The following is a 72089-nucleotide window of genomic DNA, read 5'->3' on the forward strand; positions in this document are numbered from 1 at the left end:
CTGCTGTTTGATGAGTTTAGTGTTCTTTGTAAGATGACACAGAGACTGTTATAGAAAGAAATGACGGTAAATGAAGCTCTTGCGACATGGAATTTTTTTCCTTTTCTAAATGAAACTAATTCCATAGCTTTAGTGATCAGGTTTACCGTGTGTAATGTGTATAACTGGAATTATACACTATGATGAATGAAATCTACATAGACCACAGAATGTGGAAGCAAATGCAGCACAGTTGAAAATAACTTTAATAAAACTTCTATGAAACAAAAAAAACCAAAACATAATAATAAAAGCTTGTACATTTCCAGTGTCTAAGACTTTAGCTGACTTGTTTGGCAAACTACATCCGCAACACCGTACAACAACAACAACAACAACAACAACAACAACAACACAGACAACCATGATAGGCTAAGGCCTGAGTGTGGAACTTTATACATGTACATATAGTTCATACAGTAGACTCAGTGATGGATATTGCACAAAATACAAGCACGGAGGCACCGTATGTCAAAAAATAATTGGCTTTGCAGTGAAATGTTTATCCTGGCAATACAACCGACAACCGCTCATATTCAACTAATATTTGCACATTCATGGACTAATCAATAATGTTTGCTCTTTGTTTTTTGGTCCTGGTATATTAAGACATTTCACTTTCACTTTCCTTTTTTTAACGGTGGCCGACAGGGTGCGGCAACGTCGCAATACTCCAAACACACAAATGATACAAAACCAAAATGACACCAACACACACAAACCCCAAAAACTACTAATTGAGACAAATGCTGCAAGTTCAACGAAAAAAAAATGGAAGCCAGCCAGGATGGGATGGCGCCCCTGGTGGTCCGGCCCAGGAACTTACACCATTTTTCTCATGCATTTGCTTTTGGTGTGTGTGTGTGTGTGTGTGTGTGTGTTAGGATTTACAGCAAATGTGTTTTGTATTTTTTTTTGCTGTTGCATTTGTTGCATCATTCCTGTGTTAGGACGTCGCTGCATGCTAGCCCCCTATTGGCCATCGTTTTGTGATGATGTTATATTTCTTTACATTTACTTTACTCTCATGTCTTTGTAAAATCCTCCAGTTTTTAATAGACCAGGCTGATTTCAGTCAAGCGTTCAAATCCGAGAACAAAAGGCTCCATCTTTCCTCATTTTAGTTCTTACCTTTCATTATTGTTCACTCGCACACCTTTTAAGTAGTCTGGCATGTCTCATTATTCTGGAATAAAGAGATCATACACAACATACATGCAATCCCCCCCCCAGGCGCACCCTGAGCCCCACTGTGGAGCTGCACTTACTGTGGATCCTGAATGATGGTGCTTTCTTGGAGACTATTGGTTTTCTCTGCAGTTCTTTCAAATCTGGGGATGCGTGTTCCCATTCGGTTCTGCTCAAGTTTCTAGTCCACGTGCTACAGGTGCTACACGGACTGCAGAAAAAGGTGCGGCGTCTTTGAATGTCATGATATGAACTCTCAGGAGGCATCCGACAGCGAAGGAGTCCAGGAGGAGGTCGGGTTTAATCTCCATGGGCACCACAGACAATTATCGAAACGGGTGGCGCCTTCCTTCGCCGCCGTATAATCCCGTCACTGCGGTGCTCTAGGAGCGGTTGTCTTTTGCCACATTGTGAGCCATCCAGTTGACTTTGGTTGTCCAGCTCTCTCTTAGAGCTTCGTCAAATTTCTGGCGGAATTGCTTGAGGGCCTCATCGTCCGTTTTACCGAGTGCCAGGGAATCCTATGGAGGGGATGTGGACCACAAAAGGTGAAGGTGTACACATTATTAAAAAAAAAAATATATATATATATATCCAACCTGTCACAAACCTTGTGAGACTCGTGAGCATTTAATTTGTTTTTATGGCGCCACCATAGAAAGTTAGCAGGGGTTGCAAAGAGGGAAAGTGTGATGATGGCGATAGAAACTGAGAAATTGAGCTTCACTATGATGCTTTGAAAAGACGTGATGTTGTGTAACTGCATGTAAGTACTACATCAAGTATGCATGTCATTGTTTCTTACGTGTAAAACTACATTTAAAATGTGTTCAATAAATAATAATAAAGAGACATTTTATTGAGCATACACATCCATGATTAGCGGTTTTTGATCCACCATTCGTGATGGGTTTTGGAACTTAACTCTACTGATAGCGAAAATGTACTCCACTTCCAAAACCTGCTAGAAAAAATATTATTATTTTTATTATAATTAATTATTAAATTAGTATTATTTTTTATTTTATTATTATTTTTATTTTATAATACATTTTATATAATTATTATAATTTTTTTTCAGATTTCTTAATCAACTTGAGTTTTAATAAAAATGATCAAGCATGTGAATATTTGTTTGAGTATTTTTAAATTATTTTTTAACCCTTTAAATGCTATTCAATGAAGTTATTGTTTTTGCTTGGAGTTATTTTCCAGATAATACATGTTAGTGAGCTGGGGGTCTATGTGAAAGGGTGCCATTTGCCGGTTGAGATTCCAAATTTCCCACCCTTTTGGGTCCTAGAGGACAAAAAAATCCACTCCTAAGAGACCCTGAACGATTTCTAGTTTTCCTCCTTGTTTTTGCTTCAATCTCTCCAACTTGATTTCTATTTTTTTTTTTTAAGTGAATTTTTTTTTTGCATTTTAATATCACAGGACATGTTTTTTTTGGGGCAAAATGGCTCAGGTTTTAAAAGATGAAGAGTAGCATGTTCATCTTTGCAACTCACAACAAGTGTGCGCTCAAGGAAAATGCCAAACAAGGTACGAAATCTCAGTGCGTGACAAAAAACCAAACCAAAAGAAATCCATAATTAATGAATCAGGAACACATAACAAGGCACATAATGCACATGCTGTACAATTTACCTGTATTGTCACATATTTTGTATTATTAAAGACTTAGAGTGGATGAGATGTGATTTCCGTAAAAAAAAAAAAAAAAGACCCACTTCTGAAGAAAACAGATTTTTTAAAAGCAAAATTCTGCACAGTCTACAGTAAATGAAAGTGTATAAATGCGATGTTGATAAAGTATTGGTGACATGCATGTGGGTGCGTTTACCTTCAGGTACTGGATATCTTTGACCGATGTGAGCTCAGGCAGGCCAGCAGTCAGCATGAGGGCAAACAGCGTGATGAAGAGGTTCCCGTTCTTCCTCAGGATAAGGTAGGCCTCCTCGCAGTACTTACGGAAACTGCCAACATATTGGATGTCTTCAACGTGACACAATTGGCAGATACTTTGCTGTAAATATGATGGTATGCGGTCCTCAACAGGTGGCCGATGTTCCAACTATGGCCGAAACCACTGTTATACACCACTGTAGTCAAAGCCGAGGATATCTGACTTTTAAGTGAAATATGAGGAATAACTATAATCTTTACAGGAAAAAATATGATCTTTAAACTTTTGAATGCACAAGCCCAAAGAGGCCACGTTTCAGTACTTTTTGTACAACTCGCAGTTTTTTATCAAGTTGATTCATGGGTAATCATGCAGGTGATGTGTCAAGCAGCAAAACAAAAATATGTTTTATGGTTAAGAAAAAGCGGCAAAGAAAGTATCATAGCTCAGTATTCAAATATTTTTCCACATATAAGTTTTGATACAGAGATTAATAAAATATGCAATGAAAATTTCATAATTTAATTGAAATTATGCACATTAACATTAACACACAGCCGGCCAAACCAATTTTAACATTCTACAGTCTCTGCTGCCATCTAGTGGTGGATTTACGTATTACAAGGACACATAACCAACAGATCAATTTGGTGTCACATTGGACGAGTGGTTAGCACACAGCTGAGAGACCAGAGTTCGAGTCCACCCTCGGCCATCTCTGTGTGGAGTTTGCATGTTCTCCCCGTGCATGCGTGGGTTTTCTCCGGGTACTCCGGTTTCCTCCCACATTCCAAAAACATGCTAGGTTAATTAGCCACTCCAAATTGTCCATAGGTATGAATGTGAGTGTGAATGGTTGTTTGTCTATATGTGCCCTGGGATTGGCTGGCCACCAGTCCAGTCATCCGAAGATAGCTGGGATTGATATGATTGATATGGGGCAGACTATATATTTTATATTTACATGTAACAGTCCACCTGGTATTATTGTATCTGTAAAATTGTCATGCAATCTGCTATTATTATTTATTATTTTATATTTATATTTAAATATTTTAAAAATAATAAAATATTATAATAATTACAATAAAATTAAAATAATAATTATTATATTATTATTATGTAAAATATGCAAATATAACAATAATATTATATATAATTAATATAATAATTAGCATTAATATAGTAATTATAATAATCATAGTAGTTCTAATAATTATAATAATCTAATAATAATAATAATTATTATTATTATTATTATTATGTGCTTGTGTCCCTTTTTTCAGGAGCACTTTGTAAACAACAGACCATGTCAAAAAACAAAATTGATAAAACCATCAAAATGTTGTCTCAGGCCATGATGCCAGGTTGTATGTTGAGTTTAAATGAAATATTTTGGAAAGATTGGGCGGGCCGTATTCAAACACTAGTTTGCCCACACCTGAACTACAATGTTTGAACTGACACGTTTCAATTTCTTTCAGTTTTTCCTCCACATAAGAAATCAAATCAATAATGAAAAGACTTGTTGAAATAAACCACAAAGAGCCCAGCAAGAAGACATTAAAGCCTAAATGAAAGCGCCCCCCCCTTGCAGCTGTAAATAGCAGTAGATCCGATGATCCCAAATCACAGAGAAAGTGGTACAGACCTGCCAAACTTTTCCGTGTAACCGGTCTTGCCCTGTTGGATGACGTGGATGAAGTCGTGCGTGAGGATAAACGGAACACGCTCCCTCTTGATGCCGAACTTTGACTTGAAGTTTCCCAGGATGTGGCCAAAGTCGATGTGGAAAAGCTGACGAGCGGAAACAAAGACAGTAAGCCCCAGGAATGATAATAATAATAATAATTTTGGCTAATTGATCTAAACGATGCACCTGTCCAGTGCTGCGGACCATGATGTTGTCGCTGTGGCGGTCTCCAATGCCCAGGACGTACGTGGCTACACAGTAGCCCGCACATGACAAAGTGAATTCCTCGATGGCCCGATCAAGAGCGTCGCTGTCGATAAAGAAAATACACGTGATTATTCTACACAAGTTCCACAAGTTGTAGTCGTCACTCCCAAATGAGGCGGTCGTACCCGGAGTTACGCTCCTTGAGCCAGTTGAGCAAGGCATCCTTGTTGAAAGCAGCGGTGGCTGCCACGTTGCTGCTGGTCAGCTGGATGTTTGCAATTGTATCAGACGATGACACAACCTCAATCAACCCTGCTCGATCCCCCGTCGCTAAGCAACCGTAGGGTACAATCCTGAATGGCATGGGCAGAGAAAAGCAAAGGTTTCACGGTCTCATGCAGGGTATTATTACTATTATTATTATTATATTATATTACTATCGAGGGATGGGAGCAGTACCGGCACTGATCACAATGAATGCGTGTACGTGCTGACCAGTGATTTTCAACATTTCTTTCAGTCAAGTACCCTATGTGGAACAGTTTTTCATCAAAAACCAGAGAAAAGCTTTTTTTCATAAAAAAGCACAGCATGGTAGCATCACTGATGTATTACAGTCCGAAACATTGCTCTTTTTTTACTGTAAACACTAGTGCTGTCAAATTATATGGTTTGAATTTAGTTTAGCTACTGTCACACCTCTCTGTTACTAAGGAAGATGGCGGCACAATAGCGCCCCCCAACGTCTCCACTGCTTTACTACTTTCTTATTTCCAACATACAAACACTCTTGTCCGCTCTGAACGACACTTCCTAATTGTCGCTAGGCGACTGCAAGGCGCGTCGTGGACACTCGGAACACCACATAATAATTTTATGTGTGTACTGTATGTATAAATATCTAAATAAATACACAGCGAAAAACTGTAAGTGGATATTCTTATCACTCACTAGCTAACCCTCAGTACAACGTGCTGCATTTAAGTAAGCTCGGAAATCCTAGAAAACACGTCTGCACGCAAAAATTCAACTTAAATTATTATAGTCCCCCCCCCCATGTTGTGAAAACTGATTACTTTACAAAATGATGAACTGATTAGTGAGCAAAGAAATAATAGTTATTAAATTAAAATGGCCACTTTTATAACGAAGCATAATGAAGACCTGTTATTTAGTGTAAACACAAATTAATAAACATTAATAGTTAATTAATAACGTTAGTGTACATTGTGTTTCTGTCAACAAACCATAAAAGCTCTGTACTGTTCATATGTCCCCAAGGGGGGGTAAATCTTATAAAATCAGCAAGGGATAAGAATTAGATTGTCTTTGAATGGGTCATTTATTTCAGTAGTTAGTAGTACAAGTACAAATCTTACAGGCGAAATATCTAAAAAAAATGTATTTCTTTCTCTTAATAATTTTGATGATTATTACTTATAACTAATAAACCCAAATTCACTATTTTAATAAAATTACAAAATTCAACAGACAAATATTGTAAACGAACTGCAAAAACTTCCTGAAAGTGGGATTCACATGTGTGTGGATGGCACTCTCTCTCCCTCTCGCTCTCACCCTTAAGTACCTCCCAGTTAGGAACACATACTACCCATAATGCACTGCCCGGCCACAATGAAGCCGCACTTGAATTCAAGCAGGTCATTACTGCATGGCTTTCAGCTGGAATTAGATAGAATAGAGATAGCATGTGTGTCGTTTGAGGTCAAACTAGTTTGGGGTAATTAAGCGCCTCTCCTTCTCTGCGGGGAACGGTCTTGACAGACGTGATCACACGCACTCACCTGAGATCTAGATTAGCCTCCTTCCACAGCATATCCATTAGCCTCAGAATCTGCAGGGTCAACATGTCTTGTCTTAAGTCTGGAAAAGTCGTCATGAAAGAGAACATTCACATGAAAGAAAATTGTTCTTCAGAAGCCCCCCGTGACATGTCTCTTGACTTTTCCTACCGTCCCCATTCTTGAAGATGATTCCCAGGGTGTCCCCAGTCAGCAGTTTGTTGTTGTAAACAATCCAGAGCGGCTTCATCTTTGAGTCCATGTAGCGACACTTCTCCACACTGACGGATAAAGATTGAGGAAGTGGAAAATGTGATTTGACACCTCGGCGTGTGTTCCTAGATAGCAGAATGGTTCCCTCACTTCATGCCTGACAGCAGGACGCTGGGGTTCAGAGGGGAGTGCAGGTCAGAGAGAGTCTCGGAGTAGCCACTCTGCCTCAGGCAAGTCATCATGGCCTCCTTGGTCAACATGGCCTCCTTGGTCTTCCCTCTAGCGTTCTTCATTGTTCCGAGCTTTATGAGCTCATTGACTGACTTTAGCTTGCTTAGGGCTTCCACCTGGTTGAAAAACATTTCTATGTAATTTACTGTGATCTGCAGATTTCTAATGTAGCGTCTGTACTAGTAAAGAAAAACACGTTCTCATTAAAAACACATTGTCAGCAATATTACTAGTGTGTTGTGTGTGTGTGTGTGTGTGTGTGTGTGCCCAGAACAGGAATTAGCCAATGCATGACAGGGTTGACAAGGACACATGAGGAAGTCAAAAGGGACCAACCGTCAGAACGAACAAAGTGCAGAGGTTAAAGGGCAGGGGGTGATGCCATTGTCAGTGTGACAGGCTAAAAATAGCATATACTGTATTGAATTTTAAGATTTTAAGATTTTATTGTGTGTTTTTAAGGCGTTGAATGGGCTGGCCCCCAAATACATCTCGGACCTCATCCAAATTTACTCTCCAGCGCAGTCACTGAGGTCCGAGGGTCAGCTCCAACTTGTGGTACCCAAGACGAGATTTAAGACCAGGGGGGACCGAGCCTTTTCTGTGGTTGGCCCCAAGCTATGGAACTCTCTCCCGTCCCAAGTAAAAAAGGCCCCCAACATCGAAAGCTTTAAGTCTCGTCTTAAAACCCACTTTTGATCTCTGGCTTTTAACTCGGAGTGAGTCGTATGGTTCTGTGTCTTTTAGTTCTTTCTTTTTATTTTAATTGGTTTTATTTTTTATACTTTTATTGCTTTGCTTCTTGTTTTTAATATTATAATATCTATTTTATTTCTTAAATGATCTTCTAGTTTTGGATCTGGGCAGCACTTTGGAAACTCTGTTTATAAAATGTGCTATATAAATAAAGTGGATTTGATTGGATTGAATCTTGCCAGGTCCAAAATGGAGTCATGACGAGCAAGTTCAAATCCATCCATACATTTTGTCGACAGCTCTTCCTTATTAGGGTCACAGGTGAGCAGGAACCTACCCTAGCTGACTTCAGATGAGAGGTGGACTGGTCGATGGTCAATTACATGGTACATATAAACAAATAAGCATTCACCAGAGTCTCCAATTAACTTAACACGAATATGAGAGGAAGCGCGACTCCGACTTCGGATAAGCGCAAGAAGGATGGATGGATGTTTTTAGAATGTGGTCACACAAAGATTCCCAAACTGAGATTCAAACCCTCAATCTCCAATGTGTGAGCCCACCCCACTAACCACTATACAGGGTTTAAAATGAGCAACATAAACATTAATCCCATTCAAAAATGGTTTTGAGTGAGTACAACAAAAAACTCCTGAACCATACCTGTTTCTTTAGAACCTCAATATGAGGGATGCTGCCCCGACAGTAGGCTTCTAGGATGAGGGAAAACTGAACTGAAACAGCCGGCATGTGGATTTCTGACCTGTGGGGGGCAGCAGAGACACAGAATAAGCAGCAGGTCATCCGTTCAGCCATCTTCTATGCCGCTTATCCTCACTGGGGTTGCAGGTATGCTGGAGCCTATCCCAAGTGACTTCGGGTGAGATAACCGTTCACACTCACATTGATCGCAATTGAACCCAACATGCATATTTTTAGAAGGGGGAAGCCTGCGCCCAAGGAGAACATGCAAACTCCAACAGAGGCCTAACAGGGATTCAAACCCAGATGTTTCTGATCTGCCGACTGTGGACAACATGCTAACCACTCAGCCACAGTTTGGCTTTTTTGTGGTCATCCACCTTTCAATTGATGTCATTTGCATGAAACGTGTTAATGGTAATAAAAACAAAATCCACACATACTTTGGTATGTAAACAAAGACCCACCGTAAGTGCCAGAAGAGGAAGTGCCCTATCTTGCGGTTCCCCTGGGCTCGCTCCAGCAGGAAGTGGGTAAGGGCGCAGTCGTAGTAGGGCTCATAACGCAACACCTGCACCAACTGTAGCAAGTACTGCGACAGCTCCTCGTTGCTTAGGAAGAACAACAGGGAATGAAAGAAAAGTCAACATTAGATCTGATATTTAAACTCCTCAGATGTTTGCTGATAGCAAAATCAGACGGATGCTATCACCCACCCCAACACATAAGCGTGTATTGTCAAGTTTACCTCATGTCATACAGGCAGCGTACAGCATACTCTCTGACATATTGGTCAGGATAGTTAAAATCCAGAAGCTCCAGTGCATCCCTCGGACTCAATTTGGGCCAAATTTGAAGCAGTGCCTGCAGCTGAGGACACACACACACACACACACACACACACACACACACACACAATTAGCAAATGATGTATTTAAAATAGGGCTGTCAAAATGTTGCCATTCATCCAGATGAACTTGATGATTAGCAGGATTAAAACAATTGATGCATGTACAGTATATACTTGACTCTAACTACCACAAGTCTATGGTGGATGACAGTAAGAAGTGGGGGAAACATAAAAATGAGGGAACAATTAAAAAAAAAAGTAGATTGGGAACTTTGCGGGAAAGTTTTAATAGTCCCATATTGTCCCGTATTGCTGCGACAATCAAAAGTAGTTGGATTCAGCTTGACACAGGCTACTCTAACGGATGTCGGCATATTTGATCACTCGCTTATCCAACATATTGTATTCGACTTATCTTGCATCTTTGTTTACATGTTTTTGCTAGCTGTCACTGGCAGCAGCTAGCTTGCTATCTTAGAGTTATTTGCCTAGATTTTCGCCTTTGGACTCCAAATGTGACTTTTTGTTATAAAAAAAAAAAAAAGAAAAAAAAATGTGGTTACTTTTTATCTGCTTTTTGTCAGACGGGAAAGCCACAAAGTTCATGGCGAACGTACAGACAATTGCGTTCTCTTGTTGTCGTTATACTTATTATGTCTTAAAGCACTAAAACACTATTTGTGTGTGGTTGTTGAATGAAAATGAACACATTGTGTGTCCAGCCTTATGATGGCGATACTACAGTAGATCAGCTGATTCTGAGCAGCTCACCAAAGGATATTTGCTTCAACTCTCTTGTTTTTATCTTTATAACTACTGAATTCATTCAGACTTTGTCCTTATATGAAGTCAAATGTGCACAAAATAGCATCAAGTCCATGGCCACACTGTAGTGGAGTTGACAGCTCTAATAGTGCTCTAACAAATTGGGAGACCCCTGCAACCTGGACACTCAATTTATTCAGATTTCTGTTTAATAAAGATATTCATTTGTATTATGTTATTTTTGTTATCTTAGACTAAAATATAAATAATTGATTAGCCGCATAAGACCCTGATTGGAGCATTCTTTTAACAAGCATTTATTGTATAACTTTCAAAAGGTTCCGTCCCGCCCCCCCGCTAACCTGGGCCATGTCTTCGTGTTTGCTCCACTTGACGGAGAGCAGCAGCTTGGGCAGTGACTGAGGGAAATTTTCTCGACAGTCGTAGCGTAGTGTCCAGATCAAGTCCTTCTCATTCTCACACAACTGAGAGAGAGGATCCCGCTCCATGATCTCTTTCAGTTCAATATAGAACTTCTTACCTCCACGACCCTGGAAATAAAGCATGGCGTGGAAGAGATTCATCACAAAAAAAAAACAGACAGGGACCTCAGAGAAATGAAATGGGAGAAGAGTAATTGAAGTCCCTACAAAGATGGCAGATGGCACCAACATGACCAATATTCTCACAATGAATGAATTGCTGTTACATTTTTGGCAGCTCAAAATATGAACGCAGGCTGACTTTAGTGAGGCTGCACAATACTACACGAATAAATGCATAATGAGCGGGACACACGCATTGACAAGGTGTGTTCAGGCATGTCTTCTACATGCCTGCAAGCAGGATTATGCAATGGGCCGTCCACGCCCAGGGGTGGGTTTCACGTTGAGGGGTTATATAGCAAAAAGAGCAAGCGATCTGATTGGAGTCTACTTTTAAAGGAGATGGAAATGTTTTGCTGATGCACGCTGTAGGGTTTCAAAGGAAGGGTGGTGTGCGTGTGTGCGCACACAAAGGGAGGGGTCATATATCACACTGCATCACTGCTTGTGTGACCTGATTTTCAATATTGTGCTTTATGTACAGTATGTAGCCACGCCCTATTGTATATGAACTCACCATAGGCGCACAGTCACTTGCTCGGGCAATCTCTGCAGCTTTTTCCAGGATCTGTATGAATGAAAACAAGCAGAAACACGTCACAAATGGCCGTGGTCCTCAGCCTCATCTAATTGGAATGATAATACAGCATATGTCAATGGCTATTATTGATCATGATTGACCAACAATCACAACAAGTCCAAGGAACTCATTGACATTAGAAGATAGACAGATGGACTAAAGTTTTATGGTCAGACAAGACACACAAATGAAGCTATTTGGCTGTAAGAAGACGAACTGTGTGAGGATTTCAAAAACCAACAACACTGTAGTAGCTGTCAGGCATGGCGATGGTAGCATCATGTGCTGAGGCTGTTTTGCTGGCAGAGGTAATGAGTGGGTAGAACGTGAAGAAGGACTACTAGAAGCAAATGTCTCCTCCAACAGGACAATGATCACATTTTGGAATGGATAAAGCCGGCTAAAATGAACTTCCAGGCTTCCTAAAAGCCCCAACATTAACCGTGTAGAACAGGGGTCTCAAACACGCGGCCCGCGGACCACACAAGTTTGAGGCCCCCGCCTTGATATGAAAGTTTAATGTTAGTGCGGCCCGCGCAAGTTTGATATGGATGCTGTATGGTATCATGTACCCAGAAAAAATTATTACGTTTGATTCATGTTCATGTTAAAGGTTAAATAACTGTTAATAGTTATCCTCCCTATCCGTGTGGAAGTGGTAAGTTTTTGGCTATTTAAGTTGAAAGGAAATAACTTGGAGGCTACCGTTTAGGTCGCTAGCTCTCTAGCTTGCGAGTTAGCATGTGTCTCAAAACCCTGCAGTTGCGCAATATGTTGTAAATAAAAAAGTATAAATGTGACTATAGTCGTGTTTTGTCATGTCTACAGGGCTCTAATAATGCTTTGTTCATTTTAATCTGAAAAAAATCATTTGTCTACCCACCAACTATATGTGCTTTCTTAAGTTTTTATTATTTGCCCTTTTATTATTATTATTATATTTATTTATTGTTGATTGATTGATTTTCTTTATTCTTGATTTATTTTGTGCAGAAAAATAAAAATTAAGATATTTGAGAACAGTGGAATGTTTTATCAGAGCTTTTATTGTAGAAAATCGGAACCAAAGCACTGAAAAAGTTTGTATATTTTTCTGTTTTTAATAAATGCGTTTTTTTTTTTTGGGAAAACCTGATGCGGCCCAGCCTTGCCCAGACCCTAGCTCCAGTGGCCCCCAGGTAAATTGAGTTTGAGACCCCTGGTGTAGAACGTTTGTGTTCCCAAAGTGCTTCCTAACTATGAACCATAAAGTTCTTTCAGGGCTCACTTCCAAATGCACAAACCTCATTATCTGAAACTTTGGCATTGTTTAACATGAGAATAAAACATTCTAACTACATTTATAGGTTAGAAAAGGGGAAAAGGCATAATTAAGCTAAATCGACAATTTTTCTCCACGAGGCCAAAACTATTAAGATTCCACAGCATCCACCCCAACCTTGCCTGCTTCTGATTGGTCAACTCCAGCCTCCTCACCAATGTTGCATAGAGATATATGCAAGCCTCAACCGCTTATGTGCTATTGGTTATCAGCAAACTGAAGAGTAATTGTGGAAATCTCGTAATGGTTATAATATCTCACAGCTCACATAATTGGCATAAGAATTTAACCAGGGATGACTTAAAAACACACCAACCTCATCATATCAACAACATTTTAAACAAATATCGTAAGCCTGAAAAGTTGGCAACGTCGGACCCGCAATTGCTGGCATTCCTTCATGTCATCCATGATGAGTGTATGTGCCCCAAATCATGGAAGAAGGTATGTTTCTGTGGTTCAATTCCATACTGACCTTGTCAAAGGGAGGGAAAATGATGGGGTGTGATGAGTACTCCAGGAAATTGATGTGCAAGGCTGTGGCGTTCTCAGTGTACGGGTTGGTTTGAATAGTTCCGATGGGGTTCAGCATCTCTTCAAGTTCATCTGTCCAAGACACACGCCATGTTTACTCGTGTCAATCACCCAAGATGCTTGTGCGTACCTCGGTTTTAATTAAAAAAAAGATTACATAAAAAAAAAGGAAAATGTTATGATTGTGTACCAGGAAATGAGGACCAGCAGTCAAGAATGATATCCCCGGTCTTTAGTTGTCCTTTGTAATCAAACACCATGGTGTTTACCCAAGCAATTGGGTAATGCTAGGACACAGAAATAATAAATGAGTCTTGGAATCGAACGGAACGGGCTGCAAACCAGGTGGCGTCGTCTTACCACTTTCCCTGCTTTGCGAATGGTCTGGTACTTGTTGGGATGAGCGTTTTTGGTGGACTTCTGCTTCTTAACTTTATCCATGACAGCGTAGATGGCGAAACAGAGGCGTGTCATCCTCGGCAGGTCACACACGGAGATGTCGAATTCTAACATGTTGTCTTTCCAGGTTTGCTCCGAACGGCCGTTGCTCTCACTGCTGACTGCCGGTTTGCACAGCAGCTCCGTTCCGTGAAAAAGCCCGGCCCTGACCTGCACCTGGTCAGCACAGCCAGGCGATATAGTATAGATTTACTTTATGCGATACGCATGTGAGGGTTCAAAAGCAACTTATACCACACCACAAAATATGCATAACACTTTCTGCAGCAAGCTTTTACGTGAAGTGACAGAAAGCTTACCTTAGCAGTCTCCTCTGCATTCACTTTGCTGCCTTTCAGTAAAACTATCTTAAATGGGCTTGATACGTTCCACACACATGTCTGTGCTTGCTGCAGGTGAGAGACATACAATGAGCACAGCGACCTGTCATGCTGCAGTGCATACGCATACACAGTTTCGCCACATGCAAGTATCTAATACATTTTTTTTTTTAAAGGAAACAAATTGGTTTTGGGTAAACGTTTTCATTACAGATGGAGATACTTAGTAGCAATAAGGCAAATACAGTAAAGTAATTCATAACAGATAGGAGTCAGAGTCCAAGTATGTGTCCTTTGTTGGAACAGCAAAATGTAGTACAAGTTATTTTGTGTGCATACAAATATTTTCTCAATCTGGACATCAATGTGAGTTTAAAAAACCTTATATGAATATGAATACTGGGGCATTGACCTGTAGTTGAGCCAGCTACTGGTACCATATGTGAATTATTACATCGCCAATTACCCCACAATATATATATTTTTTTTTTGTGGGAGGAAAAAAAAGTAACAGAATGAACCAAAATCCAGACGTGAATTACTCAAAACATATTTCCTGTACAGTCATCTGCAGTTAACTGGCTCTAGGCTCGACCGTGACCGTCTCTGCATCACAGACAGGTGTTTTCACTTTTTGGTTACCCTATTTAGTTTCATCAGAGAGGTGCACTTGATTGAACTTACTGTAGGAACCCGTCTTTTGGGAGGTAGTGGTAAAGGGGGGTTTGAGGACTTGCGGCTGACCACAGCGCCGATGGTGGAAATTTCCTTTTCAAACATGGCCTTGACTGTGCTGGAGTGGACCAGGGTGAGATGCGGGGACTCCTTGGACTGCATGCACGTACGTATGTACTGCCCACAAATGACAAATGATGTAAGAAATAGCACATTATTACAGTCCATATTACAGTCCAACTTTTTGCATAAAATGGAATGTTATTTACACGACACGATACACTGTTGATGAATCAAATTATGGTACATTATACACATTGTGCATACGACACAGATGACACAGACAGAAGTACATTTGCCCTTATGATGCATCATCAGTCACTTCCCACTCAACCACTATATGCACTCACTGACCTTATATTGCCAAAGAGGATGATCTCCAGAGAGGAACTCCATGCAATGGCTGACTCTCAGTACATACTGTCCTTTCCATGCCTCCTCCTCGGGGCCGTGGGTGGTCAGCCACTTCCTCACAGCTAACTCCATCAGCTCTGCAGGAGTGCAGGATGCAGGCACCTTCAGACTGGCCGAATCCTACAGGAGAAACAAAATCAAGATAGCAAAGCAACACCGCATAGTCGTGATCTGGAGATGGGGGGGGGTCGGATTTAATAAGCTCTGCTCCTTTTTAGCCATGTTGAGCAATAAATTGTGATTATGTGATGTATTTCAATGGAACATTGTATGCACGTTTTACAAAAATCCTATAAACTAAAGCATCAAAACTCTAGTAGACATGTTCAAAAAAGCCACAATGCTTACAGTTAATGACTCAAATTATAACACACTTTTGACCTGATTTCTGAGATTAAATGATCATTTCCAGATGACATAACGCATCAGTGAGCAATGGGCGATAATGTGATGGGGAAAATGCAAGAGCATATCACACCAATACGTAAGTTGAATATAAATAGATATGGCTTACTGCCAAATAAGGCCAATAATATCACTAAAAGAAAGGCTCAGCTGAGAACAATGGCCATGTCCACTTCAAAACAATAAAACACCACACGTCCTGTCCTGTCCATATATTCAGCTTATTGTGTCTGGCCTCCAAATAAGACTTCCTGTCAGAGTGGCACATACGTCCTGCCTTTTTTGTGAATACACGCGTTAATGGAGCATAGTTATGAAAAGCAAAATAAGACATGACGGAAATACTGATGAAAAGTCCCCAGTTTAAAAAGCTCCAACCTCAATGGGCCATGGAGGTTCACCTGAGATTGGTCAAAGTGGATGATGACTTTCAAGTCGTTTGAGCGCTCACTGAGCCCGTCGTTGGCGGTCCTTGGCTCAAGTTGCGGGGAGAAACAGACATGCAACCACTCGCTCCACGTCATCATCTGGTGCCGATGCAGCCTCTCTTCACTGAGGCGGGACATTTTGCTGCGAAAGTCCTTTACTTCCTGGTCATTTATGCCATCCAGTTCATGAAGACCTACAAGAAAATACAAGCAAAAAACAGTCAAGACGTGAGAGTTCTTGACTAGCAATAATTTATCTTTATGGTATATTATTTTCTGCATTTTCACACAGTTTGTAATTATATGTGGCAGTAAGGAATCTTTATCTTCCAGGTTAAATAAATGAATCGTTTCCTACAGTCAGGCTGAATAGAATGTTTGTATACAATTGATTTACATGACTACATATGTTTATGTAAAGACACGAGCCTCCCTGGTGAAGTGATAAGGGCATGCCCAGACGGGAAAAGACCCCGGGGCAGACCTAGGACACGCTGGTGGGATTATGTCCCACAGCTAGCCTTGGTGTCCTCCTGGTGGAGCTGAAGGAGGTGGTCGGGGACCGGGAAGTCTGGGCTTCCCTTCTGAGACTGCTGCCCCCGCCACCCGGATAAGCGGAGGAAAATGGATGGATGAGCAAATCAAACAGGATATGCCCAACAACAACAAAAAAACATAGTGAGGTAAATAAGAATTTGTCAGAAAGACATAAACAGTCCAGAATTTTGATAGTAGTTTTGTAATAATTCATGTCTCGCTCATCATAAAAATGAGCAGTGAATCAAGTAATTACTTTGATCGCCGTGAATTTTGTGAATTTCAAATTCCCATGCCATTCTTTTCTTTGGGGAAAATCTCGAGGAAGAAATGCATGAACTTGCAAATGACGCAAACATAAAGCTAAGCGCATTTAACCACACGTGGAGACCAGCAGGTCAGATGCACAGATGAACCCACTGATCATTTGTTACAATTAAAGGCACACACGCTCATGGGATTAAACTGAAGCTTACAAATATTCTTGCTGGGATTAAATGCCAGAGGTGTCGTTTGGCTGATTAATCCTTAAACTGTATCTCTCTGTTGAGTATTTATCACTCCCTTTTACTGAATAAGGTTCAGCAAAAATTGATGAAAACAACTGAGATTTTTTTTTTTTTTTTTCCCATGTATGTTTATTGGGTTTTTCTTTTTTTTTTAACACAAATATACAAAATACAAACTCAGAACATAAAACATAATATACAAACATAACATCAATACAACAAAGCAGGTTGCCAGCCCACCCACCCCCTATCCCTGTTGAGGACCTATATAAAACCTCACTTGAATCTTGAAGTGCATGTTACATTCATCATTGAGCTTGATTTGTATTTACCAGATATTTAACAAAAGGTTGCCACGATGTTTCAAAATGTTGAAGTCTGTCTTTCAAGATATACCTTATTCTTTCCAGATGGAGTGTGTTCGTCAGCTCATCTAGCCACATCTTAGTTGATGGTACATTTACACTTTTCCACAGCATTAAAATCAGTTTTTTCGCTATAATGAGACCATATGAAATGAAACATTGTTGTGCCTCATTTAGCATTTGGAAGGATTCAGAAACTCCAAGGATGATGAGCAGAGGTTCTGGCTTTAACACAATCCCCAAAACCTTGGACATTATATCAAAAACACCAGACCAAAAAGAGTATATTTTGGGGCAAAGTGCATAACTATGAAGATGAGTTGCCTCCGAAGATTTGCACTTGTCACAGACAGGCGAGACATCTGGGTATATATTATGTAGTTTTACCTTTGAAAAATGGAGCATGTATATAATTTTAAATTGAATAAGGCAATGTCTGGCATTATGCGAGCATGTATTAATTTTTTCAAGTGCACTATCCCAGAGATCATCTGTAATCGATTCGCCAAGTTCTTTTTCCCATTTATGCTTATGTATATGAGCTGGAGAGGGAGTCATTGACAGGAGGGCTTTGTAGATGCGTGTTATCAATTTTGGTTCATCTATTGTCAATTTCAGGCAATCATTTATTAATGTTTTTGACTCATTCCGAAAGTCCTCCATATGTTTACGTATGTAATCCCTAATTTGCAGATACTGAAAGAAAGAATTATTTTCCAATCCAAATTTATGCTGTAGTTGAGAGAATGAGGCAAAGATACCCTGTATATATAGATCTCCAACACATTTTACACCTTTCTGACTCCATTTAGCAAAGCTTCCTCCCAGACCAGATGGGGCAAAAGTGGGATTTCTATCTATGGGTAGGGCAGGGGATATAGAATTGAGGTTATAACTGGCTTTAATTTGTTTCCAAATGCGAATCATGCTGTGGATAAGGGGGTTATTGTTGTACAATGATCTACTGATCGGGGTTGGTGCTAAAAGAATTGCGGCTAGTGAATGTGGATGGCAGTCTCCCTGTTCCATCATTAGCCAATTGGGTGGGGATTCCGTGGTGTTTAGACAAACAATAAAATTCTTGAGTGTTGAGGCCCAGTAATAAAACAGAAAATTTGGGAGAGCTAATCCTCCTTCAGATTTCAGTCTGTAGAGATATTTCCTACCGATTCTAGGGGATTTATGTCCCCACAAAAAGGGTGTAATTATGGAGTCTAATTGTTTAAAAAAAGATTTTTTAAGGAATATTGGAATGTTTTGGAACAGGTATAATATCTGTGGGAGAAAGACCATCTTGATTGCATTTATTCTTCCGATCATTGAGATTGGAAGTGCATCCCAAAAGAGCAATCTAGAGCGCAGACTCTCAATTAAGGGCGGAAAGTTCTCTTGGAAGAGAGAGGTGTGTTCTCTTGTCACCTCGATCCCCAAGTAGGTGAGTTTATCTAGGGAGATTTTGAATGGGAGATTAGACAGGGACGTCAGAACATCTGTACGAGCCGGCATTAAAACACTTTTTGTCCAGTTGATCCGATATCCTGCAAAAGTACCAAACAGATTAATTTTATCTAGGAGTATTGGAATAGATTCCTGAGGATGAGTTAAGTAAAGAAGGATATCGTCCGCATATAGTGATATTTTACTAGTTGTTTCTTTAACTGTGTATCCATGTATCCGAGCATCAAGCCTAATGCTTTGCGCTAGTGGTTCAATAGCAAGGGCGAAGATTAGGGGGGAGAGGGGGCAACCCTGTCTCGTCCCCCTATGCAACTTAAATGAGGAGGATAATGTTTTATTAGTTAGGATTTGTGCTGTAGGACTTTTATAAATCAGATTAATCAGTGACAAGAATCTATCTCCGAGATTAAATCTCTTGAGAACTTCGAATAGATATTGCCATTCAATCTGGTCAAAAGCCTTTTCGGCATCTAGCGAAATAACGACTAGGTCAGTGTGTGGTAGTCTCTCTGTATAAAGGATATTAAACAGGCGTCTCAAATTGAAAGTGGAGTGTCTGTTTGGTATGAAACCCGTTTGGTCTGGGTGGATTAACCTCCCCAGCAGGGGGCCTAGTCTGTTTGCTAGTATTTTGGCAAATAACTTCCCGTCCACATTTAAGAGTGAAATAGGGCGATAAGCACCAACCTCATGAGGGTCTTTTCCCTTTTTATGAATTACGGTGATTACAGCTTCAGTTTGTGTTGGAGGCAAATCACCGCTTTCTTGAGCATGTTGGAATACTTTTAATAAGTAAGGGGATAGCTTTTCCTTATATGTTTTATATAATTCTCCAGGGAGGCCATCAGGACCTGGTGTTTTATTACTTTTTAATGAGGCAATAGCAGTTTGGACCTCTTTGATTGTAAGTTCTGCGTTCAAAGATTCACAATCTTTAGCTGTCAACCTCGGCAGCTCACATTCGTCTAAAAATTTATTCATGATTTCAGATTCTGACGCGGATTTAGAAGTGTACAAATCAGTATAAAAGTCAAGAAACCTGTTATTAATATCTTTGGGTTTTGTAAGGATAGTGTTATCACGGGCCTTTACTTTATGAATTGTCCTATCACTTTCCATTTTCCGGAGTTGCCGAGCTAATAATTTATGTGGTTTATCACCAAATTCAAAAAACCTTTGTCTAGTGTACAGGAATGCTTTGCTTACTTTCACAGACATAATTTGATTATATTCATACTTTAATGTTGTTATTTTTCTGTGTAATGATGCAGATGGAGAACGCGCATTTTCCTGGTCCAACGTTTTGATCTGTTCTTCTAGATCTTTTAATTTGGATATGTTTTCTTTTCTCCTTGAAGCTTCAAATGAAATTATGCTACCTCTAATATAGGCTTTAAATGCCTCCCACAGAATAGAGGGAGATGTCTCTGGGAGATCATTCATCTCAAAGTACAATGAAACTTGGTCCTTTAAGTACTCTCGGAATTTTTTATCTGTAAGCAAATAAGGATTCAGCCTCCAAGAAGTGTGTGGCTTATCCATATGGTCTAAGCAGACTGAGAAGGAGAGTGGACTGTGATCTGAGATCACAATGCTGTGATACCGAGCATCCACTGTATAAGGTGCCAGTTTGGCATCGACCAGAAAGTAGTCTATTCTACTATAAGAATTATGCACTGATGAGTAGAAAGAAAAATCCCGGCCTGAGGGGTTCATCATCCTCCAAATATCTAGAATATTAGTATTAATTATATATGTGTTTAGGAATTCACTTGAAGCATTTTTGGGAGACTTTTTTGTTGAGGATCTGTCTAGATATGTATCTAAAACGGTGTTAAAATCTCCTCCAATTATAAGATTAGTCTGTGAAATATCTGGTATCAACGCAAAGACTTTCTGAAAGAATATCGGGTTATCTATGTTAGGCGCGTATATATTTACCAGAGTGAATGGGGTATTCCGAATCTCTCCAATCACTATAACATAGCGTCCCTCTCTATCAGCTATTGTTTTTTTCTGCACAAAGGGTGTGCCTTTCCTAATTACGATTGCTGTCCCCCTTGCTTTGGAAGAAAAAGTCGAATGGTAAATCTCGCCTATCCACTTTGCTCTGAGTCTGCCGTGTGATTTATTATTCAAATGGGTCTCCTGTAAAAACACAATATCCGAGGTCAGTGTTTTCAGATGAGACAGAACCTTCCCTCTTTTAACTGGGTTATTAACTCCCCGTACATTCCAGCTGCAAAAGGTAAGGGTCTTTTTACCCTTAGTATTGTCATTCATGTCACTCCTATCAGTAAACTTTTTTCAGAAAGTAGGTCCTCTTGCCCTTCCCAAGCTACTATCCCTCCCCAGGTCAACCTGAACACCATATTAACAACAAAAACAAAAGAAACTACTCTAGCCAATTCAAAATGAATGGCGCGAGTCTTCTTAGGGAAGTTAAAACAGAAAAAACTAATAACTAAAGTTACTTCCACATCTATTGGTGGCCTGTTAATAACTTAAAATGCTCTGCCAGCTCTGAAACTTAGTAGAAATAATAATAAATGCAGTTAAACATATGAAAGGGAGCCAGCAATAACACCAGGATACATTCTTGCTATACATGCCTGAGGATATCTAGTGCAGCACAGTAGACCAAGTCTTTCATCTTTGCACACAGTGCTTCTTCTTACCATCATGTAGTGAAACATCAGCAATGCTTGTGTGCATGTTTATCTTGAGTCATTTTCTCCCGGCATCAGGTACCGTGCTAATGTCAGCTATCAAAGCTAACTAAGGTATTCCTGAGGCCCACGATTTATCTGTCCTCCGCAGCAGCCGATGGCCCTGGTCCGGACAGACACTCCGCGTATTCTTCAGCTTTTTTAGGGTCAATGTAGGAAGTCTGTGTGCCGTTGTATGTGACCAGGAGTCGTGCAGGATATAGCAGGCCATACCTGACGCCGGGCTTGTCGCGTAGTAGCTCCCTGGCTCGATTGAACAGCGCCCTCCGCTTAGCCACGGTGGGCGGATAGTCGGGGAATATTTGGATCTTCTTGCCTTGGAAATGAAGTTGTTTCGCCGTTCTAGCTCTCCGTAGGATGTCCTCAAGCTCATGAAAATAGTGTAGCCTCAGGATGAAGGGTCTAGGCGGCTCTCGTGGGTCGGCGTTTCTCCGGAGGGCCCGGTGTGCTCGATCGATGAGTGGTTTCTCATCCAGCCCTAGCATGTCTTTTAGCATCCCGGCTACGAAGTCTCGAGGCCTGGATCCTTCGCCCCCTTCGGGAACCCCGACAATTCTGATGTTGTGCCTTCGAGACCTGCTTTCCAAGTCCTCGCATTTTCCAGCTAGTTTCCCCACCTCAGAATTGAGTCGTGTTACCTGGCGCTGGAGATTAGTGATATCGTCGGAGTGGAGCGTAGCCGTCTTCTCCAGCTCCTTAACAGTCCTCTCGCGGGAGGCCGCAGCTCTTTCCAGTGTTGTGATGGACGCGTGGTTTTCCTTTTTAATCGTAGCCAGTTCCTCCCTGACTTCGGCGTAGACAACTTGTATACGTGCCTCTATAGAGGCACATATATCGCTTTTAATCTGTGCGACTTCATTCCGCAGGCTAGCGATAGCGGCTAGTATTGCACGGTTGGATGGGTCCGCCTCGTCACCCCCACTCTCAGGCGGAGGCGTATCACTCGGGTCCCAGGGCTGGTCGGGGCCTGGTTCTTGGTGGTCGTTCTTCTTATTTTTTCCCTTTTTAGACATATTTTCCTCTCTTGGTCGATGTGCTGCACTCGTATATGTTTTACTGCGTGGCTCTGAGGATTTTACGAGTGGATTTACCACATTTTAGTGTGTCATTAAGAACAAAGTTAACAGAGCTCTCGCAAACACGTCTTATTCCGCCATTGCTCCACAGCGCCCCCAACAACTGAGATTTAAAGTCATTTTATACTTTGTCATTCATTTGATCCACATGACCTTTAGCTTTGATGAAATGGCTATGCTCCACTTCAACTACTCCAACAGTACATGTGACCAAAATGTTAAAAACTTGGCACGCGCTTGCTTGTCTTCTGGTTGTGCCCGTGGGGTTACTTAAGCAGCATCACTTGACCGTCTAAAGTATTTCAAAGATTGTGTCCAAATACAGTGGAGCTGGGAGGGGAGAATATGAATATCAGAGTCATCTTCGGTTAGACCAGTGCTTTTCAGATAGCCCCCCTATGTATGAATTTGCCGTACTCGGCATGCAATTTGATTACGCTTGTATGCTCAACCTCGCTCCCATTTTGTTGCATTTCAGATTTGATCAGTACAGTACAGATAAAAGATATTATCAGTTCCTCAATGGTATTTCAAAGTAGAGGGTTGTGAAAATTTCTGTCCCCTAATGGGGGCATGACAGAAAATCATTTGGACATATTTGTTGAGTTCAACATTGGCCACGATGGTACAAGCAAATACAGTATAATGCATCTTATTATCTACATTATTATCACAGAAACTAGAGGTTATTTTAAACACCGCTCATTTAATATAAGGATACAAATCTATTCAGCAAATGTGCAGAACTTCATTGAATTGGAGCTATTACCTCTGCTTCTGTATGCGGCCTTATGGTCAGCAGATAATAGAAAGTGGCACAAGATGGAATATACGTCTGGTCAATCATTGTGCTTCTCTATCAAACAAATAGGCCACTGATAGGAAGAAGCCACAGATGGGACTGGCTGGAAGACAAACGTTCTAAATATTGCAATGGTGTTGCAGGGGAGGAGGTGCTGCTGAAGGATATTCGGTGATCTGTGAATGATTTACTCGTTATGAACTCCAAAGTGCCTTTATTATAGTGAGAGCTTGCATCGTTTTCTCCTTGAAGGTGACACTGTCTTACCCTTGCCAATAAGTACTCCAATTTTTGAATCCAGAAGGCGTTCCGCTCGGCCGCAGTTACGTGTTACCAACTTCAGAACCGGTAAGAAAGGGCGAACGTCACAGAGTCGTCGCGTTTCATCTTCTAATTCTTCGTGCACGGCTGTCTGGTTGACGCATTCGAACATATGACTCTCCATTTCGCCCAAGGCAGGAAACAATGGGAACATCTGAGCCTGCTTCCATAAGAGCTGCAAAAATTGAAAACATTACACAACGAGGATTAGCGGCACAGGAAATGGATGGATGGGGAGATGACGATGTTAGTATCTTTGAGGTCATAGGGTTTCCTAAAGGTAAACCTATCGTTGAAACTGATATTTGATCCCAGTGGAGCACTATATTACAATACGTTTCTTTTAATGAATCTCAAAGTTGTGTACATGGATAATTTGGCCATGACTGTCTCCATTAACCCCTCCCCCCCTTACTTAGGCTGACTGAGTTAAAAGCGAAAATGAGCGGAAAGCTAATTTATTACATTTTAATGAAACTAAATCCAACAAATCAGAAACATTTTCTCTCTACATGGAATGACCTAAATATTAGTCGTGCCACTCTAGCAAAATAAACATCAACGTTGAACAAAATTACAAAAACTTTTTAAATCCGATGTTCTCTTCATGTGTGTCCAGGACAAAAACTTGGCTGGTTGCGTTGTTGTGCAACGCAATTATTTCTCACCCACCCGTTAGTATTAGATAATTAAGAGCTACGTACCAATTTGATGTGCTGAATGGTGGCTTCGCGAGGAACGTCCATTTGAATGTAGATACCGGTGGGAAGCAGAAAATCCACCGTAACATGGGCCGGAGCCTGGCCAGCCAAGGGCGAGTGGTCTGCCCACATGTCCAGGAGGTCTGTCATGGCTGGAGGCATGGCAAAGGGCACCACACACCACCTCAACCATAAGGACCTACAGGGACAGAAATCAGCAAAATCGTATGTTTTACGGCAAATGGGAATGCAACTGAAAAACAAAGCTCAGAATAAACAGTGACCAGTAAGCATCACAAAGCAGCATGTAAAAATGCATCCATTTTAAAAAGGGACCTGTTATGCTTTTATGCTATTATACAGAAATAAGTTTGGGATGGCTCAAAACGCTTGGTTTTTAAAAGGCGTGGTAAAACTGACCCTTTGTGACATCACAGAAGGGCAGACTTCCTTATATGGGCATGGTATGAAGCCAGATAAAGTCTGTGCCCTCACCAAGCGCTACTCTGCTGTTTACCTGCTAGCAATGTCTCAAAAGGGAAATCCACATGTTTATAATTCCTAAAGACGCCACCATCAGGCACAAGTGGTTGGGCTTCCTGGTTCCTTACCAACAAAAATGCTTTTTAATCTGTTAACAGCATTTCACATTGGACTGTTTTGTGAACATCAGTATACAGCTGGACCAGCCAGAGTGAGAAGCAGTAAGTAACAGTTTATCAGTGACCTAACTGTGTTTATTTTGTGCAAGTCATAGAACAAAAGCACTTAGCATTATAGCATAGTGGAAGCAGGGTTGCTAATAGTGCTAATAGTTTTTTTTACACATTGGTAGTCCTGTGGTTCGAACTTGGGATAGAGCCAGTGCTAAGCAGAATGCCACCTAAGCAAACAAAACAAAAGGGCAGCCTGCCTTTCCCTCCTTCGACACGGGGATTCGTGCAAACAACACATACAAACACCAGACAATTGCAACACCGTGAAAGCAATTAGAGTGGTAACTCATTTTTCTTTATTCATTTGTTCCAAAGGGTCAGACAAAAAACTCAAAACCAAAGCAATTTTTCCCTATACAGACACCCAAAATATTATTATATATATTTAATAGAGAATAGTTACAGTTTTACCTTTATTCAAGATGGCAAGACTTGAAGTAGCGGGTGTGGGGGTGGGAGGCAAGAGAGAAAAAGGGATCCTCATCAACAACTTCACCATCTTCAATGGTTTGTGATGTCTGTTTTGTTAATACTAAAATATTCTGTAAATTAAGTAGTAGTATGTAGTCAGTCTGCACTTTTATTAATACAACAGTCAGCTTGCCTAGTTTTTTCCCTACAAATGTTAGGCATTCAAAAGATACATTCAAAAGATATGTAGTATTCTACAGTGGTCACTAGGTGTCAGTAATGTTCAGTGAGACACTCAATCACTAGACTTGATTGCTCGAACAAAGGGTTTGAAACATCTCACAAAAGTCAATCATCTCTAATATTATATGAGTTATTCCATGTTGTGAACAGGTTTTCTATGCTCCAAACATGAAAATATTCCACTTATAAATATGACAGTTAAGGGATTCCTACATTCAAAAGGAGATCTGAACCCTGTTGAGCAGTGATAGTTTGTCTGTCACTCAAACACATTTTCAGAAGAACACCTCCAAATGTGTCCTGACTAAAACCTACAAGGACTACGACAAATTCACACGTGTGGATGTGCAAACACGCGTCAACTCAAGATAGTTCTACTCAGGTGCAGAAGTGAAACTGTAGCTGGTCTCCATTTGGGCTTCTTTAACCACAGCTATACCGTCACGCCACTTCCAACTGCTCTTTCCTTCATTAGCTTGTCCTCAAATGGTCTTGTGCATTAACTTCTCCATAAGGCCATAGGTCCATTTCCATTTTGGCTCAATCAGCCCACTGAAAATGACAGGACTGATTGCCACTAATGTTCTTTCCCCTCCTCCGAGCTAAGTGCTTGAGCTAGCAGTGGATGAGCATGTCATGTCGTGGCACGTGTCTGAGGCTGGTGCGATATCTGTAGGGTGTTCGGAGCCACTAGCCATTATCAACCACGCAATTCGAAAGAAGCTAGACGGTGGGTTTGTGTCGTTCTGAGTAACCTCTCGAGAGGTCTTTCCCGAGGGCAATCAGTTAAAAACAAAAATAACCCATTATGATTATGTTCTATTGTAACTATTGTATTAATCATAATATTTTATAGGGGTATAGTCTGGGGCAGTTCAAATCCACCGGGTACATGCACGCACACACACACACATACCGACACAAACAAAAGGTGAGTGGGGTCATTGAGAACGCGATGGCAACCAGAGGTCTGCTGACCGGTCAAATTTCAGTGAGTGGATAAGAGGATAGCGAGTGCGTTTGCAAGATCAGAGTTTCATGCAAGCAAACAGTCGAGCCAGAGGGGCTGCATCCAACATTAGCGGACTAAATGATCGCTTGCAACCGCCATCAACCACCATTCCACAGATCCCCTGGCACACATTGTTAATGGCCTGTATGCCACGGTGGAGAAACAGGAGCCGGTTAAGGTTGTTTTCATGTTTTGTCTTGACAGACAGGGACCTTTTATGTGACATTTCTCTGTTAATAACAGCCGCTTGGGGACAAAAGGTGCGCAACTTAAATGTCATATTTACTATACTACTAAAATTATGCCCTTGGTCTAGTTTTACTTCTACGGTTGTAGTTGTTTACATATAACCAGAAATGTAATTCGTAAATTAAATCCACCAGATAAAAATGATTGTTCATGCTGTTTTTTTGTGAGGGCTTTAGTGTCAAAATAGTTATTTCCCATGACGTCCTTTGTTAGTTAGCTCATATTAACTCATTTACCCACGGTAGAATGCACAGAAAAGGGAAAAAAATGCGTGTTCATGTTTCACATAAGGATTGTGAATGATGAAGTGGGCAAGTTTGCTATATTATTTTGGATTGCCAATAATAATATTTGTTATGATGATTAAAAAGATTGATTTCACGGTGTGTTTATGTGTATGCATAAATCATAATTCACAAAAAAAAATCAAAGATGATCATTCATCAAGGAAGTTCCTTAAGTCAGTGCCAAAAGCAGATTGTGCGATGGCTTACATGTCAACATGTATTTTGGCCATTGAGTACTAACTGTGAGATGCCTGTAAGACTTCCAACAATTAAGTGTGTGTCACTTTACCCTGTATTTGTTTGTCTAACTGATGAAGAAAAAAACGCTGACACTGTTTGTGTCTACGTAATCAAGTCATGCCTGGTGGTCCTGAAGTTTTCTTGTGAAACGCTCTTCTGCAATGTATTAACAATAAAGACTGATTCACCTTTGCATGAAAAAGTCAGAGGCCTCCTGACCATCAACATACTGGTAATATTGGGACTGCGTGTGTCAGCAAAGTGTGACAATATGTGCATGTGTGAGTGAGTGTCAGTGGAATGTGAAAAACAGAACAGTCAGCTGAAAATATGTTAAGACACACTTAAATAGCATGCTTGACTTAAAAATACATTTGGGAACTATTGAAATTGAAAATGCAATGGTAGCTTTTAGTGTTAATGTTGTTAATTTACTGTAGAGAAAGAACTGATAGCTGGAAATTACAGTTTGACTTGTAGTGTGCCTAAATAATATCCCAGAAAAGAGATGTGTTATGTGGACCTGCACCTGCCTTATTTCAGTGGAATAATTTCCACCGCCCCCACTATATCACTATTAAAAAATGTTTACATAACATGGAGAATGCTTTGCAGACTTGTCGCTATCGTGGAATAGTGTTTTTAGTCACTCGGATACTATGAACATCCAGCAGCAACACGACGTTTTGCCATGACTATTTTGATGAAAAATACACTGAATCAAATCGACGACGTACTTGGAGAAGTGTTTGGTTACTCTGTTGTTATCTGAGAGGCGTTACCCCGATGACATCACTTCCGGTTTGTACAATCAATGTGTGCGTCCCAACCAAATCTGGCTCATACATCACATCTGACCAACCATCTCTTGTTACACAGAGGAACACGCCCACACTCAGGAAGGAAGTACTGACACTAGACTGGAAGTGAATGACAAATAACAGCCAGTAGAAAAGTCCCAACAAGTCATTCATAAAGAAGCTGAGCATGCGCTATAATCCCTGAGGAGTTATTTTTAGTGGCGTGTCACATCAAATCAACATGGCCCCCACTGGATGGTCAGGCACAATCAAAGTATATTTAAGGGTTATGGATAGTGGAAGGCATTGTGACATATAAAACGCTATTTCAAATTATCTGTTTTTTTTTTTTTTACTGTGGATAATGTGTCAATCCTTAGGAAAAACGTGTATACCACTGTTTCCACACAGGCATTGAAGTAAACTACAAAATAAAACGCTCTTTGAATACAGATACATCAAAGCGATAGTACTATCTGTGCCTTCATTGTGGATCACAGCCCAACAAACTGCGGTAGTTCACCGAGTACAGGTCTATACTGTAACAATGCTGTATATGAATGACAGTTAGTATCTAATGGCACTGCCTGGCCTCATATCAGCTGAGTGGAAGATGTCTGAAGGGAGGTAAGTAGAAGGGAATAAAACAGGAAACACTGATACAAAAGTAGATTAAATGTATGCACACTAAATGTTACAATTAAGCAAAAATACCACAGCTGAAACGATCGGCGCACAAGTGCAGAGTTGTCTCTGCGACAAGGTTGAAAATAAGTCCCACGGTGAAGCTGGGTATCCATTGGGGCTACTTCTGCATGGGGCTTGGGGCTCAGCGTTAACGTAAATATGATGTCATGAAACTACAAACAATGTTAAAAATAGAGTAGGAAGTGAAAGAGAGGAAGAAAGGCAATGAATGTGATGCACGACAGATGAGAAAGAGAGCAGTAACACAACAACCAGAGTTTAAAAGTGTAAAACAATGTAGTAACTGTAATGGGTGGACCCAACCGGGAGGGGTGTCCACAATAAGGCTCTGTTTTTGGAAAGTGTGTGTTTGTGAACATGCGTGCCAGCGAGGACAGTCCCGTGCCCTGCACAAACACTGCCCCAGTGTTGCCCTTGGCTGCCCCCACCCCAACGTTTCTCTGTCGGACACAAACATACACACAAAGCTTAGCTTTGCCTTACACACCAAACAGACACACACATGCAAACACAGCCCTCCAGTACTAACATGAGGCTACAGGGGGGCAACGGGGTCACATGGCAATCGTCACACAGTACCCCTTGCAAAAACCAAATACACTCACATGACTTCCTGTATTTTGCAGTCTGGACGCCAAGACCTCAGGTGATTTAGTCATGCATTCAGTAACTTGTAGCACACAAACACACCATCACATGAACGTTATCAGCTCTTGATGTCCTCAATGTGTTAATCCACTGTTAACCCAACCATCTACAGTGTTGTGTTTACAATGCTGTCATTGAAAAGCTGATGACTCTGCAAATAATGAAGATCCACATGTAAATCAGGCTATGACACATGTCCCCAATCCACTGGAACAAGGAAGCCCACGGGGCCACAAAGAAAAGAAACGAGGAGGCAATAAACGTTGACAAATTGTTCACAACGTATCTCAAACGTCCACAGAGCAGCCTTGAAAGTCGTAAGGACGCTTCCCATACACTGAGCGGATTTTTCAGCGTGGGCCTTTCAGCACGTTGCCAAACCACCATTCATCTCAGCCGTGGACAAAGGGCCCCACATTGGCACTGAATGACACATGCACAGATGTACACAAGAACAGAAAGAGCACACTTTTCTAGGTTTTGGCCATCATCTTGCCAGGGAGGTGATTGGGTTTATGTGGAATTATGCACATGTCCAATGGGGAAAAATATATAAAGTTACCCAAACATGCTCCGAAGAACACACTGAAGGGCAGGGCTTCCTAGGATTGTGTTGGTGACACGGTTGCATCACATGACTTTATTGTAATAATCAAAACAAGAATGGCACACAGAGGTTCTTTCTCGGGGAAAAGGTTATGCCTTACAGGATTGTGCCGTGCTGCACCACTTTGGCCGTGTTGATATACATTATTAGGTATTAGCGTAGTTATTGTTATCAGTTACTGGCATTGATTTCCAGTAAAGAAATGAGGTTGTGCAGCTATGTTGTAAGATGCAGCGTCCGTAGTTGCCCTTGTCACTCAAAGATTTGAAGTACAGTTGGAGGAAAGGAGGCGTTCTGTGCGCATTCTACGAACAAATAAAGCACCCACACACACATGAGATGATTAAAGTATTCCCCAGATGGAATCTGTCAAAAGTGTTCCACTCAAAAAAAAAAAAAGCATCCTTTCATTTGTGCTTGGTGAATAGTCAGAGTGTGCTGATGTTCTCTCCTCGCCTCGTCAGGACAAAACCTTCTCGTCCAGACTTTACTTTTCACTTTCATATGAAGGCCCAAAGGTAGCATCACAAGTGAAGTAGGCTAATGCAAGTTTAACACATTGACATACACACAGGTTTAATTTTGTCTTACCTACGATGACCCAAAGTTCCTTATTTCTTGTGTCTCGATGGGTCGTTGGGGTTCTCTAGCGAGTGGCTGTGATGTTGCATCTGATGGGCAAGAGGACAAAAAGTAGTTATGGTGGGAGCGGGTTAAGCACTGAATTTTGTGAATTTAGGTAGATACTGCACTGGCAGTACGGTAGAGGATGAGAAAATAAAAGTTGGGACAAAACCAAGACAGCTTTTGCTTGATAAATGGGAGACTTTGCTAAACAAAGTAAACCACTTTGAAAGCTATGCTAAGTGCCCCTTTTGACCTTGTACTGGCCCACTCATAACTGGGTCTTTACCTAACTACTTTCTCCTCGGGTTAATAATAAACCAAAGCAACCGGATATTGAGTTTGACAATTAAGAGACACGACTGCAAGCGGCCTCCTGGATTGATAAGAATCAGCCATAAATCCTTAGATGAATCCATTGGAGAGACATGCACTAGCAACTGGATGACAGCCCGTCTCTTAAACAGCATGGGCTGATGATTGTCGCTCATGGCATGACTGTAGACAACCATGGATGTAAATAGCATTAGCACTAGTGTTTACATGTATTGTGTTAAACTAAGACAGGAACATCATCAAAGTAAAACCACTAAATCAGGGGTCTCAAACACGCGGCCCGCGGGCCAAATGTGGCCCGCAGGACACTAGTTTGAGGCCCCCGCCTTGATATGAAAGTATGGTATCATGTACCCAGAAAAAATTATTACGTTTGATTCATGTTCATGTTAAAGGTTAAATAACTGTTAATAGTTATCCTCCCTATCCGTGTGGAAGTGGTAAGTTTTTGGCTATTTAAGTTGAAAGGAAATAACTTGAAGGCTACCGTTTAGGTCGCTAGCGCTCTAGTTTGCGAGTTAGCATGTGTCTCAAGACCCTGCAGTTGCGCAATATGTTGTAAATAAAAAGAGTATAAATGTGACTATAGTCGCGTTTTGTCATGTCTACAGGGCTCTAATAATGCTTTGTTCATTTTAATCTGAAAAAAATTGTCTACCCACCAACTATATGTGGTTTCTTGAGTTTTTATTATTTGCCGTTTTATTATTATTATTATTATTATTATATTTATTTATTACTGATTGATTGATTTTCTTTATTCTTGATTTGTTTATTTATTTTGTGTAGAAAAATAAAAATTTAAGATATTTGAGAACAGTGGAATGTTTTATCAGAGCTTTTATTGTAGAAAATCGGAACCAAAGCTACGTAAGTTCATTCATTTTTCTGTTTTTAATAAATGCGTTTTTTTTTGTTTTTTTTTGGGAAAACCTGATGCGGCCCAGTCTCACCCAGACCCTAGCTCCAGTGGCCCCCAGGTAAATTGAGTGTGAGGACAAATCTAAAACCTTTTTAAAACTCTCACAAAAATAATAGCTATAAAAATGTTATCCATTATCGGTATTGGACTTGAGAAGCAGAAAGACATCAGTATTGGCTTGAAAAAAAAATGTATGCATTCCTAGTATGAGTCACTGTACGCTGGCACTGATGTATCGAATTATCCGTTTGTGGAATGCCGTGTGGCTTTATGAAAGTGCAAAGACTGCAAATAAAATCGTGGTCAAGTGAAACATCTGAAAAATAATCATGCAAGCCAAATTCACAGTGTATGAGTGTTCAACCACAGCATAAAGCATCAGCACATTTACATGGAATTACTACAGTGCTGGTCATTTCAAACATTTTCCCAGCTCTCAACTCCTGAGCTTTTCTGATTTGACTATTTTGTTAAACTACAAAAAAAAAAAAAGAGTGACATTGCGAAAGTATTAGTAGAAAGTAGCTAAGTATTAACTACAGCTGAACCAACTGTTTGAACAAGAGAAAATTAAATAATGATCAACCAACCCGGAATCGGTCTTGAAAATGTGTAATGTAATGTGAAATTTCACTCTTTACAGTTTCCAACATGTTAGCAAAAACACTGAACTGACAAATATGTGCTTCATGTGGCCATTTTGTGCATAATATAACAATATTCTAAATAATTCTAATAAACCATAATAACAAGAACAATAAAGGTGTTTTTCTTAGACTTAAGCACTTCCATTTTGAAAGTACAACATTGATGGCTCTAATTAATTAATGTTCATAGAGCAAAGCTTTTTAAGTAAAGTCATCGTGGTACATTGTGTGGCCCAATAAAACGAATCACTACAAAGTATTGATGGGCTATTACTGGAATTCGATTTAAAAGAGGCTTGTCGAGGGGGGTCTTAATGCAGTCCCATCCAATCAATTTGGGAAAACACTGGCAAAAATGCAACCAAAAAGTATTTACAAATATATTTTAAAAAATAAGCATCAGGTGAAATGATTCCATTTAAGATGCACAGGTGACGTCTGCTTTGTTTGACCAAGAAGTCTACGAAAATAACATTAAATGTGTTTATGGGCACCAGAGATGAGGATTATGGAGGGCACTCTCAATGTTCGTGACGTGTGTCACCCGTAGCCCACGACGACCCACTCCATCACAAGATGGTTTTGGGTCATAAATATTTGGATTTGACAAATAAAATCCAGTTTTTCTCCGACTTGGTGAATCCATAGATTCTTAAAATAGCTACACAGTAATGTGCTATCTGGGATGCCAAGTTCAGTAGAGGACGTGAGATCATGCGAGTCGTGTGAGAGGTCGCTGGATTCAAATATTATTCTTCAAATATGCTCTGACGTTTTCCGTGATGCATTGCTTAAAATACAACCCCAGAAGAACACACAGTAAATAATTAGCAGGTTTGCACGCACACACCGATGACACACAACACGCTCACTCGTGTTGACAACATCCGACTTCCTGTTTTTCTAGCGTGGTTAAGATGCTCTTTCTTGCTTAGGTGGGCGTGGCACACAGTGCTTCAAAAAAACAACTTCAGTAAGTGGGTTTGAGTGGCAGACCTATTTAAAATAGGGGCATCAAAATGTTTATGTGCTCAGAGAGTTTGAGGGTGAATTCATAGAAATTCATTTCACAGCTGCAATGAAACCATCCATGGGGTGAGCAGTACCAGGAAATTAGCTGGTCTATATGATGATAACATCTCTGGCATAAGATGGCCAATGTTTAACTCTTTGAAGGGCTGTGTTGGAAGCCTCACATGATCCTGTGGGTGTGATCCTGGGACATACTTCTTCATGTAAAGTGGGGCAAGTATGTGACGTTTGCTGGAGGGACAACAGCCAGCACTTTGCTCTGCTGTGGGCATCCGCAATCTTCACAGCATGATGAGAACATCACTATCGTATCATCTACAAATAACAATGAGATCATCAGAACACCAAAGTGGACCCCTATATGCCTCGGATACCCCTGAAATTCTGGCCACCAATGCCAGCTCTATTGGACTGGGACTGAAAAGCCCATGGCACAGGGGTGGGCAAACTTTTTCACATAGGTCACATTGAGTTAAAAAAAATTGTCGGAGGGCCGCTCTATATATATGTAGGTTGGCATCAAGCAGAACAGCATATTTGTTCACAGTGCAACAAAACAAAAACAACACATCCACAGCCGGTTGACGCATCACATAAATCAACAACTAAGCATTAACCCCAGCATGTAACTTAAAAATGTTAGTTCCAAATGCCCGCAAAGCATGCTGGGTAATTCAGCGACATCAATATGAATTGTAAACTATAAAATAATGGCAATCAAGTATATATGTCTTCTTGTTTACTTTTCTGATGACCGATCATTATACTTTAACACGACAAAATGTTGGCAGACAGAGTTACCACAAGCTATCCAGCATGCCTTGCAACAGGAATATATGGGTGTTTTTTGGCAGTCGGTAGTCCATCATGTGTTGATGATGTGTTGTGTTGTTTGGATGGCTACAAGCTACAGGTTGCATCTTGACTATTTTGGTGAAGCAAACCAGCCACAATAGCGCTGCAAGTCATGTTGTCGGCTACGGTTTCCATGTTAAAGGTTTAAAAAAGGAATTTGGAAATGCAGAGTGAGTGTGCAGTTTGTACACCCCTGCCATAGCAAACCTCAGACCATGTACTTCTGCAGCACCTCTCACAAAACACTGCGAGAGACAAGGCTCCTCCGAGTCCACAAAACAGATGTAGACCAGTTGAATCAATTCCAATGCACCCTTCAGTACTAAGGTATGACAAGGGTCCACGTGGTATTTGAGTGGTTATCAAAATTATAAACACTAGTCAAAGTAGGCCATGATACAACTGATCGCATTTACTGATTGCACTAGTGCTGACGTAAACATTAGTAACCGGAATGAAAAACTATGGTCGTGGCACTTAGCATCTTTTTATTGCATTCATATAGTTTTAAAAGTGGCTTATTTCAGCTTCTTTACATTCAGTTCCTTGTTGCCCTCATTGCCCTACCTCTGGCATCGTCTTCTTTTGTGTATTTTATGTAAATGACGTTATCAACCCAAACCCCCAACACACACACCATTCCTCTCTTACACAAATCTTCTAGAGAAGGAATGTTAGGAATGCAGAATCCTAAAATGACTCAAAGCCTCATCAGCAGTAAAGTCTCTCATGCACAGAGACTCTCATTCTTCACAAATACATTTTTCTGTTGTTTGGCAAAATGGCCTGTTTGGAATTACGCTAGTGATGCACGTTTGTCACAGAGTTATTTTAACCGTTTATTCTCACAAGTATCTTCATCATTTCTGTAGCATAGAATAGTGAAGAGAGTTGGGTTTTTTTCCTTGCCCTGAAGGCTTACATAACAAACAAAGCTCTTGGAGGGCGCTTCTTGTTATATTTTTGTCCTGTAGCAGTAAAGTAAAAAAAAAAGTAAGATATATCACCTTGTAAACAGTAAATTAACTGCTGTCATTACAGTTTGCCAAATTATGGTTTGAACTGGTATGGCCTGACTTGCATTACCCAAACAAGGAGTGTAGGCTACGTAAATATAAATATGTGTTATCATGCTAGCAAGGCACCATTTAATTTACCACCAAAGTAAATAAACGCTGTGTGGTACGGTGTAGTGCGCTAACAGTATTTGAAAACAACACTTTTGACTCTTTGTGCCATTGCAACCACAAACAGTATCTCATAAACCCCACTACTATGTTTACATTTTTACACACACAAAGTTTGTGATATCAAGAAAATGTCATATTTGACACTAGTGATAACTAATTGTGTGAGAAAACAATGGGGGAATCTAACTATGGCCTTTTTCTGTCTAAATTTAGCTTCATTTTTCAATATCCATTTATAGCTGCTATTGTGAAGCAGCCAGGAGGTGGGTGGAGTGGCAATGAGATGTGTGTCTGTGTGTGTGTGTGTGTGTGTGTGTAATCCGACTTTCCCTCAGCTGCTGTAAATGAACTACCCTTCCTACTGCATGAGGAACAAAGGTCTGCCTGAGCACTTGCTCTTACACACACACACCTTTAGAGATGACACAAATAAAAATTTAAAAAAAAAGTCCCCCACCATAATTACCATCATTAACACAGTCAGACACACAACGATGTACTGTCGTCTGAAGTCATGGGTGTTCATATCATCTTACGAAAGAAGGGTAAGTGTCAGAGAGAAAAAAGTGTTAGTATGTCTGGGCCAGCAGACTTGAGGACACAAATGAGATGACATATGAGAGCCAATGACGCTCCTCTGCAATTAAGGGATGTTTGACACTCTTGTGTTTAGCAGTAATCAAGGAACGGGAATCCCTATGTACAATCTAAGGGTATGGTACTAATTCAAATACTTGTAGTTTTCATTTATCTGTCCATCAGTTGAGCCCATAAACCCTGCTGGGGGTAGTCTCCTATACTCAACTGCTGCCTGCTCTTTTTTTTTGACTCACTTTTTCCAGACATTTTCATCAGACAGTCCTGGAAATATGAGTATGTTTTGATACATGAGTTTCTATTTTCCAAACTTTTCCAGACCTATAAAATCAAATTTCATACTTTTTCTTCATCCACCTTGACTGTATAATGTCATCTCAAGTATTGTTTGGACAGTTGCACACCTCACCTCAGAGGTAGGGAACCTATGGCTCGGGAGCCAGGTAGGGCTCTTTTGATGACTGTATCTGGCTCTCAAGCATTTCTTACCACAATAAAAATGTATTTTTGCTAACATTTTAAAGTAAACATCACAGAAATGACTGTTAAAAATAATATTCAAAATCAACAACTTTTTTTATGCATTTTAATTCGTCCATCTATTTTCTACTGCAATACGGCCAACCATATCCATCTTTCCTGATATTTTCCAGGTCAAACACCAAAACTCGATTATTACTGGGTAATGTGGTAGTCTGCCTTGGTCATTGAGATGTCAACATGTAAATATAAACTTTCCTCCTTTAGTCAAATAGTCACCTAGCTAAAGCTGCAGAACCAAGCCTTCTGGCAAAGATGGCCAAAAGAATGAAATATACTGAGTATGGTGCAACACTATGCAGCAGCAGAAGTTGTATTAATGGCAACAAGTATTTGATTTATTATTAGACACTGCGCTGCTCACGAAGGTGTGCTGGCCACACCCCATTGGCGTGGGGCAGTGTGCCTGGTCTACACAATTAGAGCCCATTATATCGAAAACTGTTGGTCTTACATAAAAATGCACACATTTTATTGCATTCAATGTTTAAAAAAATTTATATGGCTCTCACAGATACACATTTTAAAATATCTGGCCTTCATGGCTCTCTTAGCCAAAAAGGTTCCCGACCCCTGCCTCACCTGTTATCACATGAACACACATTCCCCGCATGATGCTTCATTTCCGTGACGGTTGGTAGTACTTGTACACTCATGGACACGTGGACAGTTACAGTATATACACATGTATTGAGAACATTGTTGGTACCTTATTAAAGAAAGAAAACACATAAATAGTCACTAAATTAACTGACAAGGTAAGAATTAATTCAGACATTTCCTAAAAAAAAATTATGAATATCGGACATTGCATTTAAATTGTAGTTCAATTGAAGAAACAAAAACAAACTACAATGGAATGTTGGTTAGTGGTTGGTTACTGAAACAGACTCTAACCAAATAAATTCATAAATTCATATGAAATCATGTCAATTCCATTAATCCTCAAGAGAAATCCAAAATCGTTAACACAAAACATCTCACTGCCACAGTGCCAATGCCTTTTTTTCCTGAGGCGTAACTATGTTGGTTAGCAAAGAACTACAGTGTTGCTGTTACTGCTGATGACATCATAGGCGAGTGAAAGATAGGTGGAATGCTAACAAGAACGTTTTGTGATACAAATACATTACAACCATAGTTGTACTTTACACAGCGTATTACTAACGCGACAAGACATGCACCATTTTGGACACAAACAGAAACTCGCTAACTGACGTTCCGGGTTACTGGAAATGGCATTCCATGGAAATATTCCTCATTTTTGTATCAAACACAGAGCTGCTGTTACTTCCCAAACATATTTGAGTCATCTGTACAAAAAGGTGTATATCGATTATAATTTTTTAGTATTATTTCAACAACTGCATCTAAATTATAATGAAGCTGTATGATTAATTTCAATTCAGCTTGTCTGTTTATCCTCAATTCTTCTCCTGCCTCTCCTGAATTCCTTAGCAGGTCTTGGCCTGTGATGCACCGGAGGGGAGAATTTCAACAGGCTGTTCTTAGCTCACAGTTGAATTTTTTGCTATGGTCATTCCCATTTGCATAATCCTTGAAATAATCCCGTTTTTTTGGTCAGTGCTAAAAGATAAATAAAGACAGCTTCACTTACAAAATACAAATGTGAAATTGCCAGCTCAAAAACAAGTTGTGAAAGGCTTCCAGGAGTGAATAAGCCTCCAACGACTCCCTTTCACGGGGCTCTTTGGGAGGATGTTACACAATCCTCTAACAGTAATGACAGGAAAAAAGTCACGGACAATAGAAATATAAAAAGGCCAGGTCGTTAAAGTTGAATGTGTGAAAGCTAGTTTTATGACTTTGTCGTCTTCACAATTAACTGACTTTTTTTTCTTCTTCGCCTGCTGGGCAAATACAGTACACTATATGAATGAAACTTCGCCTGCTGGGCAAATACAGTACACTATATGAATGAAACTTTGCATGCTGGGCAAATACAGTACACTATATGAATGAAACTTTGCATGCTGGGCAAATACAGTACACGATATGAATGAAAACCAGCTCTAAAAGCTGCAACCTTGCTTTCAAGCAATGCCGTTAAAACAGCTGTTCGAGTATTTGCTATGGTTGTGAACGATAAACCGATGCTACCGAATATCCGGTTCGATAAGAATCAGCCACGAATCCTTAAATTTATCGATTCAAGAGACGTGAACAATGCAACAACTGGGAGGTACACTGGTAGTACAACAAATCTTGAGGAGGAAGACCAGCTGAGACAAGTATGGCCGTTTTTTCTAGGGCTGACGCTGACCTTTTTGAGTTCATAACGTCTTTACTTTTAAATGTTGCACCTTTGCTAACAACCTGATTGTTGAAAACCCTACACTTGAAATGTTGTGAAATTGTTACGTTATGACATTTTGAGTATGGGATTGTTTACTTTTCTGTGCAACCATGTGGCAAGTGCTATTTACCAGAAGTGTGGACTCGAGTTACGCAACTTGCATTCGAGTCAGACTCGAGTCACAATTTTGGATTCAACATCATCAAAGACTTGCAACTTGACATCAATGACCCAGGACCTGACTCAAGACTTGAAAATTCATCAGTCTAAAAAATAAAACAATTCAATTATATTTGTCAAATTTAATAGTGTCACACTATTAAAATGACATTTTATTAGGGAGACACTAAACACTGCTTATGACTGGTAAGGACAAATTTCCAGTTAATGACTTTGGACTTGACTCGTCCTGTCTTGTCTTGTCTTGAGTTGGACCTGTACGTTCTTGAGATGAAAGACTTGGAAGATGAAGACTTAATAAAACTAAACTAAACTTGTAAAACACCAGACTTGCTCCCACCTCTGCTAATTATCTTTGCTTGTAGACATTTTTACCACTTTTGGAGGAATTTGTCATTATTTCAGGGGCTTTGCACTATTTATTTTGTTTCTTATTAGTAATTGAACTGGAGCAAGACTGTGTTTATTGATACTATTCATATTATTTATTGATTTTATATCATTTTTATAAAACAAAAATATGTTCAATCAGCAAGTCTTGTCTGGTTTGTGATTGTATTGCAGCCAGTCCAGGGTTTACTACACCTTGCGCTCACAAACAGCTGGGATAGGCTCCAGCATTTTGACTCACTTTTTCCAGACATTTTCATCAGACAGTCCTGGAAATATGAGCATGTTTTGATACATGAGTTTCTATTTTCCAAACTTTTCCAGACCTACTTTTTTGGTACCCTATCATTAAAGAAAGAAAACACATAAATAGTCACTAAATTAACTGACAAGGTAAGAATTAATTCAGACATTTCCTACATTTTTTAAAAAAAATCACACTATTTATTTACTCCACTTTGCGCTCACAAACAGCTGGGATAGGCTCCAGCATACCCGCATCCCTAATGAGGACAAGCGGCACAGAAAATGGATGGATGAGATTATTACAGCACATGCAAAACTCGATTTAAATAAGAAATAAGTCTTAGTAGAGCCAACAAGAATGTATCTTGCTATGGGAGAAAACAATACACCCGTTTTCATCGCAGACCTCAAGTGACCTCAATCAAGCAGCATCAGCTCCCCTGTCACTTTCTTGGTTCTCACTTGCTCTCTTAAAATATCTCAACAGAGATGCAACGACATGCATGAAACAGAACCATACTTTTAAACCAAGTATTAAATATATTGCTGGTTTGATTTAAGTGCATGCCTAAACTGACAACAACGGGACAAAATGATTTTGAGCATAAACACAAACATTCTCGCTCTAAAGTTGCAGCCAATCCTTTCCTGGATTGAAGTCTTTTATCATTTATCTGTACCGCATTTTGGCCTTTCACGCAGAGCGAAGCCAGTAATGAAACAGATTATCAATGTCATTGCAGTCATGAAGCAGTTTCTGTAAAAACCTGCTTATGGGCTAAGTCTGGTTTGGAGTAAATGGCTGCTTTGTTGGCTGATGTCTGCTCAATTACGTCACGTTGCCTTATCAGTGTTCTGTAACTTTAACCCTCAAAGGGGGGGCTCGTAAGCAACCCCATCCAACAAAGGGCCGCCCGAAATAGCGTCTGATCCAAATACGCTTGTCAAATACAAAGCAGTTGTGTTGTTTTATTAGTACTGTAGTGTAACGCAAGGAGCAGCTTTATGGTATTGTATTAAATAATAAATAATACACAGAGGAATAACACCAAAATGAAAAAAGTTGACAGCTCTAGCTTTTAACTCATCGGCTCTCAATTTAACAGGGAACTGTGGATGCTGGTTCGAGCCCTGAGCAGGATGCATGGCTGGCTGGACGGTGCGATCGGTCACGTGTACTTGTAGTGACTCACCAACGTACAGTGCTACAAAGTCATTTCCTCTGATACAGTCCTAATTTCTGGATGCTTATTTGCTATCATTTAGCAGTCCATAGCTTTGATTGGTGCAGTATTCAAGCTATATGAAAATAGTTATTTCATCGGGCCAAGATTCAGATAAACAGACACTTCAGTCAGTACACTTCAATATGTACACTGCATACTTATTATTTTGTCCCAAATACATTACTCGCACTTACCAGAAATGACAATTTCAATATTTACCTATTTGTTCTTCCTCTATCATTTTGAATTATGATGTAACCACTCGAGTAAGTCCTTTCCCGTACACTACACAGCCGATATGGCAACGATTGAGTGTGCTTAGTACTGTTAGTACTGCAGTCAGTACAGCACGCTTACTATCAGGGACGTCTCGAGTAGAACATCCACATACAGACAAAGCAAGTAATATGATAGCATAACATTTCTTCACAAAAACAAACAGTTGAGATGTTCTAACGGAAAAGAACTAAAAAGGGATGTGATGGACTTCTTCCAACCGCCTCACCAAAGACTATTTATAGCACCTGTACTCCTTCCTATCAGCTTGTTTGTAGATTTGTAGAACGGTTTTGTGAAAAAAAACATCTGGAGTGTTGGGTTGGCCAAAAATAAAAGGATAAACTTCTTCAGATGGATTTTTTTTAAACTGAATGTAACTTCTAAAGACGTGCTCTTGTTTGTGCTCCTCCCTTGTGGTAGAATGGCTGACAGGGCCAATAAAGGTTTCACATCCCCCTTCTTTGGTTTTGTTTGCTGTCCATCTGTCAAGGACCAGCACTGCTAGCATCTAACAGATGAAAAACTATATTATTATGATATTTAAGACAAATTAGCAGGTTTTAAAGCCCACTGTGAGTCCAAAGTAGACAAGGTGATTTCAGATTGATCAGTAGAAACACAGACAATGGAAAAGGGGATGGATGGGGGCAATTACAGATAATGATCAGATGATGAGATCATGATCAGGTTATTAGAAAGTGTTATCCCGCAAACAAACAAGGTTCTTAATATTGGCTTGGCTTTCACCATAAAAACACATGAAAAACACCCAAAAAAAACAAAGACGTACTGTGCAGTAAACTTGACGTCCTCTGAGTCACAGGAAGAAAATATCCTTGTCTGTTAGTTTGTGTGAAATTGATGCTCCGTAACATCCCAACGCGTTCTAAATAAATCATCCTAAGTACTTATAAAGTCTAACATCGATTAAAATCATTGTCAATCACCGCAGTCGCTTCTCGTCTTATCTCATTCATCAATTCCTCAATCAGATGGGACAGATATGACTCTTTAAATGTACAGTTTGGGTTGAATATACACTTATATGCAATATATCAGTTTGAAATGAGCTTTTAGTCTTGACGTTTGTCTGCATTGGATTGACAGGCTGCCAAGTTAGTTTGATGAGCGGAGTTTAGCTTTCGACTCTGATCTGAGCCGCTTTGAAGTGCTGACTTACCTTGGGAGGTTAACGGCTTTCTGCTTCAACTAATTCCCCAAACGAAACGACGCGAGTAGTTTCAGGCACATCGAGTCTGATTTTAGAAAAAAAAAAATATATATATAGCGTCACATCGCTTGGCCCCTGGCTCAGGTGGGCGCTCCACAAGGCGGGCTAGTTTCCTGTTTGTAGTCGGAGGTGAAGCGGCACCGCTGCCACTGATTCTCCCTCCGCCCTCCGTCTAGTGCTGTCAAGCCACAGAACAAGCCCACTAGTTGCACTTCCGGTTTATGTGTCTACCGGAAACCTCATAAGCCCTACTGTCCTGCGTTCATATTTCAAGGACAAAATATATCTCGACACTATCTAAGATATCATATTTGCATTTGTTACGTATGTGAAACATTTGAATCACGTAAGTGACTCACACCCCGGGTAAATATGAGTATAGAATTCAATGGTCTCTAAAACAAAATCTGTTAAATCTGAACTTTAGAGCAACATACCGGTGGGAAGTTATAATAAACCTCTCTTATCTAGTCCTTTAAGATGATAATTTCAAAGAGCATGTCCCACGTTTTATTTTGAAGGACTGCTCTTCCTGCTTGTGTTGTTATTTTTTCTTGCCTGTCAGTGGCGGACTTCACATAGGTTGAGTGTGTGTCGGCGGGCTTCACACCCGTAATGACGTTTGAGGTAGTTATCGTTCTCTGATTTCCCTCGCTTTGCCTTTAAAGAGTTATTCGTTTAGTTATTAGTTTATGTGATGTATTCCATTATAACCTGATGCATGTTCAAATAAAATTAAACCATTGCCATTACCATAGTGTCATTTATAGTTGTTTATACTGTCTGCTATCATAACAGAGACCAGTTGTAATGTTGTGATTTGCTTCTAAATAGTAGACTTTGCTGCTCCCTGGTGGGGTTTTTCTCACAATACAGCACTCTAGTCCTCTTGTATCCTCATATACTGTAGAAACAGCTAATACTGTACATTCAAACAGTATTTAAATAGTAGACTTTGCTGCCCCCTGGTGGTTTTCTTCTCACAATACAGCACTCTAGTCCTCTTGTATCCTCATATACTGTAGAAACAGCTAATACTGTACATTCAAACAGTATTTAAATAGTAGACTTTGCTGCCCCCTGGTGGTTTTCTTCTCACAATACAGCACTCTAGTCCTCTTGTATCCTCATATACTGTAGAAACAGCTAATACTGTACATTCAAACAGTATTTAAATAGTAGACTTTGCTGCCCCCTGGTGGTTTTCTTCTCACAATACAGCACTCTAGTCCTCTTGTATCCTCATATACTGTAGAAACAGCTAATACTGTACATTCAAACAGTATTTAAATAGTAGACTTTGCTGCCCCCTGGTGGTTTTCTTCTCACAATACAGCACTCTAGTCCTCTTGTGTCCACATATATTGTAGAAACAGTACATTTAAACAGCGTTGAAATCTTCTTTTTCTCCTCAACTTCACACTCAGGGGTGTCCATGCTTGAACATGTTTATTGCAAAACATATGTAAATTGTTGTACATTAGCTTAAATATTAATATTTTTCACTAATAGTATGTATTCAACCACAACCACAAAGCAAAAACGTGTCTGTATTGTGTTTTGGTATATTATGTGACACGATTGTGGTTGTAAATAGTGGTGGATTAGGTCTCTTAAGTCCCCATTGAAGACCCAGGAATGAAACGTACAGCATGCGGTTTCCTTTGTAAAATATGTACCTTGGCTCAATAAAGGCTGCGAAGCGTAAAACTGCACTTTTTTTGGAATTCTTCCCATCATTCACAATTCATATGAGACATGAACACAGGTCTTTCTCTTTTCTGTACATTCTAAAGATATAAAAACAGATAAAAAAGCGACAGCTCATTACTTCATGTAATGGGATCCATCTATGCTGCCTACAAAGACCACTATTAAAACACCTCTAAAACCTCCGAGAAGGTTTTATGGTTTTATGGCGAGTCTGTGGGGAAGCGTGTTGCTAGCCGGTGTGTTAACAATGTTAATAATAATAACAATATTGCTGAGACTTGATTATATGCAAGTCACATTACATGTAAATGGAGTATAGTTGGTGCTTTTTTATATTTATATTATATTTAATTTTATATTATATTATAAATAATATATATTATAAATTATATTATTTTATAATTTTTTTTTATTATATTATTTATATTATTTTATTTTTATATTTTATACATAAGGATAAAAAAACTGCAGTTTTACTTTGAGAATGATACTGAGAATGAGACCTGCATTTTTAGGCCACAAGGGGGCAGAACACACATGCATGTCTATTCTACAGCCCACTAAATAAGAGTCCTTTCTAATAATAATAATAATAATAATAAATAATAAAGTTCTTTTCAGTGTTTCAAGTTTCAAGTTCAAACCAGTCATGTTTTTTCATTGTCTTCAGTGATGATGCAAAAGCCAGAACCCACCATAATCCGAACCATACCATGGATGATGGATGCTGATAGTAACTATGAGACAATGTAGTTAAATGTCATGTGACCACCGCATAACCTTCTCATTGTCTGACAAGCATTTGCTCAAAGGCAGCAGCCTATAGTCATGGATCCTGCATGTTTGGCTTCCCCGCTTCTTATTTGATGAAAATAAGCTCATAGTGCGTATAATCTCATCACACATGATAAGCATGTAACAAAAAGCACATTTAACTTGAAAGGGGAACGTAAGTGAATGCGTATAATTATGGGTGTCAAAATAAAGGCTTTAGCTTAATGGCCAAGAGGTATGTAATTGCTGTAAGGAAATCTATCCCTGCATTGTCCATGTGACCTTAGAGCTAATTGGCAGTCGACTTGAAGGGGTCAGACCTCTTTGTGACTGATACATGAATGATATAGTATGACATAATGCATGTATAATGGAGAAAATACCATGTGACGTACTAACTAACTATTAGTATGAATGCACGGGTAAGGTTCATCTTGATTGCATTCACAATGAAATAGTTCAAATATTATGTGGTGTGACTATAAACTTGCTAAGTATACTAAGTATGACGAAGAAAAACAGGTTTCACTTCTTATCCCTGTGGGAATGTGGTTTCATCTTTGATGAATTGCTATGTTAACAGGAGAGGAGTTCTCCTAATAGCTTCTCGTTGCGGAAGTTTTTAAGGGGGTTGGAACTTGGAGAAAGGAAAGGGGTTTTAAAAATAGACCCACGGTCAATGCATGCTGGGAAAACACATGCCATTTAAAACCCGACAAAGCAATTTGCAGCTCATAATCAAGAGAGCGGAAACATTTTATCTCATTTCCCTTTACAGTATAAAGCTGGCCGGTTCCGCTACAGTCACAGCAGGGGTGTCCAAAGTGCGGCCCTGGGACCATAACCTTGACTGTGGATATTAATTTGCTTAGTCACCTACAACAACACTAAGATGTTCATGTCTTGTTTAGATAGATGAAATCATAAAAAAATGATGAATTATTGCAGGTGGAATTAAAAAACACTTTGTTTTAAGGTTTAATAAACATTGATTATTACTTATTGTTAACACTTTCTCAACAATTACATACTCACAATGTTGTGTGTCTACATATAGCACTTTTAGTTAGGCACTAATAGATGCTAACACCTCATAATTGATATTTTTGACATTGTCAACATTGAATAGAATAAATCGCCGTAAAGCACGGCCAAACAGTGAGCCATATTGCAAATCAGGGGTGGTGCAAACATTTTTGCACAAAATTAAAGAATGCTGCAGGTCACTTTTTTCATTCATCATCTTTTTTTCCAATCCAATATAAGGTAACAGCCCCGCCTTGTGTTGACACAGCAAATTAGTGGAACACCTTATAATAATGTATTTTTTATAAATAATGAACTTATTTCATAATGGCCAATAAACACTAGCCTTAATATTTTGGACACGCTACTGGTTAGGGTGTTCAAACTTTTTTTTTCTTCATAAAAAGTGTGGAATGTGGTTGCCACTTTCTTCATTAAATGCACTAAAAACAAAATAGCAGATGAGTATATTTATTAAAGGTATATTTTAGCAATACAGTAGTTTGACAAAAATGTTCAAAAATCGAGGCGATTTTTCCCATGTGAAATAATTAAAAAAACAATTAATTAAAACTAAATTTATAGAGAATAATTACTTCATTAGTTTAAATTAACTCATTAGATAATTTGTTTTACATGAAAACAATGCAAAATAATTCTAAATGGGAAATGGAAATCATTGATATCCTTCTGTATCAAATTGATAATACTCACAAATTTCTTTGGCCCCATGGTGGGTTATTTAGCAGCCAGACTTTCTTGTTTAGGCACTCCATTTCACAGAACGATGCAGTACAAGGCAGCTGACTACTTTTTAAAAATGTGATATTGTACAAAATACATCATACAAAGGGAAGGGTGTACAAAAAGCGAGCTTTGAGTTATTAAAACAAAATAAATATTAACGTGATATGTTGTAACACTATTTCACTATGCTACTGGGCTGATGGAAAATAAATTGTTGGCCAAAAAAGACCTTTTGGTGGCAGTTTGGACAGGCAGCTTGTGACGTGTATTTGTCACCCGAGTGGCCTGGTGGATGTCCGTAAAAATAGTATTTTTGTTGAATAGAATAATTATAGAAGACATTCAGGACTTTTGACTGACCTTCCTACAAAGCCACACTTCCCGTGTATAAACTTTAGTGGGGTATATTAACACACGCTTGTGTAATTATTTTGGCTTAATAGAGAAATATTCCACGGTGCTATTGTCCTGTGTTCGTGTCATTAAGATAGAGATCAGCAGTCATGTGCAAACATCACGTAGATATCATGATGACACTGGAAGAAGAAGCACAAATACGAAGGACAAGAGTGAAACTTCTATTTGCGCTTCCACGCCGGAAAGAAACACGCATGCTGACTCAAACAATTGCCGGATTTTCTGCGAATCAAATGGTTGCATATTTTCCTGTTTGGAGGACATGCAAACACGGTGACCCCCCCAACCCCCCCTTTTTTTTCCCTTTTCACCTCAATTGGTCCCCCATCTCTAACAGCAGAGACTCAATTGTATGACGACACTGGGAATTGTGCAACCTGAGTGTGACTTGACCGGCCGGGTCGCATCGCCGGTGCCCGGTGAAGCATGGCTGCCATCACCGGAACCAGGGCGGGTATACACCGTGTGCGCCTGCGCGAGTCATACGCGCCTTCTGATTCTCTTTGATTATGAGCGCAGCATATTTCGTCAAAATAGACTACAAAAAAACAAACAAAACACGATCATCTAAATTTAACCCCATTCATAATTCTATAATAAATTGCATGCAAACAACTTAATTCAATATTTTTTTTAAAGTTGTGCATGTCATAATGTAAGCAATATCACGTTTTTATAACAAATGTTTACTCATAATTAATGTTTGATTCGCTTGCATGACTCAAACATGCACGAATGCATGCTTATGCAAATTTAATAGACAAAAATTACAGCATACAATTTAAAAGTTGCACTAATTCAATGCAGAAATGAGCTATATATAGTACCAGATGTGATATATTTTGATATATTTAATATAGTCAAACCATTATGCTTATTTTACAATTAAATGTGTAAACCATAAAAAAATCAGTTTTTCTCAAAACTTCTTCACGTTAGTTGTAATATTTATTAGGCGATTATGAGCTTGTGCACTGTCTTCATATATTTATATGTCAGCATACAGCATAATGTAGATGACATGGAAAGATGTCACCTTCAGCTACAGAAGGATGTCTGGGACAAGACTGACTCGGGTCTGTGCTGGAGCCATGAACCTGGTCTGGCCTTATCTCCCCCAACCCCTGAGACATCCTGTATGCAGGCCCATTGTTCCAGGCCTCCTGGGTGAACCGTCAACCTCCGTGTGGGAGCACAAGCACACCTGCCATATTGGATTATGGTGCGTTTAAAGGACACATTTAGTGTTGGCATCTTTTACCAAAGAAATAATAATAATTATTATTATTATTTAAAAACTGTGCTACAGTTATATTATAGTGCTGAGAAATATTCATAATGTGGATGAAAAGCCCTGTCAGGTTTCATAATTGTTATTCATTTCCTAAATCAACTCCCCTGCACGAATCATGACCACACACGTCTGTCAGTGACAGTTTATGTAAGTGTTGGTTAAAACATATTTTTAAACACTTTAGTATTTGTTATTCTTACACGGGTGTTTATGCAATACATTTGCCACTCAAACGCGCCCTTATCTCCTTCGTGTTTACAAAACATAAACGTGAGGAAGTAGGGAATGCATACTGCTACATGTCACACTGTTGGGGCGGGTGGGGGTTGCTGAGGGTGGGGAGGGGGGCAGCGGTTTGCACTTTTATTCGTATTATATATTAGTATTCGTTAGAGTATATTTATGCACAAAGGAAGTTTAGTCATTATAAGATCCATAATAATCAAAGTCATATTTTTTCTTTCTTTTTTTGTCAATAAATCTACCAAAAATATTTTTCTATAGTTACAATTTGTTATTTATTGGATATTACAACATTTACAACTTTAACAAATGATGTCTAATTAATATGCATAGTATTTATATTTATATGTATCTTTAGCAAAATGATTTAAAGTCATATGCAAACACAAAATACTGCCATATCCTCACTAATTTAACATATTTTTAATAAAGTTTCCTTTTGGAGTGTGAGAACATGCCTGGACTTGGACTGCAGGATGGGGTGCATTTCTAACCTAAATTAAATTAATGTTAAAAAAACAAGTAAATTGATAGGTACTGTTATGTAATTACTGACAATTCCACTACATATGCATCATACAGGCAGTAATATTCTTTTGTACAACTCATATTTTTGTGTGTATGTGTTAAATACACGCATACTGACATTTTTTACATGAAAATAAATAATATATACGTTATAAAAAGGCGTCCATCCTAATTTGGATTAAAATACACCAGTGGAAATAATATGCAAAGCATCTTGAATTTAATATTTACCAAAAGTTGCACCTTAAAGGTTCAAGCAGATGTGCCAAACACAAATATTGTCTTTATATTTTAAGGTGTATTTTATTTTATTGGTGTCTGTCATGGACGTTGGTCACACAAAAACACATTAGTGTGAATGTTTCTCAAGGGTATTATCATTTATTAATAACGTTTTTCTGCCTCATATGTGCTTTTAGGTTCACACAGAAATTATATTAATTGTTGATGCTGCACATTTTCGAGGGAAAATAATGTTTGTCTTGATAGTCTCTGCAGAGATGGCAAAAAAGTGACTGAAACTTAAAAAATGTGACATAATAAAATCAATTTTATCATTACTAAAGCATTTGTAAATCGTTCACTGCTAAACAGATTTGTTCATGACCACTGATGTATTTTTTAAGCAAATACTCGTTTATTAAGAAATTCACAAAACTAGAAAAGAGTTTTAAAAAGTGCTAATTAAAATTAAACATGGCCCCCAAGATGAATGTAACAATATATCACTTTTATTTAAAAAAAAAAAAGATATGCAAAACCTGGCCGTTTTATTTTCCCTTACCGGAAATGATATCATTTTTAATGTGAGCAAAAAAACATAAAACACATCGAAAACCCTGATTTTGTAAAAGTTGTGATGGAACCTCTCAACCATGCCAGCCTGGCTCAGTCCAAGTGAATAAAAAGGTGACAATGGATCAAAGTTGGATTTTTTTTTGTTTGGTCAAGCCGCGCGTAAAGTGGAGCGGAACCATTACGCACGGTCACAGTGGACGCAAGTTTCTCTCCGTGGAAATGCAAAGTCGCATCAATACAAAGTCCAGTCAGTCCAGCCAGAAGAGTCCGGGTCCGGGCCATACCCGGTGCGTCCCGGTGATGTCTTTTACACCCGGTTCACGGCTCCCAAGTTCACGGGCCGGACCGGAACTTCGTCGCTTTCGAAACATAAAACCCCAAAGAAAGAATGTTTGAGTTTTGGTCGCATTTAAATATCAATCCTGGTATGCAAGGCCGAGTGTTTACTCTCATGTTCCCAGTACGAGCAGTGCATCATGGACAGCTCCGCGGGCTGGCGGGAGCAAGCGAACTGAAGGCCGGCTCCGTTGCCGGTCGAGACCGGGGGAGGCGCGGCGGCGGACGGGCTCAGCTGCTGGGAGTGGTGGGGGTGAGCCGGGTGATGGTGGTGGCTCATGCCGTTGTAAGAGTTCACCATGCCGGGGAGCGCCATGCTCTGCACCCGGGAGTAGGGGTTGTAAGAAGCGGGGGCCGACAGCGCCTTGACGGGGCTCACGTTGGCGCCGGCCACCTGACAGGAAGTGTAGGACATCGGCGTGGGCGGCTGTCCGAGCGACCAGGAGTTGTTCATGAAGCTGGACTGCAGGTACTTGGGCGGGGACAGGTAGCCGTAGCCGTCCCCTCCGAACAGCGACTTCCCGGGCTGGAAGTGCGCGGGCGGGGGCCGGAACGGCCGCTTCATTCGGCGGCGCCTCCGGTAGTTGCCCTTCTCGAACATGTCCTCGCAGGCCGGGTCGAGGGTCCAGTAATTCCCCTTCCGCTCTCCGCCGCCCTCCCGCGGAACCTTGATGAAGCATTCGTTGAGGCTCAGGTTGTGTCGGATGCTGTTCTGCCAGCCCTTTTTGTTCTTCTCGTAGAAGGGGAACTTGGTGATGATGTACTGGTAGATGCCCGACAGGGTCAGGCGCTTCTCGGAGCTCTCCCGGATGGCCATGGCGATGAGAGCCACGTACGAGTAAGGCGGCTTCTGAGACGGATCCGGCTTCTCGGCTACTTTGTCCTGCGCCGGCTCCTCTTTGGGCAGGTCTTTCTCCTTGCTGTTGGTGTCGTGGATCATCAGCGCTATGGAGTCACTGTCCGGGTTTTGGTAAGCGGCCATCATTTCCCAGCGACGCAAAACTGGGTCCGGTCCCACAGTGGAAGCGCGGCTTCTCCTGCCAAAGTGCGCACAGAGAAGTCTTGCTTTTGCGGCTCTGTAGGTGGGACGCACATGAGGACCTTCTTGGCTCCTTTTTTTCCTCCAAACTGGTTTATGATGGAGGCGCGACAAGAGTTGTGATTTGCGACCGGGTAAAGCCAACCCTTTCCTCCCCGGCCCCCCCACACCCCCCACCCCCTACGTCCACATGCAGGCGATGCGTTCAGGCGCCGACGTAGGACCTCCTGATTTGTGCACTTGGGAGTTCCGCCTCCAGCCTGCTGAATAATAACATTATTAACACCCACTTTTATGTACTTTTATGTTGCATCACTGCGTCTTACTGGATATTATTCACTACAATATTTACAGTTTGGTGCAAATTTTGCATTTTAATGTAACAACTTTTATCAAAAACTTGAAAACAGTGCAATAACACTATTCATTAATATCTGCCCCACATATAGCGTTACATAGCTCAAATTAATAGACATTGTTTGGTATATTTGTAAAATATATATTATTTTATATATTATTTTTAATAGTATATTTTAGAATATTTTAAAAGTATATTTTTAAAAGACTTTTCTGTGTCTGTTTTTATATTTAAATGGAACAATATTTCATTTTGCAAGAGGACAGAATGAATTTAGGAGGTGAAAAACGATATAACAATATACAATATGTATAATATATAATATTATATAATATTACATACATTAATAGATTCTTATTTTTAATAGTATATTTTAGTATATTTTAAAAGTATATTTTTTAAATACTTTTTGGTGTTTGTTTTTATATTTAAATTGAACAATATTTCATTTTGCAAGAGAACAGAATTAATTTAGTAGTTGAAAAACTATACAACAATATATAATATGTATAATATATAATATTACACAAATTAATAGACATTGTTTGGTATATTTATAAAAAATATATTATTTTATATATTATTTTTAATAGTATATTTTAGTATATTTTAAAAGTATATTTTTAAAAGACTTTTTGGTGTTTGTTTTTATATTTACGTAAATGGAACAATATTTCATTTTGCAAGAGAACAGAATTAATTTAGTAGTTGAAAAACTATATAACAATATATTATATGTAAATATATAATATGTATAACATATAATATATAATATGTAACAATATAATAAAATGACTCTCATTATACTGCACGTGCATACAGGAAGAATATATATTATTTGATATATAATTATTAATGTCAATAAAATAAAAAAAAGTTAAAATCAATATAACAAAATACTACAATCGAAGTATTTTAATAGGCAGAAGCTATTTATTTGTATATGCAATTATTCGGTCGTCCATATCATGCATATAGTATATATAATATATATAATATATATAATATATATATATATATGTGTGTGTGTGTGTCAGCCATAGCGCTGCTTAATTAGCTGACTTTGACGTGCAGGAGGGCAGGGAGGAGGTATACATTTCCGCGGCCACCCACGCGGGTCCCTTCGGGTCGTGGTGGAGTGTATTTCCGTGGCGTGGGACGGCGTGCAGGTGGAGCAGCATTGGACCGTGTGTCATCACCTTGCAGGACAGCCTGCAGCCTGCGTGGCCAACAGCAGCTGAACTGCGCCATGACAGCCAAGCCAAGCGTCTCTCGTCGGCCAATTATCCCAAGACTGGCCGGGTTCGAACCTCGCACACGTTATTTCTTATCTCGGTGACTTTTCCATTATTAAAATATATATATAGACAATTTGCTTCCGTTTGTTGTTTCATGAAATGGATCAGCAGCCGTGGACCTTCAAGTCAACAACAACAAAGGTCTTGAAACTTGAAGTGATAAGACATCAGGGAAGAACCGTGGAATGTTCATTTGATAGGAAAACAACAACTCTAATAAATACCTTTTAATCCTTGCATGGATTAGGCTGATAGCCTAGAATTTCAATTCTTTTTTTCCCCCAAAATATGTTGTTTTAACATGCATGGATATTTATTATAATATATCATGCATTACATATATATTTTTAAATGCATTTTTTTATGTTTCTGCTGTTGCAGGTTTTAACCAAATACAGATGATTGATATTCCTGAGAACCCATTTCACATAAAATAAAATATACCAATATATACATAAATAAGACTATGGACAAAGATACATAAAAATACACAATTATAGCTGTTTAAAAGTTATAAATATGCATTATGGTGATTTGAAATAATCTATTGTTTATTTGAGTATACACCAGAGGTGTCCAAAGTGCGGCCCAGGGGCCATTTGGAACATTTTTTTTCTAAGAATAAAATGTATGATAATATCACCTTGTACTTCGGTACAAGGTGCATTATTAAAATAAACAAAAAAACGTAAACTGTATTATGGAAAGCAGGAAGTGAACAAATGTAACAGTTAGTGATTGTAAAAGTACCAGATGGAGGGGTAGGATTTAATAAGCTTTGCTTCTTCCTACTCCTTTTGGACATGTGGAACTGGGAACTGATTATGGGATGCACTCAATTGGAATCTGATGCATGTTCAAATGAAATAAAACCATTACCATTACCATTACCATTACCATTACCATTACCATTACCATTACCATTACCATTACCATTACCATTACCATTACCATTACCATTACCATTACCATTACCATTACCATTACCATTACCATTACCATTACCATTACCATTACCATTACCATTGCATTACCATTACCATTACCATTACCATTACCATTACCATTACCATTACCATTACCATTACCATTACCATTACCATTGCATTACCATTACCATTACCATTACCATTACCATTACCATTGCATTACCATTACCATTACCATTACCATTACCATTGCATTACCATTACCATTACCATTACCAGTACCATTACCATTACCATTACCATTACCATTACCATTACCATTACCATTACCATTACCATTGCATTACCATTACCATTACCATTACCATTACCATTACCATTACCATTACCATTACCATTACCATTACCATTACCATTACCATAATGTTCTTTAAATGTATATAACGTCTTAGTATATAATGGAATCAGCGTAAGACTTGTTAACCAAATATAAAATATGAACATAGCCCCCCGTATCCTTTGAGTTGTCAGTACGAATCCAGGTATAAGCCTACAAAGGCCATCATTGCAAAGGACCATAATATCATTTGAAAGAGTGGAATTCCTGTCCTGGTGCACTTCCTGCCCTTGCAGATCTGGGACTAGGATGTTTATCATAGCGCGTGCGGGTGGAATGCGCCGGACGGATCCGACGGGTCAGGTCGGGACCGGAGTACAGAACACAGCCACCCGGGCTGGAGATGACACACAGTCCACAACCAAAAGAAAAACTACAAGATGATGATTATTTTTAATTTTTATAGTTTTTTTTTTAAATATTTTTGTAATAATAAGTCGTAATAATCTTACAGTTTCCATCATTTATTGACACGGCATGAATATCAGCCACAAATGTTTATATGACATTCATGTTGACTCTCAAGGCCTTCCCATTTGTCTTCACTGCCGCTGACCTTCCTGCATGTGTAAATATCTACAGGACGTTGCCTCTCATCATTGGAACCCTTCTGAGGCAAAAGAAAGGCATGTTCGAAGGCCGGACGGATGAATGGAGGGAAGAAGGGAAGAGGAAGAAGAGCGAACGTACCCTCAGCCCTCATGCAGGGCCTTCAGCGTGGCTGTGGTCCTCTCAGAGAGAAAAGAGAAGATAGAGCAAATAAACAGAGACCACCAGGTTTCCTCCACCTCCACCCGCACCGTACTAAGGTTGGGGGATTGACGGGGGTGGAGGTGGGGGGGTGCCTGGGATCACGCTGATAAAAAGGCGAGTTGAACACTTCTGAGATGTTAAAGTCATGTGTTTCCGTGAAGAACGTATCTTCAGCGGGTGGCGTGTCAGGAACATTTCCTCACATTGTCCATCTCCTTGACCTCAAACATGGAAGTCATTATAATGCAGTTTAAAACCATATTCATAACCATCTTTTCTAACTTTTCCACCATTCAAGGTGCTGGCTATCAATGTCCGACTCACCTTTGAACCTGGGCTGATTTCAGATCAGATTATTTATGAAGATTTTAAATCGTTATACTGTAAATACAGTATGGGCTGTAACTAACTTTCATTTTTTTGGCTGATTCATATGATAATTGGTTAGATCTGGGGGTCCAAATTTTTCCCCAGCAAGAACCACATACTAAATAATGAAAGGATGCGAGGACCACTTTGATATTTTATGAACCAAAACATGGAGACATGGTAAGAAGTTACAGTATATACAGTAAAAAATGCATCTCAGCTTTTTGATGGAGGTGAAAAAACATATTATTTGTATAAACTTTGTTTTTTGCTCTTTTTTCTCCCATATTATTTTCAATATTTTGACTTTATTTTCATATACTAACTTACTATTTATGCTAACCTAATTTGACAATTTCAAGTCTTTGCTACTAAAATGCCAGTATTTATCCTCATAATATTTTGACTTTAGTTGTGTAAAATTATAGCTGCTTTTTTAGCGTTTCTGCTGTTGTTGTTTTCATTTTCCAACTATTTCAGCTTTTGTCATTTAATTATGACTTTATCACATTATAACTTTTCCCACAAGCAAAATATCCCCAAATTACAACGTTTTTGTTGTTTTGTGAGTTTTTACACAATATCTGACTTAAACAAAATAATGTATTGTTTTTTTAATATTACAAATTCATGCTACTAAAATGATGTTATTTTTCACATTATGATGTTGACAACTTTTTCTCTTAATATTTTGACTTTATTCCTATAAAATTGCTGCTGATTTTGTCATTTTTGCTGTTTGTTTTCTTGTTAAATGATATTTTTAAAACCAGCAAACGGACCCTGGGCCGCACTTTGGGCATCCCTGGGTTAGGCGCTAGAACTGTGACGATTGTTGCCATTTTATTAGTCTTATTTCTTTAATTTTATGAATAATTGACAATAATAATAATTTCTTGTTTATTTTTTTAATTTAGAAAATAGATGCTGCAATATTTTTATGAACAATACTTTCATTTATCCTGCATCTGTGAATGGCTCCGTCCTCCATTCGATCTCAAGTGCAGCCACAACTCGAGCTGCTGTAGTTGACTTTGGAGCTTTCATCCACTTCTTGAAAGTATGTTTGCTGTGCTCAAGCTGACGTAGTACTTGTAAAATATCTCCTTCATTGCCATCCACAGTTGGGTACTTTCCAGAAAAAGCTGAGTGCTTGTTTTGAAAAGGTCTTTTAATGTCAACTTTTCTGTTGTTTGCTCATTTCTCGCCACATATTAAACACAAGCGTGGCTAAGCCATACATTCACAATCTTGTTCCAATAGCTTTCTTTTTAGTATTAATTTAAGTTTTCATGGTTATGGATAGATTACCACGGGCGTAGGACACTCTATTATTCACGTATTTTTCATGTCTCACTGGCAAACTGAACAAACGGAGCCCTTCCTCCTTCACTTGCTCATCCAATCATGGACCAAAACAACCACAGAGCTCGGTGTGAGCCGCCATAACAAGGAGGCTCAAGATCCGGAGTCGCCGTTTGTTAAGACGGACCAAAACTGAACCAAATACAAACACTGGTTTAGCCCTGGTGTGCGAAATCAGAAAAAAATCAGTTTTCCAAAGTCAAATCTACAGTTTGTGTATGAATATCTTGTTTTATTTAAAACAATAACAAACAATCATAGGGCTGCTATCATGGATGACATTAAAGGAAATTAAAAAAAATATTCACATTTGATAGGATGTCATTAAAGGATATTTACATTTTTTTATTTAAAAAAATTATTAATTGAATACCAAATTAGTTGTTGATTAATTGGATCGATTAATCATCGATTAATTGTTGCAGCAATAGTTGACTTTTTATCTCTGTATTGTGTCAGCACTTCACTTTTAAAGAAATTAAACTGGAATTTAGGCCGGCACGGTGGACTAGTGGTTAGCGGGCAGACCTCACAGCTAGGAGACCAGGGTTCGATTCCACCCTTGGAACATCTCTGTGTGGAGTTTGCATGTTCTCCCCGTGCATGCGTGGGTTTCCTCCCCCATTCTAAAAACATGCTAGGTTAATTAGCCACTCCAAGTTGTCCATAGGTATGAATGTGAGTGTGAATGGTTGTTTGTCTATATGTGCCCTGTGATTGGCTGGCCACCAGTCCAAGGTGCACCCCGCCTCTTGCCCAAAGACAGCTGGGATAGGCTCCAGCACGCTTGTGAGAATAAGCAGTAGAAAATGAATGAATTAATCTAAAGATTAAAGATGAAAAGTGGACTTTTTGCGATTGGGTTGCATGTTTGGGACAGTGATGTGAACCACGAGCCTAGCAATGACCCCTGAGTCTATGTACTATAATTGGCATTTTCCCCTGTTTTACATTTTATACATAATACGAAGCTGAATAATCCATATAATCTTCCTATTAGAGCATAATAGCATATTTGAGTATGGGAAATGTTCTGTCTGGCAATCATTATCTTGGATGAGAAAGAGCAACAAATTAGTAGTTGACGGAATGGATGACATGCCGTATAAAAAAGAGCGACCGGAGCAGGAAGGAGGAGAAAACAGAAGAGCCGCATTGAGTTCTTGCTAACCTTTGGAGGAGGTTGAAGTGCTGCTGCTTCTTGCCAACAAGATTCTCTTTGAGGTTTTCTTGAAGCTCAGCCATACTTAAATGATTCACAGGAGCAGATTGACTGTATGTGTGTACAGTACTGGTGTGTACAGTACTGGTGTGTACAGTACTGGTGTGTACAGTACTGGTGTGTACAGTACTGGTGTTCAACCTGCGTTCTTTTTCCGTTTCTGCCCGTGTTCAACCAGTAAGTGATGGAAATGCAAAAGAAAAGAAAGGTGTGCCGAGTTGCAAGAGTCCAAAATCAGGGCGTGTGTGCATGAAAGAAAGCATCGAGTCCGACTCGTGCTGAGCCAAAACGTTCTCCTCACACGTCAACTTCCTCACCCGAGGAACTTATTTTCACCCGTGCGACTTAACAAGTTACAGCCACGCTCACGCTTCAAAATCCCCAAGTAACCTCAAACCCATTTCACATCCTTATCCTCGGCTCGGGATTAGATTTCAAGCCAAATCAAAACAAGTCACTTCGTTAGAGGTAATTACATAGGTAGCCTACCTCGCTGGGCAAACAAACATGGCTGCCAGCTGACAAGCTGAAGACAGATCAAAGCTGCCGACTGACAGAGAACTGGAGAACATTCAAACAAGGGCTTGTTAGCCACTCCGACACTTTCATTTTCACTCACATGTGCGTGCCACACACACACACACACACACGCACACACACACACCATCGACTACACACTTCTCTGGGGTTGTCACCAGAATAGACAGGTGTTTGCTAATAGCTAAAAGATAATGTAAACAGCTAATATAAACAATATAAACTAATACAAACAGCTTTACTGCGTGTAAAAACAATGCTAACCAGCAGAGAGTGGTGTGTTGTGCTAATGCTACCGCTAACCTCTGCTTTGGTGTTCTCCATATCAGTCTAGTGAGAAAAAAAGTAAACACAAATTAGGAATTGTAAACAAAAATATAATCACTTCCTGGTAGCCATCGCTAACAACGTCAACACAGAAGCAGAGCTTGGAAGGAGGGTCCCGCTACAGCGCACGCCCATATAAGGAAGCCCGACCATGTGTGACATCACAAACGATGCAGTTTTACAACGCCCCTCTGAAACCGAGTGTTTTGAAACATCCCAAACTTCTTTAGGGCTCAATTCCAAATGCAAACCTCATTATCTGAAACTTGGACATCGTTTAACACGAGACTACAACGTTCCCTCGTTATCGCAGTTAATTGGTTCCACACATTATGGTGATAAGGGAATTTCCTCAAAGTAGCTCCTTCTTTATAAATCAAATAGTTGCATAGAAAACCTTCTTAAATATGGCTTTTCATGTTATTAGAGTCCTCTAGACATCAACTAACAACCCTATAGTCATGTAGTCAGTCATATTACCCAATACAGTAGACATAATAAGAATAAACAAGCCAGGATTCATACTCGTGTGTTGCTATCGATGTGTTCTGTAAGGGAGGCAAACAGGAAGTGACGTCAGGGGTTCAGAGTTGAGTTTAAGCTTGGCCGGTTAACTCAAAGCTGCAATAAAGGCCTGTTGTTTTGTTGTATCTTACCAAACGTTACAATAACATCACTGGTATCTACTGACCAGTGTAGAATACTACACATCTTTTACAGCGACTTTGAATGCATCTTCTGAATGCCTTATATTTGTATTTTAGTTCATTTCGTTTGTCATTTTTATACCTGGAAAATTATTCATTTCATATTTAAAAAATATGTAAAATTAGCTTTGATATGCATATTTTTAACCAATAATAGCCCCAAATAATAATAATAATAGCACTCAAACAGGATGATTTATTACTGACTTTCTTGATAGAGTGAAACTACAAAATTCAAACAGAAAAGTTTTGAGGGGCGATACTGCAATAATACTGCAATAGATCATTACTCAGTCCGACTCACTGTGTCATCTTAAATTATCACACAGCAACTTAACACTCAAAGGGAGCTAAGAAATATACAAGACATGTACCAATACAAGTTAAAATAAAAACTAAAAAAAAAATAAACTCAAACTGCACACTAAATAAAACTAAAATAGAGCCCTCTGAAACTTGGGGGAGGGCCCACGACAGCGCACGCCCATATAAGGAAGCCCGTCTATGTGTGACATCACAAACGATGCCTCTTTATCTGAAACTTTGACATCGTTTAACACGAGACTACAACATTCTAACAACATTTATAGGTCAGAAAATAAATTTTAATTGTGTATCCAGGTTACACACATGCAGTATAAATATTCGGGCTCTTAAACGTGTTTTGAATTTGAATAATATCCAAGTTTCTTGCTTTCAGGTGTCGTCTGAAATGACTGCTGGAGGGCAATTATGGGGCTATTCTTCCCTAACATGCTAGGCTGTCGGTGTGTACGTTTGTTTTAGTAAATAAGGTAACTGATGTTATCTGATGAGCACATGGAAAAAAAAGAACCCGAGACCACCGGTCAGTCTCCAGCTGTCCATTATGTCGTACGCTGTACCTCTACCTAGCCGGCTCTTCGTTATTCATGAAACACTTAGTGGGAATCTATGCTACTTTGCTAATGACTGTCTTTGTCACAGCTGGTACATAGGTTAGAACAATTAATCGTCTTATTGATAACATTGAATGAACAAAAGTCAATATCATATAAGAAACACTTCTATGCTAGGACTACGTTATGCTAGCCATAGCATTTCAGTATGTGGAATCAAACTATGGAATGGATTGAGTAAGGAAATCAAACAATGCACAACGATGAGCCAATTCAAGAAACAATACAAGCAGTTGATGTTTGCTAAATACAAGGATGAAGAGTCTTGAACCAGTCATGATGTGCTATATATATCACTATATTGACACTTACTATGGTACCCATTATGGCATTGGATGCTCATATCACCCAGTACTTTGGTACGGGACAAAAAATAAAAAAATTAAAAAAATGTTTAAAAACACCCAAAAAATTAATAAAAATTAATAAAATAAATTAATGAATAAAATAAATTTGCTAAATACAAGAATGAAGAGTCTTGAACCAGTCATGATGTGCTATATATATCACTATATTGACACTTACTATGGTACCCATTATGGCATTGGATGCTCATATCACCCAGTACTTTGGTACGGGACAAAAAATAAAAAAAATAAAAAAATGTTTAAAAACACCCAAAAAATTTATAAAGATTAATAAAATAAATTAATAAATAAAATAAATTTGCTAAATACAAGGATGAAGAGTCTTGAACAAGTCATGATGTGCTATATATATCACTATATTGACACTTACTATGGTACCCATTATGGCATTGGATGCTCATATCACCGAGTACTTTGGTACGGGACAAAAAATAAAAAAAATAAAAAAATGTTTAAAAACACCCAAAAAATTAATAAAAATTAATAAAATAAATTAATGAATAAAATAAATTTGCTAAATACAAGGATGAAGAGTCTTGAACAAGTCATGATGTGCTATATATATCACTATATTGACACTTACTATGGTACCCATTATGGCATTGGATGCTCATATCACCCAGTACTTTGGTACGGGACAAAAAATAAAAAAATTAAAAAAATGTTTAAAAACACCCAAAAAATTAATAAAAATTAATAAAATAAATTAAAAAAATAAAATAAATTTGCTAAATACAAGAATGAAGAGTCTTGAACCAGTCATGATGTGCTATGTATATCACTATATTGACACTTACTATGGTACACATTATGGCATTGGATGCTCATATCACCGAGTACTTTGGTACGGGACAAAAAATAAAAAAAATAAAAAAATGTTTAAAAACTCCCAAAAAATTAATAAAAATTAATAAAATAAATTAATAAATAAAATAAATTTGCTAAATACAAGAATGAAGAGTCTTGAACCAGTCATGATGTGCTATACAGTGAAGAAAATAAGTATTTGAACACCCTGCTATTTTGCTATTTCTCCCACTTAGAAATCATGGAGGGGTCTGAAATATTCCTCGTAGGTGCATGTCCACTGTGAGAGAGATAAACTAAAAAGAAAAATCCAGAAATCACAATGCATGATTTTTTAACAATTTATTTGTGTGATACAGCTGCTAATAAGTATTTGAACACCTGAGAAAATGAATGTTAATATTTGGTACAGTAGCCTTTGTTTGCTATTACAGAGGTCAAACGTTTCCTGTAGTTTTTCACCAGGTTTGCACACACTGCAGGAGGGATCTTGGCCCACTCCTCCACACAGATCTTCTCTAGATCAGTCAGGTTTCTGGGCTGTCGCTGAGAAACACGGAGTTTGAGCTCCCTCCAAAGATTTTCGATTGGGTTCAGGTCTGGAGACTGGCTGGGCCATGCTAGAACCTTGATATGCTTCTTACGGAGCCACTCCTTGGTTTTCCTGGCTGTGTGCTTCGGGTCGTTGTCGTGTTGGAAGACCCAGCCACGACCCATCTTCAATGCTCTGACAGAGGGAAGGAGGTTGTTCCCCAAAATCTCACAATACACGGCCCCAGTCATCCTCTCTTTAATGCAGTGCACTCGTCCTGTCCCATGTGCAGAAAAACACCCCCAAAGCATGATGCTACCACCCCCATGCTTCACAGTAGGGATGGTGTTCTTCGGATTGTACTCTTCATTCTTCTTCCTCCAAACACGCTTATTGGAATTATGACCAAAAAGTTCTATTTTGGTCTCATCTGACCATAAAACTTTCTCCCATGACTCCTCTGTATCATCCAAATGGTCATATGCAAACTTAAGACGGGCCTTGACATGTGCTGGTTTAAGCAGGGGAACCTTTCGTGCCATGCATGATTTCACATCATGACGTCTTAGTGTATTACCTACAGTAACCTTGGAAACGGTGGTCCCAGCTCTTTTCAGGTCATTGACCAAGTCCTGTCGTGTAGTTCTGGGCTGATTCCTCACCTTTCTTAGAATCATTGAGACCCCACGAGGTGATATCTTGCATGGGGCTCCACTCCGATTGAGATTGACCGTCATGTTTAGCTTCTTCCATTTTCTAATGATAGCTCCAACAGTGGACCTTTTTTCACCAAGCTGCTTGGTAATTGCTCCGTAGCCCTTTCCAGCCTTGTGGAGGTGTACAATTTTGTCTCTGGTGTCTTTGGACAGCTCTTTGGTCTTCGCCATGTTACAAGTTAAAGTCTTACTGATTGTATGGGGTGGACAGGTGTCTTTATGCAGCTAACGACCTCAAACAGGTGCATCTGATTCAGGATGATACATGGAGTGCAGGTGGACTTCTAATGGGCAGACTAACAGGTCTTTCAGGGTCAGAATTCTAGATGATACACAGGTGTTCAAATACTTATTTGCAGCTGTATCACACAAATAAATTGTTAAAAAATCATGCATTGTGATTTCTGGATTTTTCTTTTTAGTTTATCTCTCTCACAGTGGACATGCACCTACGATGAAAATTTCAGACCCCTCCATGATTTCTAAGTGGGAGAAATAGCAAAATAGCAGGGTGTTCAAATACTTATTTTCTTCACTGTATATATCACTATATTGACACTTACTATGGTACCCATTATGGCATTGGATGCTCATATCACCGAGTACTTTGGTACGGGACAAAAAATTAAAAAATTTTAAATAAAAAAAAAAACAACAAAAAAACCTTAAACTGTATTATGGAAAGCAGGAAGTGAACAAATGTAACAGTTACTGATTGTAAAAGTACCAAATGGAGGGGTAGGATTTAATAAGCTTTGCTTCTTCCTACTCCTTTTGGACATGTGGAACTGGGAACTGATTTAACAAAAAAAAAAAAAAAAAAAATTATAAAAAAATTACCATTACCATTACCAAGTCAAAAACAGTTTGAGTCTCAGAAAATTTGAATCATCACTTCTTATCTCTTATGATGTGATACTGTATTTATTTAGGCAAGGCACTGGGAGTTAGTGGTGTGACTTAAAACAAACCTTGCAACTGAGTTATATGTGCATGACTTTGTAAAACCGCACACACACACACACACACGCCAAAGCACAACATGCAACAGTGTGTCATTCCGTGCAGGATCAGATTCCCCGTAGCCCACCACACAAACCACCTCAATTGCAGCTCTCCTGCCTCATGACCATAGTAACAGGAAAACTACAAACATGAAGGATTACTCATGTTGCTCTCATCTTGCGCATCGTCTTGTCTTGGGAATTGTGAGTCTTGTGACCCTCTTAGTCACGGTCACATTTGAAGAATCTAATCTAATAATTCCAATTGTCATTTATTTTTCGGAACTGCACGGTGGTTGAGTGGTTATGACGCAGGCCTCGCAGCAATGAGACCCGAGTTTGATTCCATACATTTGTATAAGAGGAGAAGCATTTGTTAGGAGAACATGTCCTATGGAGAGCAGAGCAAGGCGAGGGGCGGAGAAGAAGTGAGAGAGAGAGAACTTCCTTTGGTTCATTGTCCCCTGACGGCAGAGAGGAGGAGAGGGGTTACTCCCCTGACAGATCTGAAGATGTCCTGTTTTGCTTTTCTTCAGCTCTCCCTCTTCCTGCAGGAAGCAACATCATGCTGGGCACCAAAGCTTTGGCCGGCACGGGACGGTCAGCTCTGGTCCTGACGTATGCTGTCCACAGACGGGATGGGACAATGCAGATGTGCTTGGGGTCAAATTTAATCATTAATGCACATTTGGTGTAATAGACCCTGGATGACTATTGGAATATCACAAATAGAATTACATTGGTAATGGTAATGGTAATGGTAATGGTAATGGTAATGGTAATGGTAATGGTAATGGTTTTATTTCATTTGAACATGCATCAGATTCCAATGGAGTGCATCCCATAATCAGTTCCCAGTTCCACATGTCCAAAAGGAGTAGGAAGAAGCAAAGCTTATTAAATCCTACCCCTCCATCTGGTACTTTTACAATCAGTAACTGTTACATTTGTTCACTTCCTGCTTTCTTAATATAGTTAAATTTTTTTAAATTATTATTTTATTTTTTTATTTTTGTCAAATCAGTTCCCAGTTCCACATGTCCAAAAGGAGTAGGAAGAAGCAAAGCTTATTAAATCCTACCCCTCTATCTGGTACTTTTACAATCAGTAACTTATTTGTTCACTTCCTGTTTTCCTAATGTAGTTTAAGGGTTTTTTAAAAATATTTTTTTATTTTTTATTTTTTTGTCAAATCAGTTCCCAGTTCCACACGTCCAAAAGGAGTAGGAAGAAGCGAAGCTTATCAAATCCTACCCCTCTATCTGGTACTTTTACAATCAGTAACTGTTATTTGTTCACTTCCTGCTTTCCTAATATAGTTAAAGTTTTTTTTAATAATTAATTTTTTTTTTATTTTTGTCAAATCAGTTCCCAGTTCCACATGGAAGAAGCAAAGCTTATTAAATCCTACCCCTCCATCTGGTACTCTTACAATCAGTAACTGTTACATTTGTTCACTTCCTGCTTTCCTAATATAGTTTAAGGTTTTTTTTAATTTTTTTTTTAAATAATGTACCTCGTACCAAAGTACTGGGTGATATGAGCATCCAATGCCATAATGGGTACTATAGTAAGTGTCAATATAGTGATATATATAGCACATCATGACTGGTTCAAGACTCTTCATCCTTGTATTTAGCAAACATCAACTGCTTGTATTGTTTCTTGAATTGGCTCATCGTTGTATAATTTGTATACATTGTACATTTGTTATATATAGAATATATAGAGTGTCACTTTCAAAGTGAAAATAAATGCAAATTGCACCAAAAAATAAACCAATTGACATTTCTCATCCTAACGTGATTAAACACATCAACCCCATTCCGTCCTGACTTGAGGCCATTCATGCACACGGATCGCCGCCGTGTGCGTTTTCCTCTCATTCTAAGGGTGAGACCTTATCTCAGGATCAGATAAGGCTTCAGTACTGGTCTTAAAACTTCAGCAGATCCGTCCAAACACATGATGTCATGCCAGAGCGCCGCTGCTGCCTGGTAACTACTATGAGTTCATTTACCAGTTGATGTGAGGGCTTCACTTTACTCCAACTTTAGTAGGAATCGTATCCTCTTTTTATCCCTTTTAGTGTCTTTCATTGCCTCTTTTCATGTTCACGCTTTTTACAGATAGCTTTCTTGCTGACGTCTGTGGGCTACCAGGCTGCTTGAATTTGATCATGCTAGCACTATCAGATGCAGGGATCTCAAACAAGAGCGGTTGTCAAGACAACAAAGCCTGAAGCCACAAAGGCCTGCATAAAGGTCTCCTTGGTGATGCGTTTTCTGGAGGAAAGGTGCGGATGGGGGTCCTGGCACAAAACAACGACTAGGTTGATGACTTTGGCGTGAGCGTGTCTTCTTCATCACCATGTGTGGCTGCTCTGGTCCATGTATATATTAGATCTCTACAGGGAGACGGGGAATAAGGTTACCCCTTGGTGGAGGTGGTGCAGGGTCATCTCGCGGCAGGACACCCCTTTGGGGTGACCTCAGCGCCCCTCACGGCCCCATGTACAGACAAAACTTCTGAGGAGAGAAGAGGAAGGGAGAGACCCCCCAGAGAACAGGACCCCTGGACTGCCCGAGACCCTGGACCCCAGCTTTAACAGGGTCCGACCCAGGTCCAATGTGTTCCCAATCAGGAGAAAGGCAAACAATACTTTTATTAAAGGGATGGCCAAGGCTAGTCTCACACCAGATACGCTACACAAGATGTGATCAAAACTAAAAAAAAGAGCACAAAACATTAGAAATATGAATTTAGAGAATGATTACACATTGAGGAATATCAGCAGTAACCCCCCAGGACCACAAATCCAGTCTTCCCTTTCCTCTTCTGCCTCTTCTTCATTCTTCTCGGTCTCTATATCCGGGAAAACAAACCCAGGGATTAAGGATTTGAGGAAGGGTAATGGGAGCCAGGTGGAGAAGTGTGACTGTGGGGGTCCCCTACTAGATTAAGGAAGGGTGTGGGGGGGCAGTCGGTTGGAGGCTCCAATCCCTCACACTCCTTCCTAAAGGCAGCTAATGTTTCTTTTGAAGAAATAATCCTTTTTGGCCGTCTAATAGCACTTGGCAATTATAAGCCTTTGCAGGGCATGTATGGCATTACCAGGGGTGGCTACCAGCACGTGCGGGTGAAACCGCGTAGATGAAGCCAAGATGAGGCCAGAGATACTTCCAAAACTGTAAAATCCATATATATATATGTAGTTAAATACAATTGGTCCTATTTCATTCCCCATATTCAATAATATTGGCTTACAGTTTTCATATTCAGCCATCTTGACACTTGTAAACATTTTGTCCCTGCAGTGTTGCGCAACTTTGCATGCCAAGGAAACAGGAGTGTCGTATCCATAACCTGAGTAGGGATGCATGTCAGTGGATGAATCTTTGTGGCATTTGCATTTGCAAAAAAACAGTCATAAATTATCGTTTTTTTTAAATCGTAAATTATCGTTTCCACCACCTGTGGATCTACTCCTGAGTTCAGTCTACATAACTGTATATTTCATGTGGAAATATACACGAAAATAAGTTGAAAAATAAGTTGTAAAAGGACAAGAAACAAACAAAAGTTGTATTTTTTTTAAATTTTGTTGCCAAAAAAGTTATAATATGGGAATAAGGTGAAAATATTATGAGAATAAAGACATAATATTACGGTAAAAAAATTTATAACAAAGTTGAAATAGTTTGAAAATAGCGACAGCCGAATTAGAAAAAAACAGCTCTCATTTCCCAAAATAAATTCAGCATGCCATAAATGGGTTATCGTTTCCACCCCCTGTGGATCTACTCCTGAGTTCAGTCTCCATAACTATAATATAATATTATATAAAAATTATTATTATTATTTTTTCATTATTCATTATTATTATTATTATTAATAATAATAGTAATTATTATGAATAATACATCATCATATCACATCTTTCAGGTATCTAGCCAATCACAAAAATTATTAGTCACATTTAACTGTACAGGGAAATTATTATTATTATTATTATTAAATATTATTATTATTATAAACATTATTACTATTAATAATAATAATAACAATAATAATAATAACAATAATAATAATAACAATAATAATAATAATAATAGTAATAGTAATAATAATAATAATTATTATTATTATTAAATATTATTATTATTATAAACATTATTACTATTAATAATAATAATAATAACAACAATAATAATAACAATAATAATAATAATAATAATAATAATAATAATAATAATAATTATTATTATTATTATTATTATTATTGTTATTATTATTATAAGCATTATCATAAGCATTATTATAAGCATTATTACTATTAATAATAATAATAATTATTATAATAATAATTATTATTATTATTATTATTAATAGTAATAGTAATGATGCTTATAATAATGCTAATAATAATAATAATAATAATAATAATAATAATAATAATAATAATAATAATAATAATAATAATAATAATAATAATAATAATAATAATAATAATAATTTCCCCGTACGGTTAAATGTGACTAATATTTTTTGTGATATGATGATGTATTATTCATAATAACACTATGCCACACATTTGGCCTACAAGTGTTGCCCCCTTGTGGATCACATCATATAATATATCAAATAATATAAATAAGCAGACCAATAATACATTGCTGTTCTATTTGTTGACATAAAACAGGATTATATTAGTCTGCCTAAACACAAGAATAATTAAACAGTTCAACTATTTTCCAAAATGAGATGAAATGTAGAACGTGTCAGACTAAGAAGGATCTTCAGATCTTCTCTCTTAACGTCTCAAATGGGGAGGAGGAATTGACCTCCATGCAGAGGAGATAAAGGAGAAGTCAGACTGTTCACACCAACGCTGATCTGCATGTACTCACACACACACACACACACACACACACACACACAAACGAAGGCATTCTCTGTGTTAGCTCAAGCGTGATATCCACCAGACGATGGAGAGGTGTGTTTTCGGGCGGGAGACTCATGTAACAGAGCCTTATCTCTCGCTGTCTTTTCAAAGTCGACAACATCAACACCTGGAAGGCAAAACCTGAACTAAACTTAGAAAAGTCCACATTCGCTCGTCCGTGTCTTTAACGTGGAATGAATGAAACAAAGTAGTCGCCTCCACTGGAAGACTGAGCTTCCTGGGTAACACAAAAGTGAAAAACACAAAAGCATAAAGTACAATTCCAGAACCCGGGAGGGTCCCAAAGTTACAGGAATTGATCATGTTTGGACCAATCAGGTCGAGGGAGTTGGTACGTTCCATACAAGGGGTTCTTTTAAACCACTATTGGTGGTATTGTTATATTTGTTGAAAAAACATTTCATCGTAAGTCAGTTGAATACATTCCATTTAAGTCAGGTGTGTCCAAAGTGTCGCCTAGGGGCCATTTGCAGCACGCAGCACATTGTACAAACATAATTTCTGGTGAAAACTCATAAAATGCAGCAAAAATTGGAAAATCTGCAATAAAAAATTTAGACAAGAAAGAAGCCAAACTATAGAAAATTTTACGTTTAAATAAATAATATCATAATTTTCTGATGAAAAGTATACTGGCATTTTAGGAGCATAATGACAGACAGAAGAACAGAATACTTTATTAATGTTAATGTTGAAAAATAAGTTGTAAAAGGACAAAAAACAAACAAAAAGTTGTAATTTTTTTCAAGATTTAGTTGCAAAAAAAGTTATAATATGGGAATAAGGTGAGAATATTATGAGTATAAAGACATAATATTACGGTAAGAAAATTTACAACAAAGTTGAAATAGTTTGAAAATACCGACAGCTGAATTGGAAAAAAACAGCTCTCATTTCCGAGAAATAATTCAGAACATTATGAGGAAAAATAAAGTCATTTTAGTATCATAAAGTTGAAACACAAAAAAATCTGAATATTTTTGTATATTTTTTTTAGTAATACTTAAATCCGAATATTATGACAAAATAAAGTTGTAATTTTAAAAATAATATTACAAGAATAAAGTCATATTACGAGTAGAACAGGTATTTAATTTAAAAATGTGAGTTCGGTAGAAAATTTAAGACAAAAGTAAAAATATTTGGAAAATTCAAAGAAACATATCACATATCTCAACAAAATATCAACATTGCGTTCTTTTATTTTATTTGGACACCCTTGCTTTATGTGGCTTCTTCTTAAGGCCTCTCCTAATAATACTCCGATAACGCAGTAGAAAGTCAGAAAGAAACATTCCCCCTTTGTGGAATTCCAGGATCCTTTGGTAGGGAAAGGTTAAGACAAACGTTGATGTGTTACACATCAAAGACCAACACACGCAAGCGGACTAACGCCCAAAATGAAAGCACTCCAAAAAATAAACACCAGCCTTTGTTCTAGCAGCTGAGCCCCGTTTGGTCCAATGATTAGAGAAAGAATGAAGGAGAAGAAGAAGGAGAATCAGCGACATAATGAGCGACCAAAGCTTCATCTGATTCCTTCTCTGTCAGAGTGGAACGACCGGAGGGTGTCCGTCATCAGCGACGCCGTCGGCAGGAAATGTTACTGTGGTGGGGCCACGACGGTGGCACGACATTGCTAATCACAAATTGCTGATTAGGTCTTCCGTGCATGGAGATAGTTGCTGATGGAGTAAAAAACACACAAAAACTGAATCAAAATGCAATTTTTCTGAATGACTGGTGAGGGAAAAACTCCTTTGGAGTTGTTTTGAATGAAAATCCCATTAATTAGTATTTTTTTCTAAACTGAAAAACATTAGCGATATAAGTACATGCACCCTATCCTATACATGAAAAACTCATATTTTGTTGTACAAGTCTGATCACCTCCATAATCCTCCATTCTGGCAGTAAATATGTTTCATATATTTATTCATTCATATTCATTTATTCAGCAGAGCATAAAAATATCATAATGCATTTGCTGCTCTCCAGCTGGTGCTGCTGCTGTCAACACTGGCTTTTCCTTTCTATGGAAGGACAGTGACAGGCAGGTCCCTACCCCTTCAGGCTGAGGTGTAGTACTGCAGCAGTACTGTATCTTATTGTGTAATTAGTAAGAATAATGACATTAAATACACGAAACAGGCTGTAGAAAGTCATAGTTTATTGTCAATGTTTCTGCAACATTATATTACAGGCTCAGTTTATGCACTAAAGCCGAAATTTTTGATGAAGAAAATGTTTAAAAATGATTGTAATCATATATAAAATTATTTTTTTCACCCTCTTACCCCCCCCCCCCCAATGGATGGTGGGGCCCTACGCACAGCACGTGTTCCGTATGTAGGGAGGGGCGGCCCCACTTTGGTTGAGGCACACTGTTCCCCTCTTTGTCCCATATTGGTGGTCGGATATGAAGAACAGGCGTCCTGCTATGTAAAGCTC

The 72089-nt window shown here is 39.0% G+C and overlaps 2 protein-coding genes across 2 annotated transcripts; both read right to left on the reverse strand.

Annotated features, from left to right (window-relative positions):
- Positions 1-227: 227 nt before the first annotated feature.
- On the reverse strand, positions 228-43307 carry pik3cb (phosphatidylinositol-4,5-bisphosphate 3-kinase, catalytic subunit beta). Its single transcript, XM_058080134.2, has 24 exons — positions 43080-43307; positions 31110-31189; positions 24601-24796; positions 23843-24071; positions 16073-16293; positions 15207-15386; positions 14802-14969; positions 14097-14186; positions 13699-13953; positions 13529-13625; positions 13280-13410; positions 11421-11471; positions 10661-10849; positions 9432-9553; positions 9151-9294; positions 8645-8744; positions 7202-7398; positions 7010-7119; positions 6842-6920; positions 5222-5389; positions 5016-5139; positions 4788-4933; positions 3074-3206; positions 228-1748 (listed from the first exon to the last, which is right to left on the reverse strand). Exons 3-24 carry the CDS (start codon positions 24757-24759, stop codon positions 1611-1613), a joined length of 3231 nt encoding a protein of 1076 aa, XP_057936117.2. The 5' UTR covers positions 24760-24796; positions 31110-31189; positions 43080-43307; the 3' UTR covers positions 228-1610.
- Positions 43308-49755: 6448 nt separating this feature from the next.
- Positions 49756-52167, reverse strand: foxl2a (forkhead box L2a). Its single transcript, XM_058080811.2, has one exon. It carries the CDS (start codon positions 51989-51991, stop codon positions 51080-51082), a length of 912 nt encoding a protein of 303 aa, XP_057936794.2. The 5' UTR covers positions 51992-52167; the 3' UTR covers positions 49756-51079.
- Positions 52168-72089: the final 19922 nt, after the last annotated feature.

The sequence above is a fragment of the Doryrhamphus excisus genome, linkage group LG8 (assembly GCF_037039965.1).
Source record: "Doryrhamphus excisus strain RoL-2023G ecotype Guam linkage group LG8, RoL_Dexc_Guam_v1.1, whole genome shotgun sequence".
NCBI lineage: Eukaryota > Metazoa > Chordata > Actinopteri > Syngnathiformes > Syngnathidae > Doryrhamphus > Doryrhamphus excisus.

Coding starts and splice junctions, on each gene's coding strand:
- pik3cb (XM_058080134.2), bottom strand. CDS start 24,759: ATGCCTCCAGCCATGACAGACCTCCTGGACATGTGGGCAGACCACTCG. Junction 10,850..11,420: donor CAAGTGACTGTGCGCCTATG/GTGAGTTCATAT, acceptor CTTTATTTCCAG/GGTCGTGGAGGTAAGAAGTT. Junction 3,207..4,787: donor TACACGGAAAAGTTTGGCAG/GTCTGTACCACT, acceptor ATATGTTGGCAG/TTTCCGTAAGTACTGCGAGG.
- foxl2a (XM_058080811.2), bottom strand. CDS start 51,991: ATGATGGCCGCTTACCAAAACCCGGACAGTGACTCCATAGCGCTGATG.